Consider the following 71,758-nt stretch of genomic DNA (forward strand, 5'->3'; position numbering starts at 1 on the left):
CGTCTCACGTGACTCTTACCACTACTCTGTCTCACAGTAATGGCTCTCCTCTCCTCAACAGCTCCACGAGCCTGACTCCGGACCTCCCTGAACTCTCGCACTCTCATCGGCCCCGCCAAGTGCTCTCTCTGGTAAACCGCATAGTCCATGCCAGGACGTAGGTAGCGTGTCAAGTCGGTGTCGGGCCATGTAAAGATCTCTAACTCGGCCAACGTGTATTCCCCTGTGTGTGAGGCCCGTGGTGGAAGCGGTCCGGGCACCTGGAACCCTGCATAGCCAAGTGATTGGCGTGTCACTCGATCACCTAAGTACCATTGCCAACCAAAGGCCGACTCCAGCAGCACCCTGCTCGCTGTCACCACCCTGCTCCTGGCCAGGTATTCAGGCTCTGGCTCTGCCACCCTCCAAGGATCCCACTCTACCTGCACAAGCAAGCAATGCAAGTATCGGTCAGCGACAGCATTAAAGCAATAAAAAGGGATGCATATTTCCGTTTGATAAAGTCATGTCATACCTGTGAGGGTCGGAGCTCGTCTAGGTATATCCTGAAGCCATTCAGGTCACCTCTCCCTCTCTTCTCTCCCATGTTCTTCTTGCTCCAGATATGAGCACGCGGGAGGATCCCTAAGTCTAGGCTCTTCGTCACTGGACGACACATGTTCAAAACCTCATAGGCCTAGAGCTGCACAGTTATCAAGAGATCAAATCATCAGTACAACGCAGAAATATTATTGAACAGGTTATGTACTCAAGTGGATAAGTGTACATGGGAAATTTGCTTTACTCTATTATAATCATACCTCCCAAATCCGCCAGTACCCAACAGTGCTCATCTTTGTCCTCGACGAGTCCCCCATGAAGCCATAAGCTGAGCCAAGTGTAGCTCCTCCCCAGTCAAAGTGTGAGGCTGTCCTCAGATCTCTCAGTGCAGGCAACTACGATAGGTGGACCTTGCTATGCCTATTCGGGTACAAGGTAGCGCTAAAAAGGTATAACAGGTACGCCCAGGCCATTTGCTCCGCCTCCCGCTCAGTCGTCACCTCCTTTTCGAGGTATCTGGTAAACTGTCCATATCTCGCCATCCCCTCCTCAACCTTGGGCACCTCTCCCAAGAACCATTCCAAGGCTGCCTCGTCCTCCTGAATGCTAGAGTCAAACGGGATAGGGTCACCCCCAACCCTCAAGCCGGTGATCGCCGCAAAGTCAGTAGGCGTCACCGTCATCTCCCCGAGCGGTAGGTAAAAGGTGTTGGTGGTATCCCTCCACCCCTCTGCAAGTGCAACCAGGATAGCATGGTCATTTCTGACCGGGGTAAGGGCCTGTATGAACTCCCCAAAGCCTGCCTCATCTACCAACTGCCTCACCCTCTCAGGCAAACTCTGGTACAACACCAGAGAGCTACACGCACCCCCGAAGCCTCGAATATCTCTCTGCCTCGCTCTATCCTGCATCAGACATTGGAACAAGCAATAGGAAACAGATCAACATACAAAACTTTCATTTTCAAATTCTAGGTAATCAATGCAGCCCGACAACAGATGGTTGGTTCAAGTTATCATGTTTCATGCGTGACATTCAATATGAAGCTATGGTTTTGCCATTTGAGTCTACTTCAAGGATTATCTTACATTTTTCGGTATTCAAATATAGACATTGTATTTTAAATTGCGATTGCAAAAGGAAAAGGGGGGATCTTCGGAAGTTTACCTCAGACCAGTTGCTTGAAATATGGGTCTCAGGGTCTCTCAGGACAAGCTCAGGGTCGTACTCCGCCTGCCGCGGCCTATATGCTGCAAAACCCGATGGTACAAACAAGTGTGGAACAGGTGGCTTGTACCCCTCTGCTGAAAACGGAGCACGAGTCAAACTCTCCGCCTCAAACACCGCTGTCACCCTAGGCCCATGTACCCTGGCTCCAATCCTCTCCTCGGTCTCTGCGTCCCTCAGAGCCTCCTCCTCAGCGGCTCTCGCCCTTTCGGCCCTCGCCGCGACCTCTGAGGCGGCTATCACCCGCTCTCGCTCCTCTCAAGCCTCCAAAACAGCAACCCCAATCATGGGATTCTCCTCGAGGAGCCGGGCTAGTCTCTTCTCGCTCAGAAACTCTGCAAGATCCTGTCTCGTGATCGGTCTGTGGCCCAACGATGTCGCTACTGGCCGAAACAGTACCTCCTCCTCAGGAACCTCTGTGACACCCTCCTCCTCGCTCACCACGCCCTTGCCTTTCGCCGAATCCCTCGACGGAATCTCACTCGGCCCAGCATCCTTACCATCGGCACCTCTGCTGCCCGCACCCTCGGAACTACCACCGAGCCACTCACGGTCTCGCTCGGGTCCAGTTGCTCGACTCCAGCCCTCACGGCCCCGATCTCCTCCGTCGCGCGACAATCTAACTCCGTCGCGCGATGCTCAACGCCACTACTAACCTCCTGCATGCGGCCCTGTTCGCCATCGCCGCCGCCCATTACCTCTACACTGGTATCTGCGACAGCCCCCGCTGGCGGCTGATCCCCTGTTTCAACCTCCATTGGTCCTCCCTCGTCCCCCGGACGATCGACTACTTTTCCACTACCCCCGTTGACGCCGTGGTTCGCTATGAGTGTTTGGTACGCATATGGATTTCTTGGTTTTGGAATAAAATCAAGGGTTTGGAGGAGGAGTTTGAGAGAGAATAGAGTTAGGGGGAGTTTGAAACTGCTGTGAGTGGTTTCAGAACATCCCCGTTGATTAAAAGGAAGAAGGCAGCCATGGGCCGGGTCTGGGCTTATTTCAGACCCAAACCCTAACTAAAAACTATCGCGCAATGGTGTAGCTTCCTCGCGCGATGGTCCAAATTGGGCCATTGACCAGGTTCAGCCTCTGGTTCAGGCCCGATCTTATGTATCGCCTTAATAATGGCCCGGGAGTCTTACTCAGGCCGTGCAATTGATTTTAGGATCCCTTCGAGATGTCCTTTAATTCAACTCAGCGACGATCCATCCGTCCAATTTCAAATCAGCGACGATCCATCTGTCCAAATTCAACTCAGCGACGAACCATCCATCCAAATTCAACTCAGTGACGATCCATCTGTCCAAATTCAACTCAGCGACGATCCATCCGTCCAATTTCAAATCAGCGACGATCCATCTGTCCAAATTCAACTCAGCGACGATCCATCCTTCCAATTTCAAATCAGCGACGATCCATCCATCCAAATTCAAAACAGCGATCGATCTGCTCTCCTATCCCTTGGTGCACGGTATTTGTATATACTTGCTTGCACTTTTTGTTTGATCGGCTTTTGGGTAAATTGGATGGGTGTCTAGAAATCTTTGACGTTACCCGTACCAGCCAATGGTGCTCCGCTTGCTATCAAAGAGGGACTACTGTAGACACCCCAATCTGATTTCCTGATCGTTTTACTTTGTTTTTCGGTTGTTTGTTTCCCCGATGATGATTCAGGTCGAAAACACTTTTAAGAGAATGAAATGGCTTGAGCTTGGTGTGTGTGGAACCCATCTTTGACCCTTAGGACCCTTAAAATCAAACCCTGACCTCAGTTTTGACAATCGCGCGACCCATTGGATCCTTCGCGCGATGCTTTACTTGCCAGGTGGTGGTCAAAGTCAAAGTTTTGACTGTTGACCTTCGCGGGGCTAGTTGAACACTCACGCGATGGTACCCGTCCCTCGCGCGATGGTCAACACCTGTCATTTTCACCTTTTTCCAGCTGGATTGCGTGATGATCAGGGGTCTATGGGCCTGTGTAACCACGTTTCGTCGACTGAACAGCGTTCTGTAGGGTTGCCCTTGCACCACTTCTCCCCCCACTCTCCCATCACCTTTGGCACCCAACTTCTCCACCAAGTAATTACAACCAGCCTTGTTGGCTAGTTGCATTGCCTTGCTTAGCCACCAAACAACACTTCTTTCTATAAGTACCCCCCCATGATCCATTTTTCAAGGGGTTACCAAAATTTTCAAAGAAGAAGAAGGAAATACAAGCCCAAGCACTTCATACCTCACCCATCCTCACACAATCACTGTCCAAGCCATACCACCTCATTCAAGCCATTTTCAAGACACTCAAGCAAAGGTATAATACATTTCTGTTTACTGTTTAGACCCCTGAGGGGGGCTGGCAGGGCCAAGGCTGGTAATCAATACCAGTTCTGGTCCTAAAGCCAGCAAAGTTACAGGTTACCGTGGACAAGCACTCCCACGCGCGAGGTACCCATTTCATCGCGCGACTGTTCTAGTCAGCACGATATGGTTCTCGTGGGGATGGGATCCTTGTCCTTGTTCATTTACAATCTTATGCTTTCCTATGAAGAATATTTAGGATGTTTCACTGTTATGCATGTTAAAGTCCGTAGATTAGCTTGTTTTTCTTTATTCCTTTACTTGCTTTGGAATGCCCCTGGGTTGCTTCTGAATATGTTTCAGAGCCCAGGCATGCAAAGCAATTCCTGGAAGTCCAGTCAGGACACGCGCGCGATGCACTGACTCCATCGCGCGATGGTCATCTTGTTTCCAGTGGTTGCCCGTGCATCAACAGTTAAGATCCAGGCCTTCGCTTTAACATCCCCACTGTTTAGGGATTGCATCTTATTTCTATTAAGTCCTGTTTGTAATAATCATAAACTTTCAGCACACATAAACTGCTTGGTTTGTCCTGGGTGTGCACTGGTCCATTCCAGAGCCCAGAAGGAGATAAAATCTAACCTGTTGGTATGATGGCAACACTCGCGCGTTGGATTGGGATTGTCGTGCGACGGTCGAACTTGCATGTGTGAACTTCCATGCATGCAAGCTGGCCGTTGTTCATGATAAACTCAAGCCAAGGCACTGTTTTGGCATCCGATATTAGTATTAGGTTTTACCTCATTTATTTCTTGTCATTTCCTCCATCCATGCTATTATCTATCACATTCTGCAAAATGTTACAGTTTTAACCCTGATTAACTGTTCCCCGCCCTAATTGGCTAAAATTGATTAATAAAACAGAATCGCAAACAAAACATCTTTCGCAAATGCCTTAGTAGAGACCTATCTCCGGATTGGGCGAGAGGGGTGCCATAAAACCCTTCCCCTCTCGTAACCTGGCTCCCGAACCCAGATATGGTTATGACGGACTGGTTCCTTAACTCTTTCAAATCAAATGGAAAATCCTATGTGTACCGACCATTTTTGGACCGAAACCGTACCGACGGCCGCGCGCGGCCATCTCCGGCCACCGGACGGCCGATCCGAGCCGTCCAAAAATTTTAGAAAAAAAAACCGAGGGGCCCAACGCGGGAATCAACGTCATCCGATGTGTGTAGGGTGCTTGATCTAAACACCCTATTTTTCGTGTATATATATACACGAAAAATAGGGTGTTTAGATCAAGCACCCTACACACATCGGATGACGTTGATTCCCGCGTTGGGCCCCTCGGTTTTTTTTTCTAAAATTTTTGGACGGCTCGGATCGGCCGTCCGGTGGCCGGAGACGGCCGCGCGCGGCCGTCGGTATGGTTTCGGTCCAAAATGGTCGGTGTATATAGCAGTACTCCAAATCAAATAGCGCGACGAGTGCTTCGAAATACGGTTCCTTGGGTATCGGACATTCAAACCCGAGTGGCGACTCTGTATTTTCGCGAGCGCTCGTCGTCCAGCTTCAAAAGCGCTCCCGCGAACCAGCATTTTCTCTTCAGGAAGGGAACAGAATCCTTTCCCGAAAAGAAGAGGGCATGCATGCCCACACAATGGCTGGCCTTGCTTCGCGTGTGATTGCTCTTGAGGTCGAGATGATATCTCTTCGAGAGGAGATCGACTATCTCAATTGCCACATTGCAAAACTCCTTTCGACCATTCATTCCCTCCGTCAAGCCATTACCAACCTTCAAGATGCCACCTTCGATACGAAGGATAATGAACTCGACCCGGAGTTCGAAGGGGAGCAGGAGTCTGACAGCACTGCTGAAGACAGCGACGGCAACCCCAACGCATCGGATGATTGCTCCGATGGCGCGAATGATGCCAACTCTGGGGATGGGATTGACTGAGCGAGGGAATGAAGAAGAAGAAGTAGTAGGATTTTCCTTTCTTCTTCTTTTTTTTTTGTTCTCTCTCTCTCTCTTTGTAATTAAAATCCTGTGGTTTCCCTGGTTTGAATGAATGAAATCAACGCCCATTTCTTGGTCATGTGCTTCCAAAAACCTTTTAATGCAATGCTTGATCAAACACAATACCATGGCTTTGGATCAAAAACCAGTTTCAGAGACTGAATCATCACAAGACAAATAAAACCTTGTGGTGTTATAAAACAACACACGGGTTCTGGAAAAATGCACGGCATTCCAAATTGAAACCAAACTTTTAAAAAACCTTGAGCAATGTTGTATTGAATAGGCACAGGCCCCAAAAAATGAAGGGTATAATCCCAAACGTCCTTTGAATGGGGTTCAGGACCCAAGAACACCATGTATTAAAATAATACACCATGCGATGTATTTCAAAATGTTGAGCGGTGTTTTAAGATTGAACCCAGTCCAAGATCAGTTTCAGGAGAATCGGGTTAAGAAGGATATAAGGGGTGAGGCGTACACCATATGCCCCACCAGTTTTAAATACTCTCTCTTGCGCTTTCTCTTCGCGCACTCTCTCATCTCTCTCGCTCTCTCGTCTGCTCTTTCATACTCTCTCACCCTCTCAGCTTTTCTATCTCTTGTCTCTTGTCCCTCTCTGACTCTCCCTCTCATCTCTCACTCAATCTCCGTCCCATGATCATGGATAGTGGCAAGATACCCAGTGGTGATCAACCAACAAGGGTAGAGGACAGTTCATCTTCGACTCCTCCTGAGAGTGGTGTGGCAATCGGAGGGGCTCCAGAGACCCTTGGGGTTTCGATCTCGGTGACCACGGTCGAGAAGGATGTGGCCTCTGCTGCCATGGAGGGTGGCGATGGTGGCAATGGCAGGAATGGGGGTGACGATTGAGCCATGACGAGCGTAAATGCAGCAGTGCCAAGCTGTGAAGGCGACGCCGATAGTTGAGTATAGGAGGTGGGTAACGACAGGGATCGGCGCATGCCGGAGGCGGACGCACTCATGCCGGTCAGTTCTGACTTTGGGGTCCCACAGGTTCATCGGCTAGACTCAAGTGATGCCGTGAAGGGAGTAGTGATTACTGGAGGAGGTTTAGGTAGTGGTAGTGACATGGCGGTTGAGCTCCCTCCGAGTGCGGAAGCTCATGTGGAGGGTTCAGGTGGTGGAGACGAGGAGAGAGTGCCGGAGGTTTTGCCCGCGAGACAGCCCCGGTCGGATTTAGGGAAGAGTCCGGTCGTTGTAAAGGAGCCGATGGAGTCAGAGATACTGGCGATTTTTGTAGGTTCAGGGACAGGTGCAGGGTCCCAGCGGCCTATAGGCATGGGCGACTTCTTGGAGACGGCGACCGTTGAGGACTTGGCTGCGTCCTTGCGAGCTGAGCCCTGGTTGGCGGAGGCCTTACTTGTGACTTGGGAGGAGGAGCTACAGGCTGTGGTGGAGGCCAGGGTAGAGGAGGACCACTGGGTTGACGAGGAGAGTGAGGAGGCTCCTCGGAGGACGGTGGTTGATGACGCGGAGCTGGCCCTCCGGGGCCGAGGTGCTTTTGACGAGGCGACCTACGTGCCTCTCTTGGACACAATGGTACCGTCCCTCTTGGAGGCTTACAAGCCGAGAAGGCCTACGTACGACGAGACATTGGTCTTGAAAGACCGCCAACAGCACTTGTCTGAGCGACGTGGAGAGGTACATTTCAATATTTGCATTTCAATACCATGTCTTATGCTTTCCAATTCTTTTCTTTGATTATCGTACCATTTGCTAAATCTCCGTATTTGTTGAAACATGCGATAGTGATATTGTGCTACGGGGGTGCAGCTGACATACCAAAATTTTGGGAGAGCCTCCCGGAGGCGGTACAGGAGATAGTGAGGGAGGAGGGCTTTGGAGATTTTTTTGGAATATTGACGAGGGCAAGTAACGATCATCAGCTGGGGAGGGCTCTTACTGAGAGGTGGTGGGACACACTAACTCGTTCCACTTCACTTTCGGTGAGATGACGGTGACGCCACTAGACTTCTCGACGATCACCGGTCTGAGGGTCCCAATTCCTTTTGATGCAGAGATGGGGAAGGACGTTTGCTTGCAGAAGCTCCTTTTAGGGTACGTGTTGAAGATGGATAATGGGGATGTGTGGTACTCTCAGCTCCTAGGGTTTTGGAGGCGGCCTCCGATGGGGAGAGTGCAGGAGGAGCAGATGGCTCGTTGCTTCTTGCTTTACGTACTTAGTGCCTCCCTGTTTCCTAATAGGCGCAACCAAGTACACTTGTCTTTCTTGCCGGCCCTGCGGAACATCGGAGAGATAGCCCACTTTGACTGGGGTGCTGCAGCTTTGGGGGCCTGCTATGCCTTCATGGGATCCCTTTCCCGTGGAGCAGGGAGGAGCCTTGGTGGTTACTGGTGAGTCTGGGAGGTATAACTTGAACTTTCCTTTCTTTACTGTTATCTAGTTTTCCATAGACTTTAGCATATTTGTACTAACTCTCGATGCTTTGAACTTTGTAGCTTTGGATGTACAAGGTGCTGAACATGTATCCTCCCGAGACTTCTTGCCCTAGTTGCATGCTACTCCCTCGAGCCCAGCGTTTGGCGAAGGAATATCGCGGGTGAAGAAAGGAAAAGGTGACTTGAACGCCTATCAGCTTTACTTGGATGAGCTGCGTCCTGACCAAGTATCAATGCTTCATTGGTCTTTCAGTTCACGCTTCTCATGCATTTCAATTTGATAGTATTCTGATGTTGTTTGCTTTTGAATGCAGATCTATTGGCGTATCTTGGACCGCCTTGACGTCCCATACCACATCCAGAGTAGGGAGGTGACGAGGGGGAGACTGCTTCTAGAGTCCCCTTACGGCTGGAAGTGGTACCTAGGTGACTGGGTGTCACGCCACTCCTTAGGATTGGATGCTTTCTTGGTCCCTAGACCACTCCCTCCTCTTGTGCAAAGGACGAGTCGGTACACACTGAGGGAGGTTGAGCGGTTCACACGTGCGGACCTTCAGCTGCTCTAGCTAGAGCAGCTTTTTCAGGCGGGCATTAACTATGCGGGGTACATGGCTCAGTACCTGATGAGGAACTTTGGGATCCGTGCCGCCTGGGAGGCAGAGCAACAGGCGAGAGGGGGTAGAGGTGGCAGGAGTGGAGGTAGATGCAGAGGTCGCGGTGGCGATGCAAGTCAGGGCGGGGCCACTTTGCTTGCACTTTCTTGGACGGTGGACGTCGTTACCGCTCAAGGGGTCTCTGGCTTCAAGGAGATCCCTCGCCCAATGGTGGAGCCTCCGGAGTTCTGAGCTGAGGTATGCCAAGCTTCAATCTCTTGATGTTTGCTATTTTTGCTGTATATTTTGATCAACTTTCATATTGTGCAGGTGACTCCAGAGTATGCGAGGGAGATGGCGGCGATTATTCTTCGACAAATTAGCTGATACGGTTGTATGCCATGGGCCGCTCTCCACCGGTGCGAACGCTCAGAGAGGGGACAAAGGTAAACTTTCTTACTTCCTTCATTTACTTAGCCTTTGCTTTTAAAAGAATATGATACAAATGCTGTGTAAAATGCTATACTTTTGCAGGCTAGAGGAGGGACCTTTCAGGGGCAGCACCGGAAGTCTGTTCGTGCGCCTGCACCGCAGACTTCCACAGCCAGCTCTCGAAAGGAGCCGCCCTAGAAGAGACGGAGGCTCGCGCACCCCGTTGAGGAAGAGTCTAGTGCCTGCTCGGACAAGACTGATAAGCCAAAGGATATCAACTTGGAGGATACCTTTAAGAGCTTGGAGCCTAGAGTCACGCACGTCCCAGAGGTCATTAGCTCTGAGACGGAGGATGAGGCTTCTAAGGAGGATGAGGACGATGATGAGGACTGAGCCACTACTTTTTGCTTTGCCATTTTGGCGGAGCCTACGTGCTTCCTTTTTAGGGCACCTATTTACCCTTGTAGACAGAATCTTGACTATAGGGCCTGCGTGCCCCATTTTGCGATATTGTACTTTGACTCACGGATGCCATTTTGCTTATATAAGAATTGTCTTTCTATTATTTCCATCATTCAATTCTCTTTATTATTGCTCGTACAAAGAAAATTGAATAACTAAAACACACACCAAAACACATAACTCGCCACAAGTCATGAAACTGAGTCCAATACATATCCCAAGACAGGGAACATATTTGATAAGGGAAAAGAAATCAAAGAAGCATTTGAACCCCATATTGACAAAACATGAAAGACAGGTGCCATATCTGTACAAACAACCTTATTAGGGACTTGAACACAATCAGATATTATGATAAGGATCCTCACGACTCAAGGAATGACCCAAAAGTAGACTTTCAGCTTTGAATTTGCATGAAAGTAAAGAAATATTGACCTTTTAAGGCCACGACTCCGAATGTAACAACTCCGATTTTTCATTCAATAAAAATCTCGTTGTTATTCGAAATTTCTAAATTTCTCTTAATTGCTCGATGGTTTTCGTATTAATTTCTAGCGGTTTGTCTTCAAGCAATTGAACGCCTTATCATCATATTCCTCGACCAGAAACCCTAATTGCCATGCCTAGTCAATTTTCAACCAAATAGTTGGTATAACCAAACTAGTTAACTATTTAGTTACCTTTCAACCATTAACCATTGGCCAATAATTGTTAGGGTAATCTTTACCCATTGGACAATAGCTTTCCCATTATTATATCTTGATAAGTACATATATTTATGCATATGTGTATTTGCCACATGCTAAGGACATGTAGTCTTTTTATAAGGCTTAATTTATTAATTAAGGTACCCGTCCTTTATTACCCATTGGTTATTAACCATTAGGGGATTTATTACCCATTGGTCAATAGGATAGTCTTGCCAACTAAGTACTAGGCCTATTAAACTAATCTTTTCTCACTACCCCAAATTACACTTTTCCCGGCATTTATAAAATGCCAGTAAAGGTTCAAAAAACGCCGGTAAAAGTATTCCCGGCATTTGTTGACGAAATCAAAAAATGCCGTCTGTCAAAGTGTCGGTAATGTAAAAACGGCATTTGTACAAATGCCGGGAAAAAAGCCGGCTTTTTTTCTCGCTTTTTCCGGCATTTGATAAATGCCGGTAAAAAAATAGAGGAATATACACCTATTAGCGGCACTTGATAAAACTGCCGGAAAAGATATTATACCCGGCATTAGGCAAATGTTCTAACTCTTTACCGGCATTTGTTAAAAGCCGTTTATATGTTTTTTTATTTACTGTAATTCTTTTGCCCGCATTTTTGAACCGCCTGTAAAAATTTGGACAGGATCTCTCCATTTTAAAATGAACCAGCTCCAATGTTTGACACAATCCACTATTTTTCGTATACCGAATTGTAGTGGCCAATATTTGAAGTTCAACTATCAAAATGCAAGTTACATAAAATAAAATCGGATATTCTATAAACAAGAGGCTCGTGTCTACCGAGTCATCACATAACTTTATCACAAAATAAGAGTGCAGAGCATAGAATGCCAATGTGGAGATCAAAACCAAAACAACAAAATACAAGTTCCAATTCCGTATCTCCAAAAACAAAAGATCAAACTTATAGTTGCGAATCTCCCATACAAAAAGACCCAAAACGGTTGGCATATTAATGAAGAAGATTTCCTGTCATTCATATTGTGCATGCTCGCCTATGTTATCAACCTGCAAATGCAAGAGACCATTAGACATAGATATATTTATATATAAAGTAGCTTTGAAAATGACAATGCAGAAATTGGTTATGTACACACGTATGTTGTGCTCATGACCAACAAAATTCAACTCCAATTATCTACGTAACACAAAAATGGATACAGATACGAACACGAACACAAATATAGGACACATTGAATTTTAAACAAAATGAGACACATTCAACGAATTTCCTTATACTCCATCTTATAAGTACCAGAATGAGAATAGTCGTACCAAACAATAACCAATATGGCAAAAAGAAAAACGAAATTATAAGTTTGAATTACAAAATGGTTGACAATTTTTGAAAACATACTAGCAGGGCCAGGACTTATTTCAACCTCTAATCTAACGGGTCATGTGTGTTCAGTAACACCTTTGGCCATTATCAGCCATTTCAAAGTTTGAAACCATAACATAACAGTCACTTTTGGACCTTCTCTCTCACATTAACATCTCTCTCTGGAGTCTGGACACCAACACCAGATTCAGGTGTAACCAAACATGGCAATGGTTGCAACGTGAGGTAGAACATCGCATTCTTTTTTCTCGATTGCAACGGGTACATATATCTCCATAGTAAGACTTTACGATATGTTTTAATACCCTAGAATGGATGCTTTTATGATCTAAAAATAGAGTGAGAGGAGGGGAAAAAAGAAAAAAACAAACCGTGATCATTTGGGACTGAATTTAGAACACGAATTTGGGAAACTACTGTGTTGGCCATGCTTTTCAAAAGAAGCATGAGTATTCTAAAAATGGTTCTTATTACCCTACCATCTTCACCCACTTAAACATGCATTTTAGCAACCAATTTATAGGCAGGTGTATTTTCAATCTCAATCAAATGATCAACTATATTTTCATTGCCTCAAAAAGTACCACGAAACTGGAATTTACCTCCCCATTCTGCTCCGGCAGTGACAATGTGTGATCTCCCCTGCATCTCCATTTCCATCTCCATTTGGTGATGCTGCAACCTAGGGGAAGTACATTTCGAACATTGCAAATTATACTGTTTCATATGAAGAAGCTGCTTTTGGAAGTACATTCGGTTGAGCAAGAATGTATAAACCAATCTCAATAAAAAGACACATTATAACATAGCTCTAACACTACCATTAACCGTGTATGCATGGAGAAACACACCATAACCGAATTAAACTTCTTCGCTTCAACTATAATTATGGCTCGAGATTTTTGGTGCGACAAGAGAGATCAATGGTAGATAGGCGTTGCCGTAGTATACCAATGAGACCGATACCATGGCAAAACTAACTTCTTTTATTACTCTCCAATTACTGAATCATTCAACAGAATTAACCCATTTCCTACGACGTAAGCTTAACCTTCTTGATTCAAATCGGTTTATGATATGAGCAGGATTATGAATGACGATATGATTCTTGATTCTCGACTTGGTAAGTATGTTTTCTTCACAAATGGTCAAGCCAGTTATGACTATGCATAATGGACTAAATCAATAATTTAGACTTGGAGAGCATCACAGGCCTTTCTCCATATAAATCTTTTTCTAAAAAGTAGCCGTAAGAACAAGGCCAACTAAATCACAACTTCCACCTAGTGGAAAGTGGGCCTGACCAAGCATTTTAGCGAACTTGTATGCACACCGCACCAAAGACATTGAAATCACACTTTATTACCAAAATTAGAAATATGATAAAAAATAACTTTCCGAAATTGCGCCCAAAATATTTAATGCTGAGCAAAATAATAGAAAAATGCACTCCTTGTGTAAGATATCTCAATGACTACCCACCACCCAGGGAGACAGCATATGGACTATCGAATGACAACCTAACCTTTGTGACTAAATATCACACTCCACTAATGGGATTTCTTCAAAATATGTGACATACTTGTTCAGTGCAGGAAGTTTGAGTTTTTTTGCATACTAAAAGCTCCTTTTAGCTCAATCTCAATTCAGCGCAAGTAGATAGTTCTATAGAAAAATTATACAATAAGACCACATCTTTAAAATAAGGTTTGTAGAAAACCTGAAGGCCTCGGTCATCCATTGGTATACACTCAATGGCTATAAGTTTATCCATATCATCGGCGGCAACAACATATTCTGGATTTGTTGCTCCTGAATAGCAAAAGGAGAGAGAGTGAGTGAGGGAAAACAAATAAACAAAGTAGAAATCGATTTCTTTAAGTCTTAGTATTGTGCTAGTGCATGCCCGTGCCTGAAGGCACGGGTCGAAAGATCGACACACGCAAATAAGCACTGAACTCACGTACAATATATCATCACTACCCAACAAATTCAACTATGCAAAAAACAATAACCCAAACATATTCGAGTGACCTTAGTTATGCGTGAACAAACTAATCGTGCCCAAAGGCACATACCAACATAATTTTATCACCGTAAAGAACAAACCAATTACTCGTGTCGACAGCACTATCTACAAATTTAGAGTGTATTTACTATTTTAGATAGGAATGTATTACAATCATATTGGATTTCTACATGAATTCATATTGTGCATCTACTCATTTTCTCTTCCATTTTGATTGAAGCCAAACCACCAAAGCAATACAACACACAACACATGACCATAAGAGGAAATGATCAAAACAAAAACATAAAAGACAGGAAGATCTTGCATTCCTTGATCAGATTGCTATGAAACTGGTTTTCTTTGATTAGATTCACCAGTTTCAGCCCCCTATTTCTACTTGAGTCGGTCCTTGTCCCCAGATGTATCCAAGTCTTGGGGCTAACCCCCTGAAGTTCAGCCTCCATGCTCTCGCAGTCATGCAACTGTCATCCCTATGTACTCCACCAAAGCAAGCAATTAATTTAGAAGTAGTCAATTTCATGTTAAACCACATTGTGCAGGAAAATTGCAAGTCACTCAATGGCAAGTATATCGACCAAAGACATCAAGTTTGAGAACATAATAGCCTAATGGCTTAACTGGAAGTTATTCCTAAACAAACCTTAAAGAAGTAAATAAACCTAAGACCATCATTTCCATGAAACTATATCCAGACACATCCCTATCAATATCTCAGTCCCTGGACAATACAACCAAGCAGAAATAGTACAAAAAGACACTTTGTGTATTATAGAAATAGTACAAAAAGAAATATAGTAAACCGAGCAGAATATATAGGCTAAGAGTATAACCGAAAATAGTCTTGATTCAATCAGAAAAGTAAAATGAGAATGACGAATGACGTCCCACCTTTTAAACTAAAACCACAGTTGGCTAATCATGGACCAAAACAAAAAATTGATCTTACGGAAGTGTGCAGCCTTTCTTCTCGATAACTAAATCTAGCTAAAATGCTCAAGATGATCTACTGTAATATCAAAAAGAAACTGAACTATTTTCTATTGCAAACATATTATTCACACAATTTGTACTAAAGCGGAGAAAAGGAAATTTGTATATCGACCCATGCGGAGATGGGAGAAGAGGATGGAAGGAGGAGGAGGAGGGTGTATGAATATATACATTCTTGGGGCCCGTTGGGGGTGCTTACAGATGGGTTGAGCTTCACTCTATACCCTTATCCACGATACTCTACCAAACTCAAATTTTTTGACTCGTCCATGATCTTGTAGATTTCGCCCTCAATAAAATGTGTAGAAAAAATGAACTTGGATTGAGTTTTTGAACAGTACCGTGTTGTGGAGTTTTTGAACAAACTACAAACCTTGAATGGAAATTAATGCCAATATCACAATAATAGTAGACAAATCTAGAATTGTACCAGCAATGAAATTCAGTCTTGAACCAAGAAGAAAGAATGCGATGTTATCCCTCACGTTGCAACCATTGACGTTTGAATCACCAAAAATACTATCCAACATGGAACATGTAAAAGTCTCACCCTAGAAAAATAAAAACTCCCACCACGCTGGTGGATTCTCCCCAACCCGCCGGGGGCAGAGAGAGGAGAATGGAAGGATACGACAAAAAACTAAGTGAACATTTACACTTTTCTTGTCCATTTTCCTTATTGTTTTAGGACCTACATTAATTTACAATTTACACTTTCCTTATTTGTTTTTTCTAATTGTATCAAAACAGAAACATGAAAAAACTCCAAATTGCATTTCTGGTAACAGAGATAATAACACGTCTTAAAATACTACACGTTGTCCCTCTTTTAAATTGTCCCAGACTTGCACCCAGAAATTAAAAAAGAAGAAGGAATAAATCCCATCAATTGGCATTGTTCTATAGGAAACAACTAAAGAGGGAAAAAATTGTCATAACAAAATGAAGCAATTGTCAAAAAAATGAACAGATATGGAGTACATACCCAAAAACAAAAAAAAAAGAAATAGAAACAGAGGGATTCCAATTCAAGAAATGTGGAAAAATATACCAATGCAAAAAGATCTGTAATCGATAGAAGAGAACTTACACTATGTGAAAGTATTCGAAGTGGGTTTCAAAAATGGGACCAAACTAAAACCAAATCCATTTCGACCTCCCGCTGTTAGTGAAACGCGTCATCAAAACAACCAGGTAGAAGCCATCTAGCAGCCACCGGCAATCGGCGATAGCCATCTGCGAAGATAGGCATAAACCGACAGAAAAAACCCAAGATCAGAGCATGGAGACGGAAAGACATAGGAGAGGCGCTGATCAAAAAAATACACAAGAGAGGCGAGAGACGTAGATGCCTTACCGAAATTGGCGATGCCTGCATTGCGTGGTGAGAGACTGCAGATGGAAGGAATGTCTTGGAAGCACGGAGACTATTTTTAAAGGAAGAGGGAGAGGAGGAGGTAATCAAGCAGATTAGGTTTCATTCATTCCACAAAAATACAAATCATGCCTTCATTCATTCCACAAAATACAAATCATGCCCTAATTAGAAGGATCCCTTCAAAAAAATTCCAGTTTTGAGACAATTATCCCATAAATTTCCGGAATATTAGATTACCATGATTGGTTAGAATATTTCAATTCAAATGAGCTCCTTTTGTGGTCTTGAAGTTTCCAATATTTACCAAAATGCCATGTTGTAGAAGGAATGATGAAGACAATTCTGGACCGTCGGATTTGTATGTATGGGTAGATAAATTTTGGACAGGGATAAATCTGAACCGTTAAGAAAGAATATTCTGTAAGATACCCGTCCTGTTTTATAATATAGATTGCCAAAAGAGTCACTCTCAAAAGACGCCTATGCATTAAGTAGACAGAGGTCATTCCAATACTTACCCTCTATGTACTGCCTTGTTCCATCCCGAAGATGATAAACCCACTAACATGCAAAAATGATTCTTTATGAAAAGGAAGTTAACTTTTAATGTATGGAGGACCAGTCATAGATTAACTATTTCTTATGAAAAAGGAAGTATGAAACAAAACACCTTACCTGGAACATGCAGAGAGAAGCTCCACGAACAGGAAATCCGCATCCTAGAAGTTGGTACCCCGGTTTAGCCTCGCCAATAATTTGGAAATCCTCTATCCCAGGGCCCTCTTCAAAATGCAACAGATTAAGTTAGACTTTATGAAATTCTGTGCGCATATTTTGCAAATAATAAGATCCACTACCTTCTGAACCAAAAGAAGCAAACTCAGGTGAATCAGGGCTTATATTTGCCTTAGCTCTGTCTGAAAAACCATTGGCAGCATGTGAATGAATGTTATATCCAACATGATCTTCAACTATAATCTTGCTTTTCACATGTATTCGTAGGAAATTTTTATTAGCTTAGCTGTAAAGGCATTAAATGGTGACATCCCAATCCCATGTTAATACCTAATGAACAAAAATATATGGAAAATTAGTCAAGAGTCCAATACAGGTGTTTGGATCAAGTCCCAGTCCACTATTATTTTCAGCAAGGGTTAGGATCTAAATATAAAATTACGTTAGACATCTCATTTTGAGCAATTGGAATTGGAGTCCTTCATACATTAACCAATTAGACATTCGCATGTCATAATATCTATAACTATTCATTACCTCTATTCTGCAATCCACAAAAAAAGAGAGCAGATACTGAGAGTTAATTAGCCAAATGAATGAAAAAAATCTTGCCACTTTGCTATAGACTTGAAGAATTAGCATCTATTGATAGAACAGGAAACTTATGCAAACATGCAAAATAAAATTCCAAACCTTATTTCACAGTTTTGTGTGTATTTTGGATTGTTCATGGTAGTAGTATAATACTTCAACTATCATCACTAACAACATGAAAAATAAAATTCCAACCCTTATTTATCGGTTTTGTGAAAATGGCACAACTCAAAATTGCATGACCCATAGATTTCTAGCATGAGATGGCATGAATACTCAATCAAACGGATACCATAAAACCCCCAATTTAACACCTTTCGATGTCCTTATCACTCTCTCTAGGCACCTAGTAGTTTTCCTTCGGTGATGACCCATGCTAATGGAAAGAACACATTGAAGAATTCAGCTTGGCAGACAAAAAGAACAGCATGGCTGTGTGAATCTGGGACATCTAAGAACTTAGGAATGGATGGTCCCAAGTTCAAATAAACTCTTTCTTCAGTCTAGAGATTACTCTTTCAAATTGCTAGTATCTGGGAAATTTCCTGAACCATTTTTGTTCCAAATAACAAAGTCATGCTCAATGACAAATTTGCTCCTAAAAAATGGATTATTATATTAACAAAACATCAACCATATGGCCACTATCTTCACTCTCTTACCATGCATTTCAACAAACAGTTTATGTGCATCTTTGAAAGATCCACTTCTATACACAAAATCGAGATGGTCTTCACCAATTTCAGCCACAAAAAAAAAAAAAAGTTTATCGTACCATCAACTACAACATTATTCACAAAATCAAAACCAACAGTTTTAGCAAATCACGTGACAAACCGCAGTCTAATGGCAGAAATAGAACACTGTACATCGATTTTAGAGCTACGAGCACTCACGTGCAAATCTGAAACCCTAAACAGAGAGATAGGATTCAAGGTTCAAAGGTGAACAAATGCAGAAATTTTGTAAACCCAAAACTCTAAATAGAGAGAGGGGATGCAAGGTTCAAACCTAGAACGCATGAATGTCCTCCAAATCTTGTGACAAGGAAATAGGAGAGATCGATGAAGAAGAAATCGTGTCTACCTGCGAATACGGTGAGATATCAACGACCAGTAAGATGGGCTAGGGCTTTGATCGACCACCAGGCACCATTGATGGCTTTTCGTTTTGGGCTTCCGTTTTGGGGTTTTGATTTGGGGATTTTTGTTTGCGGAGAGTTAAGAAGTAAAGACAACGAGGGAACTAGCAGGAGGGAAAAAGGGGAAAGTATTCCAGTATACACAAGACGACATCGTTTTAGTAGGTGAGAAAAAATCACGCGCGTTCATGGTATTATTGCCGCCCATAACTAAACTAAAAACGGCATTTTTTATAATAATGCCGTTTTTGAGTGCCTTTTACCGGCATTTTATAACTCATGCCGTTTAAAGATGATATTTTCCGGCATTAGTAATAATGCCGGTAATAACTAATATTAGTGGCACTTTATCACATGCCGGTAATAAAAACGCCGTTAAAGCCACATTTTCTTGTAGTGGATCTTAAGATTCCCGAGAGTACAAAGTACACTATTATATTAATTAAGTACTAGTACCTTTTGTATTAGTTTTATGGAAGAATCTTGACCTTTTCAACCCTAGAATCTTGTACTTAGGTACTTATATATTATTAGTATTAGTCTTTCTTTGTACATATATATATACATATATATGTGGGTGAGAGAGAGAAGGAGAGGAGAGAGAGGCCGAGAGAGAAGAGAGGAGAGAGAGGCCGAGAGAGAGAGGGAGGAAGAGGGAGAGAGAGAGAGGGAAGGAGGAAGGAAGAAGAAGAAGATGGGACTTGTACCTTGTTGTTCTTTCACCTTTTCAACTTTTGGGTTGAATATCTTCCAAATCCATCACCTTTTGTCCTTCAATTATTCTTTAAACACCAAATCTTGTACCATTGTCTCCTTTCCTTCCAACAAATCTTCCAAAATCCCATCCAAGGTACTAAACTAGTCATGCAAGCCTAAAACTAGGTGGTTAGTGTGCAAGCAAGCCTTAACTTCACCCATCAACCTTTCAATCAACCATGACAAGTGAAAGAAAAGTGAGAAAGAGAGAGAGAGAGAGAGAAAGAGAGAGAGAGAGAATCGGCTAGAGAGAGAGAGAGGGGAGTCTTGGCCTATAAATAGAAGCCATTCCAAGCTTCAAACTCACACCTTCAAGCTTTGCTCTCACTTCTCTCTAGAAATTCCAAGTGCTCTTAGTTCTAAAGTTCTTATTTTCTTGTGTTCTTGAGAGTTCTTGAGAGAAATCACCAAACCACTTCCAAAACCACCACTAGATCTTTAAAGAAGCTTAGTTTAGTTAGCAAGTTGTTTCTAGGAAAAGAAAGTACATCTCTTTTCCTTTCGAAGCAAACCGAAGCCGTTACGCCGCCAAATTCCAAAACCGACGACCAATTCTTCGCAGCCGACTACTGCCAAGAAGTAAGGTAGGAATCCTAGCCCATTCACTCTATGTATAGTATAGAATCGTATGATGGAGATTAGGATGTCATTAATTCGAGTAGGAGTAACTTTGATCGTTATTTCCATAATAATTAAGGTTATCTATGTTTGGAATGTTTGAAATGCATGATGATTTGTAAACTTATTTCGCTAATGGAAGTTTGAGCATGTTGGAATAATCAACTTTTAACTTCGAATAAACATATGTTGTTTTGAACTTCCCACAAAAGAAGAAAGAACAGTTTTTGAAAGGTAGAAACTTATCGCTTGTTTAGAAATATTCGTATTTTGATCTTTAGGTTGGTTACGAGCATGCATACATGAATTGCTTGTGGTATAATATTGAGTTGGATGATCTTGTTAGATTAAAGATTACAATGAATGATGTCGTATGTGAAAAGTCCTACCGCGGAGTCAATGCATGAAAACGAGACACGGAAATGAAGAAAGTAGAAACATGACACCTAGGGTGTGGTTTATGAAAAGGCGTGTTTTGAAAAGGTTAAAATGTTTTGGAAACCGCAATGTGGCCGGACGTGGTAGCCCATTGTGTGGTGTGTGTTTTGTGTGCCAATGGGAACTCGGGACGGCGGAACCATTGTGAGGATACTCGGGAGACCGGAACGGCGGAACCGAGGTTGGGTGTGTGCTTGGTTATCTGCAGAGAGGAGCCAATGCAATGTGTGCCAATGGGAACCCGGGACGGCGGAACCATTGTGAGGATACTCGGAAACCTGGAACAGCGGAACCGAGGTTGGGTGTGTTAAAAATGATTTTTGAAAAGGTGATACGGTTATGAAATGTGGAAAATGTTGACATGGTCTACGAGGAGTCGCGTAGGAGAAACTCACAAATCTTGGACACCAACGTTGATTGATTTTCGAAAACGGATGTGTCATTGTTAGTTAATTTGGCTAGATAAGCATGCACTATGTGGAAATTATTGACTATATGATGTATTGTTGTAAGTTAAGGGTTAGAGGGTTTGGATTATTCTATTGAGCGTTGTAGCTCACGGTGTTGCCTTTTTGGTGACCCTGACCTATTATATTGGTGGCGATGCCGGTATAATATGTCAGACCTCATAGATGAACAGGGTGAACTTTACACCTTGGAGACCTTTGGAGCCGAAGAGCTAGCCCAGATGGAGGAACAAGCGGAGCAGTAGTTAGGAACCTTAGTTCCCTTCCGTTTGTAATAAAAGTACTACTTTCAAGCTTTGTTGTAATAAAGAGCCCGACTCAGTTTATTTTTCAATAAAATTCCTTATTTAACGTACCCAAAACTTGGGGCGTTACACCGAAATTTGATCAATGACTTGAAACGGAACTTGGACTAAGCCACGTTCGACTATCATGACTCGAATGACTTGAAAGAATGGCTTGAAATGACTTTAAACAACATTGGGTATTCCAACATGACTTAAGAATGGGTTTTTATCAACTTTTGGTACGACAACCTTGAATTTTGAGGGTCGACTCAAAGCAATGCATCCTTAAAGTCCCAAATACTGACTTGAGTGTGTTTTGGCAGGTGGTAACGCTTTTGGAGGCCTTGAATCCATTTTCACCATTTGCTGTCAAAAACTGCAGAAATGCAAACTTTATAATGTCGTGCGGTGTTATATAACACCGTGTGAGATTTTACAAAACACCGTGAATCAACACAATGCCGTGCAGGGTACCAATGGAACACCATGCTGATATTTTGAAGTTTTACTATACCGTGCGTTGTTATGATACACCGCACGGTATTATTTTCCTGGCAGTTTGCAGTTTGTTCCTTCCCAAGACGGATTGCACGATGGTTGAAGTTTGACCCTTGCAATGGTATTTATGAGCCAATGCATGTCTGCACTGAGCTTCTATGCTATGACCAAGCTTTTTCCTATGCAAGACTCATGGAAAATTTGCACTTTTGGAAACTCAAGGCTCTTGGAAAGTTGAAGTTGCTCCCTCCATTTCCCAACAAATTCAGCCTTTCCTCATCCCAAATATCCTCCATCTCTCAAACTTTCTTCCTTCAAATGGCCCTCTCTCTCACCGGTTCTCTTCATCCTTGGTTGGTTGCCATGGATGGCATCGACTGGTTCAACTTCCATGCTCATGGTCTCCTCTCCATGAGCTACCTTCGCAACATACTCCTCCACCCCGAGCTCTTGAGTGCAGTAGCGAGCTTTTGGGATTCGAAAGTTCATGTGTTCCGCTTTGGCGAACAAGAGCTTTGTCCAACCGTGGAAGAATTACACGCTTACCTTGGTGGCTTTGGCTCGGGAGAGGTCATTATCCCTCCCATGCATGAAAATATCTTCAAGGTCTTGGCTGGGATTCTTGGGCTGAGCGATGGCGCCGCTCAATACTTGGTTAACAATGGCCGTCTCATTATAATGCGGCTCATTGAGATGTTCTCTCCTCCTGGTGATCTCATGAACATGGCTCATCAATCTCGGCGCATGATGGCCCTTTGCATGTGCTTACTTGCGGCTTATCTCTTGGTACCCTCTGCTGGTCACGCTAGCTCATCATTAGTTAACATTGGTATCCAGATAGAGGCTCAAAAGGATGTAGTTTCGTTGGTTTTGGCAGAGACTTTGATCGGTTTGGACAAGGTTCGTTCTGGAGAGACTGAGACTTTTGGGGGTAGCCCTCTCCTCCTACAAGCAGGCTTCTCACTCAGCTTTCCTTTTTTGGGTTTTTTCTCACATTCTTATTTTATCTCAACTCTCGGCTTGGCTTTCTATAGTTTCTTACTTGTCTTTCTCACTTTTGCAGATTTGGCTTTGCGACACAGCGAATGTGCCCACCATCCCTTCGGGCAAGTTAAATGAGTTATATAAATATACGGTTCGGATCGGTTTGGAATCAAAAGCATTAACGTAAATCCACAGACCAAACCATGCATTTAATGCGGTTTCTAATTTTTTTAAACCGAAACCAAACCACACTACTAAAAAACCAAACCAAATCATTCGGTTTGAATTGGTTTGGACTGGTTCCATGGTTTGCCGGATTTTTTTGCGCACTCCTAGCTGAAAAAGCTTTACCGATATCCACTTGAGCAAAAAAAATTCAAGGAAGCAATTAATGAAAAGTATTTTAAAGCTAATAAGCTGTTTGAATCATCTTTGTGGTACCCAAAATGGGCCCTTTAGAAAATAATCAATCAATAATCTAGAACTAGAGCGTAGAAAATACTAATAAACAAAATTTTATATTTTTAGAATAATTAAAATATCGGCTTGCATCATATTTACTAAGGTAACACTTACTATGTTAGATGGTCATACTTCGTACATTATATGGCATACATACCATTTACTAATGGGAGCATCATACTTGCACCTAGGTTTTTGGAGGCTTTTTCTTTTTATTTGTGTCATAGTTGCACTTTGTTTTGTTGTGATCCATGTGTTCTGGATTCTTTGTTAACCTCTCCACGTGCGACTACTCAGGGGTTCCACATACAGAGGAGTGATGGAAATTGTCCCACATCAGTTAATTATCACCTCGAAAATTAGTTTATGAGCCTGAGGCGCTGCCTATCTTCTCATTGCCAATTGATTTTAAATTGGATGCTTTAACTTACCACTTGGGAGCATATCAGCCGGATCCAAAGCTGCTATGGGTACATAGAGGGGATACATAACCCGCGTACATATGTCTTTGGGACCCATCTTGGATCCCACAAACATAGCTGCTCATATTGTTTAAAATATGTTGTTTTGAGTCTCTGTAAATTTAATCGAATATCGATAAGAGTGTTTACAAAACATCCAACTTTCAGAACTTGTATCATTTTCCTTACTTGGTTCGTGGTTAGTCTAACTCATTTGTACATCAATACTCCTGCGGCTCTAAAGGGGTCTGGTGCCAAAAAAAACTCTAAATGATATTTCCATCGATATAGTTGGTTTTATTAAGTTAACTAAGGCGATTGTCTGCAGCTAGGTTTGGATTGCACAATGCGGTTGTTCTGACATTAGCCTACCTTAGGTTTTTTTTTGGTAAGTTCATATTTACGGGAAAAAATTCAATTAGTGGGGCAATGAGTAGCCACATAGTGAATGACATTTATGTTTCTATTTTTTGGAGGTTGAAATGACATTTATGTTAAAAAATCATTTTTAAAAGACAAACGTAATTACTAATTATATTAGAAGGATATACCGATATCTAATTCCTAACAGTTATTCATACTTGCTCAAGTATGCGACGCCAAAGATACTCCCTCACAAAGTAGCTGTACTGGTTTTGTGCCCTTATAGAGGCGTTCTTCCCTCTAACAGGGTCGCGGGCTGGAGTCTCTTTTTGCTCTGTAGTCATTGAGGCATTATTTGATGTTCAAAAAAACAAAATTATTAGACGACAAAACACCTTCAATCATAAAAGTGGAATCTCTAGTGATTGGATTTTCATTTAACTACACGGTGCAATTCAATGCAGTCCAGAATTTGTTTGTAAAAGAAAAGAAAAGAAAAATGGTCAACAGAGTGATGAAAGTCACAAAAAAGGCACATTCCAAAACATAACGCTTCACCTAAACTAACTGCTACCCACAATTATCACAAACTAGCCAACTGCTCCTCCATTCAGCTAAATAACCACCCAAGATTAACCAGAGGGAGCAGAAGTAAATGACGAAAACAGAGCAACCACTAGGTCAGGTATCAAATAGGGGAATTGGATGGAGGTTCCATTCCCTTATAGCCCTCTTAATTGGGGCCTTAATCATAATCACATATGTGGAGGCTTCGGTAATTGTCTCGGTAATATAACCGGACCACCATCAACCGAGTCCTCATATTGACATGGGCCTGTGTATATCTTTCTGTTTACTCGCTCGGCGTCAAGTCTCCTGTTTACACTTCGGTTAGTTACCGAGGTGTGCATTCCGTTTGGGTCTTTTGGCAGAATGCAGCATAGCAGGAGGGGACCATGAACGATACGTGGCGAAAAGGATCATCTGCCCATGTGCTTCATAACCGTCTTATCCCGTGGCATCATCTATGAGGTCACCAAGGGCGGTTACCTAAGCGTGACCTCCACGCACTGGCTTGGAGCCCAAGTTAACCTAGGTCTATAAATACAAAGGGATATTCATCTTTGAGAGGTATGCCATCTTCCCCTAACCCTAGACCTAAAAGCAACTCTCCTTACATCTAACTTGATCGTCGGAGGGTCACAAGGCTATTCCAGCCTTAGTGACTTGTTGCAGGTCCAGCGGCGGAGGAACGGAGCAGCGGAAGTGAAGTACTAGTTCAGGCGAAGGTCCTTCCTCCTAAATCGAACCCCTACAATTGGCGACTCTGCTGGGGACCTAGCCATCCTTTCAACTTTCACTTCCCCCCATCTGCTCCGTTAAAACATCCAGAATCAAACATGGTGGAGATCGACGACGCACATCACGGTGGTACCGCCCACGGGCTCGGTTCCCTCGTGGACCACAGCCTGGCTTCTGGAGGAGCGGCGGCCCATGGAAAGAACCACATATCCGTCGGAGTTGGCGCCGGAGCGTCAGCTCCAGACGCAGGCCCATCCTCCGAGCTCCACTCCTACATCCGCCATCTCGAGCGCAAAATCGATGATCTCACGACGGTTGTAGACCGCGACAGACACGTCCGAGACGAGTTGGCAGAGATCAAACACCTCCTCATCTCCCCATCTCATTCCTCCGGGAGCCGCGGCGGAAGAACAAACCGTCGCCCCCCCCCCCCCCCCCACGCAGTCACGAAGCCGGTCACCTGCTAGAGCACAGATCCCGTCCTTCAGTCAAGGATCGTCTTGAGTCACCAAGACCGGTGGATACACGAGCCCCAAAAGAAACATCGCACAGGGACCGTTCTCGCTCTCCTGCGCAACTTCGAAGGAGGCCATCGGCCTTTGACAGGCTCGGTGGTGGGAGCGTCTCTGCCTCCTCCACCCACTCCGTCCTTGTGGGCAGGACAGGCCGGGAATCTACCCCTAGCCTCACAAGGGCATCCAGGGGAGATGACGGCCTTGTCGAGATCCAGACTAGAGGATACCGAGAGCGCCTGAAGGGCCCCCGAGCCAGAAGTCCCATCGTCTCGCACCCCGGCGGCGCAAACAGCAGGAGCCCGGTCACCGAGCGCCTCGAGGCTTCCGCTCGGGATAGCTACCGACATCATCGCCAGGAGCGTTTTCCCAGAAAAACGGTTAGTATCGATCCAAAGAGAAAGGAGCACGAACGATTGGACAAACTCGTCCCCAAGAAGCGTACAACGACTGAGCGTCCAGACGGCCCCGACCGTTCGATCCGACCTCATCGCGATGCGCGACTTGCACGACTCTCGACCTCTCCATTCACAAGAGAGATCGACTCGGTTACCCCACCCAAAGGATTCTCCCAACCCAAGTTCGCAAAATATGACGGCAAGACCGAGGCGTACACTCATCTGGTCCAGTATAAAACCGTCATGTCTCTATTTCTTCGGAATGAACCCTCGGACGATGCTTTCCTGTGCAAAGTGTTTCCAGCAAGCCTCGGCAACCTGGGCCTCACCTGGTTCAATCAACTCCCGGCTCAGTCAATCTCCTCGTTCGATTCCCTCTGTGACGCCTTCATGGCACGGTTCGTAACGAGCAACAAGCACGAGAAGGAGATCGACTCCCTCTTAGCCCTCCGTAAGAGGAACGACGAAACGCTTCGGCAGTACGCCGGCCGTTATTGGGAGTTGTTCAATGAGATAGAAGGTTGCGACGGTGTCATCTCTGCCCGAGGATTCAAGCTCGGTCTCACATCCCAGGACGAGCAAGTCTACGACGACCTCGCTCGCCATAAGCCGAACTCTATGAAGGACCTTATGACTCGAATCGAGAACTGGTGTCAGCTCATCGAGTCCAAGGCAGAGAGAGGCATCGGGAAGCCTACAAGTTCAAAAGCGTTGAACACTTCGGTATCCATACCGGCCTCCGCACCTATTTCAACCCCGAAGAAACAGGTCAACACGATCAAGCAGTCCCCGAGGAGGGGGCCGAAGCCAAGTGACTTCAACGCCGAAAAGACCGTCTTCACCATTCCCATCTACCGGATCATTGATCAAGTGAAGGATCAGCCCTTCTTCTCCTTCCCCAATCAAAAGCTCGGAACCGAAAATGGGAAAATCAAGAATCCCATCGTTCGATGCAGCTACCATAGCGAGCAAGGTCACTTCACCACAGCATGCAAGCCCTTCAAGGCCTACTTGGAACAGCTTGTTGCTGGTGGCCACCTCGGCAACTTCATCGATCACGAGAAGACGACGGCTCGGACACAGAGGACCGAATCACATACCGAGGAAGAGGTACAGACAATCAACGTCATACACGGTCCCTTGAACCCCGAAGCCGCCCGAGTCATCCGGGCAGAATTGAATGAAGCCTCCTCCTCCAAGCAGGTCATGCTAGTTGGCCCCGAACCGAAGCGCCCCAGAACCGACGACGGCTCCAAATGGACGATAACGTTTACCGAGAAGGATCTCGACCGCGTCCAGCTTCCCCACAACGACGCCCTCGTGGTCAAGCTACGCATCGAAAATTTCAACGTCCGTCGCGTCCTCGTAGACCAGGGCAGCTCTGCCGAAGTCATGTACTACTCCCTTTTCAAGGATCTGAAGATTCCCGAGACCGACCTCCGTCCTTCCGAAGTTCCCCTCATCGGCTTCAACGGAGCTCCTGTCTGGCCCATCGGTATGATCACTCTTCCTGTCCGTGCCGGCTCGGTAACGCTTGAAATAGACTTTGTGGTGGTCGACGTCCCTGGCCCTTACAACGCCATTGTTGGTCGAACCTGGCTGCATAGGCTTAAAGCGATTGCCTCCACTTATCACCAAGTGGTACGTTTCATCGGCACTAACGGGCACCAGGAAGACCTGTACGGAGACCAGACCGCGGCCAAGCAATGCTACGTCAACGCTGTCCGAAGCACCAAACAAACCCCCCGGGTGAATCTCATTGAAGCACCAGAAGCCCCAGTTTTGGAGGACGTCGGCAGATCCCCCGACGACAAAACCGTCGAAGATGTGGCCACAATCCCAATCACCGAGGACGGCTCCCGCTTCTTCCTTGTCAGTTCCTCACTTAGTGACACTGATCGGAATGAGACGGTAGCTTTTCTCAACCGAAACATTGAAGTGTTCGCCTGGACTCCCTACGAGATGCCGGGGCTCGACCCCTCTTTCATCTGCCACGAGCTCAACATCGACAAAGCCAAGCGACCGGTCGTACAGAAAGCACGACGGTCCTCTCCCATTCACTCCGAGGCCGTCATTGAAGAAGTCAACCGACTCCTAAACGCTGGGGCAATCAGAGAGGTCCAGTACCCCAAGTGGTTGGCTAACACCGTCGTAGTCAAGAAGAAGAATGGCAAATGGCGTGTCTGCGTCGACTACTCCAACCTTAACGATGCCTGCCCGAAGGACTTCTTTCCTCTTCCCCGAATCGACCAGCTTGTCGACGCCACCTCTGGTCACGAGCGACTCAGCTTTTTGGATGCGTACCGGGGCTACCACCAGATCGCCATGAGCGAAGGCGATATCGAGAACACCGCCTTCATTACCCCCCACGGGATCTTCGGTTACCTCGTAATGCCCTTCGGTTTGAAAAATGCCGGATCAACCTTCCAGCGAATGATAACCAAGATGTTCGAGCAATTACTGGGAGACACTATGCTGGCATACATTGACGACATGGTGGTTAAAAGTCTTCGCGCCGGTGATCATCTAACTCACCTTGCCGAAGTCTTTGAGATACTCAAGCGCCACAAACTCCGCCTCAATGCCGAGAAATGCGTATTCGGCGTCAGCTCCAGAAAATTTCTCGGCCATCTCGTCTCCCGGCGCGGTATTGAGGCCGACCCTTCCCAAATTCAAGCAATTGATCAGCTCTCGGCTCCCCACAACAAGCGCGATGTTCAGCGTCTAACCGGGATGGCTGCTGCTCTGAATCGGTTTATAAGTCGCTCCTCGAACAAATGTCAGCCATTTTTCGCTCTACTAAAAGGCAGCCGACGAAGCTTCAACTAGACAGAAGAATGTGACCAAGCCCTCCAGCGACTAAAGGAGTATCTTTCCACGGCTCCACTCCTCGTCACTCCAAGGGACCAGGAAGACATGTTCCTCTATCTAGCTGTCTCCCCGCACGCCGTCAGCTCGGTGCTCGTCCGACAGGAGGGTTGGGAGCACCAGCCAATCTACTACTCCAGCAAAACCATGACTCCCGCCGAGACGTGCTACCTCCCCCTGGAGAAGCTCGTGCTCGCCCTAATCTCAGCCTCCCGAAAGCTTGCCCCGTACTTCCAGTCTCATCGCATCATCATCCTGACCGAGTTCCCCCTCAAATCTCTTCTCCGAAAGGCCGATCTCTCCAACCGAATTTCACAATGGGCCGTTGAGATTGCCAATTTCGAAATCCACTTTCAGCCTCGGACAGCAATAAAGGCTCAGGTTCTGGCTAACTTCATCGCAGAGCTTACACCGCCCAACGTATCTGCTTCGGCACCCCCACCGAGCACCGAAGCAGTACTCCAGGCCAACCCTAGCATAGCTTGGCAGCTCTTTCACGGAGATGTACGGAAAATGTACGTCGATGGCGCATCCAACAGCCGAGGCGCAGGTGCGGGCGTCGTTCTTCTCTCACCCTCCGGTGTCTTGCACGAAAGCTCATTCTCCATCAATTTCCCAGCCTCTAACAACGAGGCCGAATATGAGGCGTTGATCTCCGGACTCAAGACTGCCGAAGCCATTGGCATCGAAGAGCTCGTCGTTTACAGCGACTCCCAGTTGGTGGTTAACCAACTCTCTGAAGAATACGAAGCTCGGGATGACCGCATGCGTACCTACCTAAGCGCCGCAGTCCAGCTCATTCAACGCTTTAAAGCAATCAGAGTCGAGCATATTTCAAGGGAACAGAACGCCCACGCCGACGTCCTGGCAGGTCTCGCTTCGGCATTCTCATGCACTGGGCACCGATCCATTTCCTTCAATTCTATTGACAAGCCCAGTTTTAAACTCGAAGACCTACAGAAAGAAGTACTCAACATAGAGCTCGGTCCGAGCTGGATGGATGAAATCGTCCTTTACCTAAGGGAAGACTCCCTTCCCACCGACAAAAAGGACGCCCACCGACTCCGCAACAAAGCTGCCCTCTTCTGGCTCAATCCCAACGGCAAGCTTTACCGAAGATCGTTTACCGGGCCGTACTTATTGGTTGCACACCCACATCAAGTTCCGGGCATTATCGAAGAGCTTCACGCCGGTGACAGCGGTTGTCACTCCGGTGGACGATCGCTCGCCCACCGAGCCCTCACTCAGGGATATTGGTGGCCGACAATGAAGAAGGACGCTGAAGAGTTCGTCAAGCGTTGCAAAAAGTGCCAGATGTTCGCTCTCATTATCCATCAGCCGGCCCGGGACCTGAGCCCTCTCACCAGCCCCTGGCCCTTCTCCCAATGGGGCATGGATATCGTTGGAAAGCTCCCAGTCGCTCCGGGTGGATTCAAGTTCCTTTTAACCGCAACAGATTATTTCTCGAAATGGGTCGAGGCCGAGCCCCTGGTAACCATCGAAGAAACAGACGTCATCCGCTTTGTGTGGCGTAACATCATCTCACGCTTCGGTGTGCCGTTCGCCATAATTACTGACAATGGAGGGCAGTTTACAGGACAGAAGTACCGGGCTCTGCTTGACGAATACGGTATCAAATGGGACACGTCCACTCCGGCTTACCCCCAGGGCAACGGACAGGCTGAGGCGGCAAACAAAGCAATTTCATCCGGGCTAAAGCGACGACTCGAGTCACGGCGAGGAAAGTGGGCCGAAAAGCTGCCCAGGGTACTCTGGGGCTATCGTACGACGCCTCGGCGATCAACCGGTCGCACACCTTTTTCCTTGGCATTCGGAATGGAGGCGGTCATCCCACTCCAAGTCGGACTCCCAACAATGAGAACAGAAAATTTTGATGAGTCGGTCAACAACACCACCATTGCTTCGGACCTCGATTTAGCCGAAGAAGAACGGGACAACGCAAGGATAAAGCTCGCTTCATACCAACAGGAGGTTGCAAAGGGTTACAACCGAAGCGTGCGCCTCCGGTCGTTTAAGCCTGACGATCTCGTTTGGAAAAATGTGGTGGAGAAGTCCAAAAAGCGAAAGTTAATGCCCAATTGGGAGGGTCCTTACCGAGTTCTCAAGCACCTCGGTTCGGGTAATTACAAATTGGAGAAACTGGATGGTTCCCCCATTGCTAAGTCATGGAACGCCAACAATTTGAAGAAGTTCTACGGATAGTGCTCGGCCACCGAAGCCCGTTTTGTCCTTATTACGTTGCATTTTCTTTTGAGAAAGTTTTGAAAGCAATCTGCTTATGTATTGACAATACCCCGAGTTTTAATGAGAATGCTCTTTGGCACTATTTGTACACTGATTGTTTAAATTACTTATACTTGGCCTATTCTTGCCCGGACCATTTTATACCGACTTCAGGGATATTATTCTCCCATAGGTGATACCCTCGGAGAAAAATCCCCACCAAGTCGCCCGGGCCTCTTCGGTCGTCTAAATTTCTGGTCACTCGCTGTAAGGATACTCGGCCTTTTTCTCCGAGCCCCTTACACCGACCCATCAGAAATTTCTCACTGTTCGGACTCGCCGCGTCACGAACCTATGGCAGAAGCCATACCACTTCGTTACGCCGGCCTACGTCCCTAGCAGTAATACAATCCCGCGCCTGCTCGATAAGCTCATTTCTATTAATCTGCAGGGGCGTGCAATGTCAAAAGTTCATTACAATGAATGATTCTGATTCGGTCCTACTAAGCTGGGGCTTCGGAACGAGTCACTTTTTCTTGATTGAACATCTTTTTTATGCTTGGCAAAACGATTCGGTTAACGCTTCGGTTAAACTTGTTTCTACAAACTTTTTAAGTCCCACCGAAGCAGGGGCATCATAACCTAAGCAGCAAACCAATCAAACAAGCATTTCAAAGATAAAAACATTCAAGAAAAGAAGAGCATTCATTCACGAACAATAAACAAAAAAGGTACTACTTCAAGTATCAAACGATTACAATCCCTGGAACGGCAAACTCCAAATGTCCGGAGCCGTCCAGTAAACCGACCATTCAGGCAAAAATTAAAGTACTTTTTCAGAGCTACGAAATATAAAGTTCCTATGCTTCATCAGGGAACAGGGGCGCTAAGGTCAGCTGGCTCCTCGGTCGCTTGGGGCTCCTGGTTCGGCACCTGCTCGCTTTCCTCCTCCGGTAGCACGAGCTCTTCAGGAGGGGGCTCAGGCACGGTTCGAAGCTCCGAACCCTCTGGCAGAGTAAGCTTGCTTATTAAGGCCTTGTGGCCGTACCGAAGTCCGTCCAAGAACCGATCTCTGAAAAGCTCAGCTTCTATCTCCCGGACCTGCTTCTTATATTCCACTTCGGCAGCATCCCAGCCTTCATCGTAGCCTTTGTTCCGTGCAAACTCGACCTCCCGAGCTCCAGCAGCCCTCAATGTGTCAGCATCCTCCTCAGCTTTTTTGGCCCTCCCTTCGGCAAGTACCCGCTCCCGGTCGCACCGCTGAAAGTCGGCTAGGTAGAGGTCACAAGTCTCCCTCACCACTTTCAGGTCGTCCTCTCTCTGAGCAAGAGTCTTCCTTAGCAGCTCCATCTCCTGCTCTCGTGCCTGGCATTGTTCGTTCACAGCGAGCACCCGAGCGCCGGCCTACCAACACAATTAAAATTGATCAAAATTCCAACAAAACGATCAAAGGAGTAAGAAGAAACTTTCAGAAGTAACTTACTTTCAGAAGTGCCTGCGCTATCTCTCCTGTCAGATCCACGGTGCACCCCTCAACAGCCCGGGCATCCTTCGGAAGAATACACGACCGAAGCAGCCCAAATGCCGTCCCAATGTTAGAAGACGCGCTATCGGCGTGATGAATTAGGCGCCCCGAGTAGTGACGAACCTCGGGGGCCCAGGGGACCTCCCTCGCCGGAACACGAGTCCCCGTTTCGGTTCCTCCCCGGCTCTCCACATCTCCCTCATCTCCTCGGGTCCCCGTTTCTTCTATCAAGATCGGCTCCCCGCCCCTTCCTCGTCCGAAGCTTTCCTCCTCGGTCCGAGCCCTCTTCTCCGGAGGCTCCTGAGGAGAAACAGGGATCACCCTCGAAGCTCCAGCCCCCGGCGAGCCTATCCTGACGCCGGCACCCCGTCCTCGTGGCCTTTGGCGCCGAAGGTTGAGCACTTCTCTTCCACGGCCGTTCATCTCTCCACTAAGTCCCGTCCTTTCTGGGGTCTCCCGGTCGATTTCTTCTCGGATCACGCCTCGGGGACCAGAATCACCAACTTCGTCTTCTGTCGCCCCAGCTCCTCGTCTCCTACCTTCTCCTCTTCCTTGGCTTCTCCCTCGGCCACGTCCTCATCCCCCTCGAGAGACTCCTTGCTGCCTCGGCTTCTTTTTCAAATAGCCGGTATAAGTCAGTTTGTATTCGAGCAGTTCAGGTGCATACCGACTCGTGATAGGAATGGCGTAAGCAGCTGTTATTTGCGCTCGGTTAGCCCTTGCCCGAAGCTCTGCAACGATTCCCTCGGCTGAAAGATAGAGAATGGAAGAATCAGTATACAATGAGGAAAGAAAAATGTGCAAACATAATAAAGCTAAGAAGATGCTTCTACCGACCAGGAGCCCCGGTTTCGAACTGAACTGTGGTGGCTGTGTCCGCGCTCTCCCCGGGCCCAAACATAAATTCCCGGTGACCGACACATAAATACTCGCCCTCTCTTCCGAGTCAGGAAGATGGTCGATAAGGAAGGTGTCGTATCCCGTCCTACAGGAGAGGTAGTAACGGTCGCTCTCCCGGTTAACTCCAACGAGGTATACACCGAAAAGCTCCTCGAGTCCGAACGTGAGGTTATATTGTCTCCTCAGCTCTATAATGCTCGTGATGATCCGGTAGGAGTTCACCGTCAGCTGAGAAGACGTGAGGGAGAGAGCTCGGAGAACCCTTCGGACAAACTGATGAAGGGGGAATCTAACGCCCCCCTCTGTGATAGCCATCAAGGGGAATATGAGTGCTCCCTCCCGGTGAGGAAGGTCCTTGGGATCGCTGTTCGGTAAAATGCGAACATCAACGTCATGAGGTACGCTATATACCCTCTTGAATTCAGCATAAGAAGCCGAGGAGCCGTCAAAGTACTGATTTCGGTATGGGCATGGCCTCATCGCCCTCCTGCGTCCCCGTACCTCCTCGGGGGCATCCGCGAATGGATCCGGACCTTGGTTCGAGGTACTTGGGGCCTCCATCTCTTGAGAATCAAATGTCGTCACCTCACGAGGAGCACTCGAGGGTTCAAATGGTTCAACGCAGTCGATTGGAGTTCGGAAGAACGCCCTCTCCCGAAGTGTCTGGCGAATGTCCTCGGGAATTTCGATAGGAGAAGAGCCTGAACTACCAGAACTGTCCGAAGAGAGCTCGATGACCATTCGCTTCTGCCTAACCAAGGAAAGGAATGCAAAAAACCCGTTAGCTATGTGCTCAGGGAAAAATCAATGTCTAACGCTCGATGCGGAATGGTCATCGCTCCTCGGTGTCCTCGGACAATCGTTTCCTATGAAGGTGCTTCCCTCTCGGAAGAATTTCTAAAGATCAAAAAGCCTTTTCCCTTGAGATCAAGATGAGTCTAGGTCTCGGGATGAGTTTTGGCCTCGGGATGAATCTAGGTCTCGGGATGAGTTTAGACCTCGGTAATAGCGTGAACAACGCTGGAGAAGCCCAGCGCCGCCTTGAACCAGACGGTGGCGAGCGGTTGCTCAGCCGTAACAAGTGCAGGAAAACGGCGAAAAAACTCAAAAACAATGACCAAAACATGGAGAATAAAGCAAGGAGGTCGACATACCTCAAGTTTGTGCAAGATCTCCCAACCAAAACGATCGAAATCTCGATTGAAAGCTGGAAATATACGGCGGCGGCGGTTCGACTTCAGAAGCAGAAGAAAGGGTGACGATCTCACCTCTGTCTCTCCTATTTATATTGGTAAAGATGGAAAGCTGTGCGGGAAACGAAGCGTCGTGCATTGAGCCGTTAGATCATCGACATGTGTTATCATCGAACGGCTAGTATCAAGGATTCTGCACCGAGGACAGGCGCCGGATATTCAGGCCTTAGGCATGTTGACGCGTGTCACCGAAGCGACGTTTCGTACCAATCAACTGGCATGGCACGTGCCGAGGCAGCTTTTTGATTCTGAGATCTCGGCAACAGTTGACACGTGGCTCTTCTCTGGCGCGGGTTGAACGAAATCTACCGAAGCAACTTCACCCTTCGGTTATTCTCTAAAAAGAAAGACCAAGGCCTGATGTCTCATACGATAGGATCAAGACCCTGAAGCAGAGGTGCAACGCTCCAGGGACTTGAGGGGCTATTGTGGAGGCTTCGGTAATTGTCTCGGTAATATAACCGGACCACCATCAACCGAGTCCTCATATTGACATGGGCCTGTGTATATCTTTCTGTTTACTCGCTCGGCGTCAAGTCTCCTGTTTACACTTCGGTTAGTTACCGAGGTGTGCATTCCGTTTGGGTCTTTTGGCAGAATGCAGCATAGCAGGAGGGGACCATGAACGATACGTGGTGAAAAGGATCATCTGCCCATGTGCTTCATAACCGTCTTATCCCGTGGCATCATCTATGAGGTCACCAAGGGCGGTTACCTAAGCGTGACCTCCACGCACTGGCTTGGAGCCCAAGTTAACCTAGGTCTATAAATACAAAGGGATATTCATCTTTGAGAGGTATGCCATCTTCCCCTAACCCTAGACCTAAAAGCAACTCTCCTTACATCTAACTTGATCGTCGGAGGGTCACAAGGCTATTCCAGCCTTAGTGACTTGTTGCAGGTCCAGCGGCGGAGGAACGGAGCAGCGGAAGTGAAGTACTAGTTCAGGCGAAGGTCCTTCCTCCTAAATCGAACCCCTACAACATATACTTATCACAAACGAGAAAGAAAATGGAATATTGTTGGAGATGAAACAAGTAGCAATAACTTGTTGCAGGGCTGCAACTTGTTTTCAGGCAAATGGGTTTTTGACAAGAAGTCCTACACGCTGTACAAGGGGCAAAAGTGTCAATTCATGCTTGATGACTTTGCTTGTGACAAGTTTGGGAGAAAAGACTTGAAGTATCAGCAATGGAGATGGCAAGCTCATGATTGTGATCTTCCTAGGTCTCTCTCTCTCTCTCTCTCTCTCTCTCTCTCTCTCTGAATGCCATTTTGTTTGATGTGTACTTCTCTTTTCTTCTGCTACAAAAGGTTCGATGCCAGAGCTTTGCTAGAGAAGCTAAGGGGGAAGAGGCTTGTTTTCGTGGGAGATTCACTGAATAGGAACCAATGGGTTTCACTGGTATGCCTTGTCGAGTCCTCCATCCCTCCTGGGCTCAAGTCCAAGTCCACCCATTTCAATGGCTCCTTGTTCACCTTCAACGCAATTGTGAGTCAAAATTCGACTTTTTAGTTTGATCAGGCTTGTCTCCGGCCGGTAGTTGTACTCAGGCCGTTCCGATTATACGAATAATTATTCAAGTAGGGTTCATCAAAATGATCGTACAAACAAAAACAGGACTGGAGTTAGGAATCAAATCCAAGCACGGCACGTTTTTGTAGGATGATTTTATTCAAAAATTAAGTCCAGTAATTCGAAATTTTCTACATAGATGATTGCCTCAATAAACGTCTAAGATGAATGGTCCAAATTACGTACATAGACCTAAATAAATGAGGTAAGTGTTAACACCAAGTCTTCTGTCTTTTGAATTAATTCTTAAATCCTGGTTGTAATCTTCGTATGTAAAGGCTAATTGGTTCTTTACATGATGAAGGAATACAATGCTTCCATTGATTTCTATTGGGCTCCATTTCTGGTTGAATCTAACTGTGATGATCCATTCCACCATCATGTACAGTATAGGACGGTCAGAATTGAGGCAATTAAAAATCATGCACGACGCTGGATTGATGCAGATGAACTAATATTTGATTCCTATATTTGGTGGCTTGAGGAGAAAATTAAGATCTCGTAAGTACATATTCAAACCATTTGATCACTGGAATCTCATATTCAATATTCTAACAATCCAAAATCTGCGAGAAAGATTGTAAGCCACACATTGATTCTTGTACTCGATATATCAGATATTTACTGAAGAGAATCAGTTGCCTTAAATAGGTAATCTTTTATTGTATTAACTTTGATGATTAGATGGGGATTATCCGAGAAATCCAATGAAACATTTGACGTACAAATGGTTACGAGATATGAAATGGGTCTGAAGACTTGGGCAGATTGGTTGGAGATCCATGTTAATTGTACCAAGACCAAATTGTTCTTTGTTAGCTTGTCACCGGCTCACCTTCGGTATGTTTTCTATTACTTGCAATTTTGATTTCAGCTGGTTAGAATGCCCCTTGTAGGCTGTATATTCGCTTAGCCTTTTTTTTCTATTTCAAGTTGGTTTATCCAAAAAAAATGCCTTGAGGTTACAAGAATAATTATTTCTCTGCCATCTCATCTTTTCATGTTTTCTTCAACTGGTATGAAATTGCTTTATGGAGTACAAAAACTGGCCAATGAATGACATGAGAAGTCCAACAACAAAAGCTCCCAAGCAAAATATGTGCACAATTTGCCGACTAAATAAGCCCATGAAAGAGAGAAATAACCAACTAATGAGGAAAATAATCAACACTCAGCCAAAGGTTGAGAATTGATCTCTTGGCTTTCAGATGAAAGGTGCACAAGGGTAGCCAGCTAGAGAGTTCCAGCTAGTTATATATAATACTGGTTGTATGAGCAAAAAAACCCTTCTCCTGTAAGCTCTAGACATGCTGAGCACCACATTTGTCCAGTCAAAGAGGATCGATTTTGTGGAAGATGAGGAACAACAAAGAAACGAACCAATATACATTAAGGATGGTGTTAGCCCAAAGGTTTTCTACTAAACTCTACTGCAGCAATTAGTATTTAAATTCCGCATTATATTTGAGATACCCCAATTCACACCCCCTCTTGGGTTGTTATTTGGACTAACAGATGGTATCCATACGTACGATTTTAGTGGCCGGCCCAGTTAAAGGGGACTAGGTGTAAGTCAGGCATGTTGAATATCAACATATAGGACCGGGTTAGAACTTGTGATTTGATAGGCCAAACCAACTGATTCTGTTAGGAAACTATGGATCAAAATTCTAGGAGGAAATATAAAGCACTGCATTAAGTCGCGATGGCGCCACGTTGGTAGTGCAAATGCAGCATCAATGCAATTTGGACAAACTTTTTCTACATCTCGAGTACAACTAGTTCGAGAACATCACTGTCTTCTCAAACTACGGAACTGAAATAGACAAATTCATGTGCTTTTGCAGGGGAGAAGAATGGGGAATGGATGCAAACCAAAACTGTTACAATGAAACCGAGCCAATACTCAAGGAGGGGTATTCGGGAACCTTGTCAAATCCCAAAATGATGCAAGTGGTGGAGGAAACAATTGATGAATTGGAAGGGAGAGGTATGAAGGTGCATATTCTCAACATAACCCAACTCTCCGAGTATCGAAAAGACGGGCATCCATCCATTTACAGAAAGCAATGGGTGAATTTAACTGAAAAGCAATTATCGAACCCTCGGAGTTATTCAGATTGTGGGCATTGGTGTCTTCCTGGAGTTCCTGATGTATGAAATGAGCTTCTCTATGCTTACCTTTCCTATTATTGATATAAGTAGAGAAAGAAGCGCCATTCAAGATCCATAAAATTTTCAATATGGCTGTGTTCAAGATTTCAAAGGAGAACAAAATGCGAGAGTTGCCCTTTTTCTTTTTCTTTTTGTTAAGACAGAAAAACTCTTTACATCTTTTTTATGGCAAACAATCATTGGATGCCCGTAATATGAATGCGTTATAGTTATGCACAATCTACAAATATGTTTGGGGGAACTTCTTAACTACAAATAATTAACTTAGCTTGATGTAACTGTAGCGGTTTTGGTTATGCTTCAATGGTATTTGGTTACGCAAACTGTGTTTTATGATAAAGTGTTAGGACCACCTGAATATAAATCAGTATGGACATTTGAGCTTTCTGAAATCAAAATCGACCCGTATTACGAGAAAAAGAGATACTACTTAATAAAGAAAAAGAAAGAGTCGCCATTAAAATATTGGCAAGCACAAGTAGCCGTTCAATGCCCAGAATTCTTACAAAAATCCTGCGCTAGTACAATATCCAGAATTCTTGATTCAAAGTAGGGGTAGCAAATTGAACCCAGACCCATCAAGAAACTAAAATCACCTATTAAAAAATAAACCCAAACCAACCCATTTATTAGTTGGGTTAAAATGGGTCCAAACCCATTTAACCCATTTATTATTGGGTCTTAAATGGGTTTCAAACAACTTAAATGTCCAATAAGTCATGAACATTACCCAAAAAACAAAAAATACTTCTGGTTCAAAGCTTTCTGTCAAAGGCAATGAACCTCGGCAAACGCGAAGTAGCTTTCGAGGGATCGAGGCTACACCTGGTTCAGATAATTTATTACCACATGAGATGAGTCCCCAAGCATTAACGAATTCATTTCCAAATCAAAAATTCCAGGTTAAAATTGCAATCATCTCACATGAACGCTGGAGTCTAAAAATTGTTTCAAAATCGAAAAATAGCAATACATGCATTTACAACATTTTGCTTTGTTTGGCTCGGGTCTGGAGGAAAGTTTTCAGGTAACAAATGGAGAGAGATGGATAGAGAAACCAGATAACAATACGGGTGATTAGTTAATGTCACGTCGAGGTACTGCAAAATCGAGTCCAATTTATTATAATCGATTAGTTAATATAGATGCTGGTTGTCTTCATGACTTATTTTTGTTAAAATTATGAGTTTTGATAAAAAAAAAAATTTACTTTTCCAATTCCTCTCATCGAAACGAATCAATAAGTCAAAAAAATTTGATTCAAGCAAACAAATGCAAAAAAATTTCAAATAAAGACAAAAAAATAAGTTACTTAACTGTTCAATCCAAACCCACCCTAGAGAAAAAAGAAAGAAAGAACATGGAAAGAAAAGAGATGGAAAACGACTTTCACTTTTTTTAACAGAATCTCCATTCGGTTCAGTAATTTTAGTATACAGGGGTAATTTGGTCATTTTAGTATATAGGGATATTATGGTAATTTTAGTATGCAAGGGTAATTTGGTCATTTAAATGTACAAGGGTTATATGGTCATTTCAATGTATATGGGTATTTTAGTCATTTTTAATTTTAATTGGGTTAATGAGCGTGTCGGGTTTGATTTCAAATAAATAGGCTGGACTGAGTATGGGTTATTGGGCTCTTAACTCATTGGGTCTAAATGGGTCAATGACCCATGCAAGACCCAACCCACTTATAACTTATCCACTTTGGCCCAAACTCGCCCATTTAACACCTCTAGTTCAAAGTTCTAACTCATCATCTAATTACTGTATTATCCTAAGGTAGAGCCTCGAAACTCAGCTTTGTCTCAAGCCTTCAACTTTTACATTTTTTGGCGAATTCCCAAAGAATATATGGCCATCCTGTTGGGCTAAGCTAGCACCAATCAGGTTTAGACTGGGTCGAAGACTTAGGCTCGGAAGTCTTGGACCAAAATTAGATTCCTAGGCCCATTACCAGTCCGCATGCGCGCGATATGACGCAAAGTGGTAAAGTTTACAGTTTTCAACTGAAATATTGCACAAGTAGAGTAGTAATTTATTTGACCGGCCTCATAAAAAGTTCAAATCACGGCTCCGTCCTTTGAATGGTTTTCATACTCGAGAGGTTATTGAGTATTCTTGGCGGCTTCTGTTGGAGCAATGTTACACACTATTCACAATACAACATGTGGAGGCTTCGGTCATGGCTTCGGTCATCTGACCAGACCACCGTTAACCGAGGTCTCATATTGGCACGGTCTATAGGATTGTACAGGCGGGCCACAGCGTATATCCTTCTATTTACTCGCTCGGTATCAAGTCTCCTGTTAACGCTTCGGTTTATTGCCGAAGCCAGCATTCCGTTAAGGTCTCTTGAAAGAATGTAACATAGCAAAAGGTGACCAAGAGCGATACGTGGCAGATAGGATCATCTAGGCCAAGTCTGGCCATGTGCTTCGTAACCGCCTTATCCGGTGCGTCATCTGTGATGTCATCCGAGGCGGTTACCCGAGCGTATCCTTCACGCGCTAGCTTGGAGGCCAAGTAAACCTAGTTCTATAAATGCAAAGGGATACTCATCTTTGAGAGGCATACCATCTATCCCTAACCCTAGATCTATATCCATCCCTGAGATCTGACTTGATTGTCGGAGGGTCACTGGGCTATTCCAGCCCTAGCGACTTGTTGCAGGTCCAAGAGCAGGAAGACGGACCAGCGGAGGAGGAATACTAACTCAGGTTAAGGTCCCGTCAAATCGAACCCCTACAATTGGCTACTCTGCTGGGGAACTAGCCACTCTTTCAATATCCACTTCCCCCTTTCTGCTCCGTTCAGCGTTCCTGAATCAAACATGGTTGAGATCGACGACGCGCATCACTGTGGTACCGCCCACGGGCTCGGTTCCCTTGTGGACCACAGCCTGGCTTCCGGCGGAGCAAACGCCCTAGGAAAGACCCATGTATCCGTCGGAATTGGCGCCGGACCGTCAGTTCCAGACGCAGGCCCATCCTCCGAGCTCCACTCCTACATCCGCCATCTTGAGCGGAAAATCGACGATCTCACGACGGTGATGGAGCGCAACAGACATGTCCGAGATGAGTTGGCGGAGATCAAACACCTCCTAAAAGTCTCCCCGTCTCATTCCTCTGGGAGTCGCGGCGGAAGGAAGGACCGTCACACCCCTCCTCGCAGACACGAAGTCGGTCACCCGCTAGAACATAGACCCCGCCCGTCAGTCAAGGATCGTCTCGAGTCACCAAGAGCAGCGGACACTCGAGCCCCAAAAGACACGTCGCATAGGGACCGCTCCCGCTCCCGTGCAACTTCGAAGGAAACCATCGGCCTTCGAGAGGCTCGGTTCTGGGAGCGTCTCTGCCTCCTCAACTCACTCGGTCCAAGTGGGCAAGACAGGCTGGGAATCTACCCCTAGCCTCACAAGGGCAGCCAGGGGAGATGACGGCCTTGTGGAGATCCAGACCAGGGGATACCGCGAGCGCCTGAGGGGCCCCAGAGCCAGAAGCCCCATCGTCACGAACCTCGGCGGTGCACACAGCAGGAGCCCGATCACTGAGCGCCTCGAGCCTTCCGCTCGGGACAGCTACCGCCATCACTGCCAAGAGCGCTTTCCCAGGAAATCGGTTAGTATTGATCCAAAGAGAAAGGAATATGAACGATTGGACAAACTTGTCCCCAAAAAGTGTACAGCGACCGAGCATCCAGACGGTTTCGACCGTTCGATCAGACCTCATCGCGACGCAGGACTTACACGACTCACGACCTCCCCTTTTACGAGAGAGATTGACTCGGTTACCCCACCCCCCCAAAGGGATTCACCCAACCTAAGTTTGCCAAATATGACAGCAAGACCGAGGCGTACACTCATTTGGTTCAGTACAAGCTTGTCATGTCCCTGTTTCTTCGGAGCGAACCCTCGGACGATGCCTTCTTGTGCAAAGTGTTTCCTGAAAGCCTCGGCAACCTAGGCCTCACCTGGTTTAATCAACTCCCGGCTCGGTCAATTTTTCCTCGTTCGATTCCCTCTGTGATGCCTTCATGGCCCGGTTCGTAACAAGCAATAAGCACGAGAAGGAGATCGATTCCCTCTTGGCCCTCCGCAAGAGGAACGACGAAATGCTCCGGTAGTACGCCGACCGTTAGTGGGAACTATTCAATGAGATAGAGGGTTGCGATGGCGTCATCTCAGCCTGAGGATTCAAGCTCGGTCTCACCTCCCAGGACGAGCAAGTCTATGACGACCTCGCTCGCCATAAGCCAAACTCTATGAAGGACCTTATGACTCGTATTAAGGGTTGGTGTCAGCTCATCGAGTCCAAGGCGGAGAGAGGCATCGGGAAATCTACGAGTTCAAAGACGTTAAACACCTCGGTATCCACACCGGTCTCGGCACCTATCCCAATGCCAAAAAAACAAGTCAACACCATCAAGCAGTCGCAGAAGAGGGGACCGAAGCCAAGTGATTTCAACGCCGAGAAAACCGTCTTCACCATTCCTATCTACCGGATCATCGATCAAGTGAAGGATCAGCCTTTTTTCTCCTTCCCAAATCAAAAGCTAGGGACCGAAAATGGGAAAATCAAGAATCCCATCGTCCGATGCAGTTACCACAATGAGCAGGGTCACTTCACCACAGCATGCAAGCCCTTCAAGGCCTACTTGGAGCAGCTTGTTGCGGGTGGCCACTTCGGCAACTTCATTGATCACAAGAAGACAACGGCTCGGGCACAACAGATAGAAACAAACACCGAGGAAGAGGTCTAGACGATCCACGTCATACACGGTCCTCTAAACTCTGAGGCCACTCGAATCATCCGGGATGAGCTGAGCAAGGCCTCCTCCTCTAAACAGGTCATGTTAGTCGGTCCCGGACAAAAACGCCCCAGAATCGATGACGGTTCCAAATGGACAATAACATTTACTGAGAAGGATCTCGATCGCATCTAGCTTCCCCACAACGACGCCCTCGTGGTCACGCTACGCATCGGGACTTTCAACGTCCGTCACGTCCTCGTAGACCAGGGCAGCTCGGCCGAAGTCATGTACTACTCTCTGTTCAAGGATCTGAAAATTCCTGACACCGACCTCCGTCCCTCCGAAGTTCCTCTTATCGGCTTCAACGAAGTTCCTGTCTGGCCCATCGGTACGATCACTCTTCCTGTCCGTGCCGGGTCGGTGACTCTTGAAATGGAATTTGTGGTAGTTGACGTCCCTAGCCCTTACAACGCAATTGTCGGACGCACCTGGTTGCATAGGCTTAAAGCGATTGTCTCCACCTATCACCAAGTGGTCCATTTCATTGGCACTCACGGGCACCAGGAAGACTTGTACGGAGATCAAACTACGGCCAAGAAGTGCTACATCAACGCCGTCCAAAGTAACAAACAGACCTCCCGGGTTAATCTCATTGAAGTCCCTGAGGACCCAATTTTGGAGGACATCGATAGACCCTCCGACGACAAAACCATAGAAGACGTGGTCACCATCCCAATAACCGAAGACAATTCCCACTTCTTCCTTGTCAGTTCCTCACTTAGTGATACTGATCGGAATGAGACGATAGCTTTTCTCAACCGGAACATCGAAGTGTTCGCTTGGACCCCATATGAGATGCCCGGGGTCGACCCCTCCTTCATTTGCCACGAACTCAACATCGACCGAGCCAAACGCCCGGTCTTGCAGAAGGCACGACGGTCCTCTCCTCTTCATTCCGAGGCCGTTATTGAAGAAGTTAGCCGACTCCTGAACGCAGGAGCAATCAGAGAAGTCCAGTATCCCAAGTGGCTGGCCAACACCGTCCTAGTTAAGAAAAAGAGTGGCAAATGGCGAGTCTGCATCGATTACTCAAACCTCAACGATGCCTGCCCAAAGGACTTCTTTCCACTCCCTGGTATTGACCAGCTTGTCGACGCCACCTTCGGACACGAGTGACTTAGCTTCTTGGATGCCTATCAGGGCTACCACCAGATTGCCATGAGTGAAGGCGATGTCAAGAACACGGCCTTCATCACCCCCCATGGCATCTTCGGGTACCTTGTTATGCCGTTCGATTTAAAGAATGCCGGGGCCACTTTTCAGCGAATGATAACCAAGATGTTCGAGCGGTTACTAGGCGACACTATGCTGGCTTACATCGACGACATGGTGGTCAAAAGTCTGCGCGCCGGTGATCATCTAGCTCACCTCTCCGAAGTCTTCGACATACTCAAGAAACACAAACTCCGCCTCAATGCCGAGAAATGTGTCTTCGGTGTCAGCTCCGAAAAATTTCTTGGCCACCTCGTTTCCCGACGCGGTATTGAGGCCGATCCTTCCCAGATTCTCGCCATTGATCAACTCTCGGCTCCCCACAATAGGCACGATGTTCAGCGTTTGACAGGCATGGCCGCAGCCCTGAATCGGTTTATAAGCCGCTCTTCAGACAAATGCCAACTTCGCACTTTTAAAAGGCAGCCGACGGAGCTTCAATTGGACAGAAGACTGTGACCGAGCTCTCCAACGACTAAAGGAGTATCTTTCCAAGGCTCCACTCCTTGTCACCCCTCAGAACCAGGAGGACTTATTCCTCTACCTAGCTGTCTCTCCCCACGCTGTAAGCTCGGTCCTCGTTCGCCAGGAGGACCGGGAACATCAGCCAATCTACTACTCCAGTAAAACAATGACTCCTGCCGAGACGCGTTATCTACCACTAGAAAAGCTCGTTCTTGCCCTCGTCTCGGCCTCCAGGAAGCTCGCTCCTTACTTCCAGTCACACCGTATCATCGTCCTCACTGAGTACCCTCTCAAGTCTCTCCTCCAGAAGGCCGACCTCTCCAACCGAATCTCACAGTGGGCCGTTGAGCTTGCCAATTTTGAAATCCATTTTCAGCCTCGGACAGCAATAAAAGACCAGGTGCTCGCCGAATTCGTCGCCGAGCTTACGCCGCCCAACACCCCCGCTTCGACTCCCACCCCGAACACCGAGGCAGTACTCCAGGCCAACCCTAGCACAGCCTGGCAGCTTTTTCACGGCGATGTTTGGAAAATGTAAGTCGATGGCGCCTCCAACAGCCGAGGGGCAGGCGTAGGCATCATTCTCCTCTCGCCCTCCGGTGTCCTACACGAAAGCTCACTATCCATCAACTTTTCAGCCTCTAACAACGAGGCCGAATATGAAGCACTAATCTCCGGACTCAAGACTGCCGGAGCCATTGGCATCGAAGAACTCGTGGTTTACAGCGACTCCCAATTGGTGGTTAACCAACTCTCCGAGGAATATGAAGCTTGGGATGACCGCATGCGTACCTACCTCAGCGCCGCAGTCCAGCTCACCAAACGCTTCAACGCAATCAGAGTCGAGCATATCTCCAGGGAACAAAACGCCCACGTCGACGCCCTTGCAGGACTCGCTTCGGCATGCTCGTCTACAGGACACCGTTCCATCTCCTTCAATTCCATTGACAAGCCCAGTTTCGAGCTTGAAGAGCTAGATAAGGAGGTACTCAACATAGAGCTTGGCCTGAGCTGGATGGACGAAATTGTCCTTTACCTGCAAGACGATTCCCTCCCCACTGACAAAAAGGAGGCTCACCGACTCCGAAACAAGGCCGCTCTCTTCTGGCTCAATCCAAACGGGAAGCTCTACCGAAGATCATTTACCGGTCCATATCTACTGGTTGCACACCCACACCAAGCACAGGGCATCATTGAAGAGCTCCACTCCGGCGACAGCTGCTGCCACTTCGGCGGTCGGTCCCTCGCTCACCGAGCCATTTCCCAAGGATATTGGTGGCCGACAATGAAGAAGGATTCTGAAGAGTTCGTCAAGCGCTGCAAGAAATGTCAAATGTTCGCCCCTATCATCCACCAGCCAGCTCGAGATCTTAGTCCCCTCACCAGCCCTTAGCCTTTTTCCCAATGGGGCATGGATATCGTCGGTAAGCTCCCCGTTGCCCCAGTAGGATTTAAGTTCCTCCTAATTGCCACAGACTATTTCTCAAAGTGGGTCGAGGCCGAACCTTTGGTAACTATTGAAGAAACAGATGTCATTCGTTTCGTTTGGCGAAATATCATTTCCCGCTTCGGTGTCCCTTTCGCCATTATTACAGACAACGGAAGGCAGTTTATTGGACAAAAATACCGAGCCCTATTAGATGAGTACGGCATCAAATGGGACACATCCACTCCGGCTTACCCCCAGGGTAACGGACAGGCCGAGGCTGCAAACAAGGCAATTTCATCTGGACTTAAGCAACGGCTCGAGTAACGATGGGGAAAGTGGGCCGAAGAGCTACCCAGGGTGCTCTGGGGCTACTGTACTACTCCTCGGCGATCCACTGGTACAAATTAGAGAAGTCCAAAAAACGAAAGCTAATGCCCAACTGGGAGGGCCCCTACCGAGTTCTCAAGCACCTCGGATCAGGAAACTACAAATTAGAGAAGCTGGATGGTTCCCCCATTGCTAAAACATGGAATGCAAACAACTTGAAGAAGTTCTATGGATAGTACTCGGTTATCGAAGCCCAATTCACCTCTTTTATGTTGCATCTTCTTTTATATTGCATTTCCTTTTTAAAGTTTTAAGGGCAACTTGCTTATGTAATGACAGCACTCCAACAAGTTTGAATGAGAATTTTCTCTTCTTAGCACTGTGTACCTTTTGCTGTTTAAATTACTTACACTCGGCCCGTTCTTGCCCAGACCGTTTTACACCGACTTCAGGGATATTGTTCTCCCGTAGGTGATACCCTCGAACAAAATTCCCACTAAGTCGCCCCGGCCTCTTCGGTCGTTTGGATTTCTGGTCACTCGCTTTAAGGATATACTCGGCTTCCTCCCGAGCCCCTTATACCGACCCACCAAAAGTCCCTCACTGCTCGGACTCGCTGCGTCCTGAACCTATGGCCGAAGCCATATCCCTTCGCGACTCCGGCCTACGTCCCCTAGCAGTAATACCATCTCGCGTCTACTCGCTAGGCTCATTTCCGTTAAACAAGCAGGGGCGTGAAAATCCAAAATTCACCAAATACTTGCTTCTGATTCGGTTCCTACCAACCCTCCTAAAAAGCAGGGGCTCCGGATCAGGTCTCTTTTTCCTGAATAACCATCCTTTCTATGATTGGAAATATTCTTCAGTTAATGCTTCGGTTAAACTTGCTCTACAAATGTTCAAATCTCACCGAAGCTGGGGCATCATCACCCAAGCAGTAAACAAATCAGACAAGTATTTCAAAGAGAACATTCAGGTAAATAGAGCATTCATTCACAAGGCATCATGAGTTTTTGCGCCAAATCATAAACAAAAAGGTAGAGCTTCGGTATTAAATATTTACAAGCCCTGGAACGGCAAACTCCAAATGTCCGGAGCCGTCCAGTCAAAATAACAGAATCTAAAGACATGAAATCTCAAAAAAGGGGGGGAAAGGAGGACACTATTCTAAGCATGAGCGTTGGGGTCGAGCTGGTCCTCGAGAGTTGGGACATTTGGATCGGCGGGGTTCCCAGGATTTTGATCCTCGGACACGGGCTCCACCACCTCTTCCTCCTCCTCAGGCAGGACAAGCTCCTCGGGAGGCACCTCGGGAAGTGTTCGGAGATCGGAGTCTTCAGGGAGATTGAGCCTCATCACCAAAGCTTCATGGCCATACCGAAGGCCGTCTAAGAAACGGTCCCGATGCAGCTCGGGCTCGATCTCCCGAATCTGCTTCTTATATTCTACTCCGGCTGCGTCCCAACCTTCATCGTAGCCTCTTTTCCTTGCAAAGTCAACCTCTGCGGCCCGGGTGACTCTCAGGGTGCTGGCATCCTCCTCGGCCTTGGTGGCCCTGCCCTCTGCCTGCACCCTCTCCTTGTCGCATCTCTGGAAGTCTGCCAGGTAGAGCTCGCAAGTCTCCCGAGCCAGCTTGAGGTCTTCCTCCTTCCGAGCTAGCTCTTGACTCAGCTTCTCGGTCTCCGTCTCTTACGCTTTGCACCGGTCATTGATAGCCAATGCCGGAGCTCCCGCCTGCAAACAAAGAGCAAAAAAGATTCACCAAGTGCAAACATTCAGATTGAAAAGAACGGGACGCAAACCATTAACTTACATTGAAAAGGGCCTGAGCTATCTCGGCCGTGACGTCCTCGGTCAAGCCCGTGACTGCCCAGGCATCCCTCGGAAGAATGATCCCTCAGAGCATCCCGAAGGCCACACCAAGGTTCTTGACACTGTCGGCGTGGTGGATCTGGCGACCGGCGAAGTGGCGAAACTCCGGAGCCCAGGGGAGTTCCCTCGGATTGACCCAGGAGCCTTCCTCCGCTCCACCGATCCCCCCTCCGGGTTCTCCCTGCTCCTCCTCGATCAAGATCGTCTCCTGATCTCCCCCCTCACGCCGAGTCCTCTTCTCCGGGGTCTCCTGTGGTGAAACAGGAGTCGCCCTCGAAGTCCCGGCGCCAGGCGTCCCAGGGACTGTTCCTCTGCCCCGACCAGCTGGCCTCCGGCGCCTGAGATTCAGCACCTCGCGAGTTCCAGGGCCCGCCATCTCCTCGCTCAGCCCAGTTCTCTCTGGAGTAACTCGGTCAATTTCCTCGCGAAGGATGCCCGGAGGTCTGGAGTTACTCTCCTCAGTCTTGGTCGCGCCCTCTCCTCTTCCCTTCTCCCCTCGTCCTCGTCCTCGTCCTCTCCCTCTGCCTCGTCCTCGGCCTGCCCTCGGGACCCCTTGCTGCCTCGGCTTCTTCTTTAAAAAGCCCGTGTAAGTTGGGACGTACCCGAGCTGTTCCGGAGCGTACCGACTAGTGATGGGAATGGCGTAGGCCTCTGTAATCCGGGCCCGGTCAGCTCTCTCCCAAAGCTCTTGAACGATTCCCTCGGCTGCAAGGCAAAACCAAAACAAGGGATCAGTATAAGTACGCAGGGCATAACAAAAACATACAAAGTATCTACCGAAGAGTAATTTCTACCAACCAGGAGCCCCGGTCCCAAATTGCACCCTGGTAGTGGTATCTGCATTCTCCACGGGCCCGAACATATAATTTTCGGTCACCGAGACGTAAATGTTCGCCCACTCCTCGGAGTCGGGAAGACGGTCGACAAGGAATGTGTCATATCCCGTCCTGCACGAGAGGTAGTATAGGTTACTCTCTCGGTTGACTCCCACGAGATATACGCCGAATAGTTCCTCGACCCCAAAGGTCAGGTTGAACTGCCTCTTTAGCTCAATAACGTTTGTGATGATTCGGTAGGATTTTACCGTGAGCTGGGAGGAGGTAAGAGAGGGTTCGGAGAACTCGTCGGACAAATAGATGAAGGGGGAATCTAATCCCTCCCTCAGTGATTGCCATCAAGGGAAAAATCAACTCCCCTGGTCGGTGAGGAAGGGTCTTGGGGTTGTTGTCAAGAAGCAGTAGAACCTCTACGTCCGGAGGGATGCTGTAAACCCTTTTGAACTCGGCGTAGGCAACCGGGGTCCCATTGAAGTACTGGTTCAGATAAGGACACGGCCTCATCGGCCTCCTTCGTCCCCGAACCTCTTCGGGGGCATCGGCGAATGGTCCCGGTCCGTGTCCCGAAGTACTAGGGATCTCCATCTCCCAAGGAATGAAGGTTGTGACGGGACGTGAAGCTCTAAGAGGGTCCGAGGGCTCAATAACGTCCAATGGAATTCGGTAAAAAGCCTGGGCACGACACTCCTCAAAGATTTCCTCAAGGTTGGCAAAAGAAGAGCTACTGGAACTGTCCGAGGAGACTTCAACAACCATTCGCCCCTACCTAGCAAAAAAAATATGTGTGCAAAAGCCCGTTAGCTATATGCCCAGGTAAAAGCAACAAGACCTAGCAAATAGGGACGAAATGGTCATCGTTCCTCGGTATATTTCTGGGGACCCTTCCCTGGGAAAGGTCTCCGAGGCCAATGGTTGTTTCTATGGTCTCGGGTTGAAGATTGGCCTCGGGATGAATATGGCCCTCGGGTTGGATTCAGACCTCGGGAAAGCTAAGAACAAAACGCTGGAGACGCCCAGCGCCGCCGTAGGATGAACAGCGGCGAATGGCGGTACAACCACAACGCATAAGGAATGTGGATTAAAGGGAAGAAAACTTGAAGAAAATGATCAAAACATGAAAACCAGCAACTGAAGATCGTCATACCTGGGTTTCGTATCGAGATCCGTGTCCAAAACGCTCAAAATCTCGATTGAAAGCTGGAAACAGACAGTGGCGGCGGTTTGTTTTCAGAAGCAAAGGAAAAGTAATCGTCTCACCTCTGTCTTTCCTATTTATAGTGAGAGAGATGGAGGGCTGCGCGAGAAACGAAGCGTTGTGCACCGAGTCGTCAGATCTTCGACGCGTGTTATCATCGGACGGCCAGCAACAGGGGCTCTGCATCGAGGACAGGCGCTGGATATTCAAACCTTAAGCGTAATGACGCGTGTCAACCGAAGCGACGTTTCGTACCAATCAACTGACATGGCACGTGCCGAGACAGCCTTTCTATTCTGAGACCTCGGCAACTGCTGACACGTGGCTCTCGTCTCTGGCGCAGGTAGAGCGAGATCTATCGAGGCAAGCTTACTCTCCGGTAGTTCTCTAAAAAAAAAGAGATCAAGGCCTGATATTTCATGTAATGAGGTCAAGACCCTGGAGCAGGGATACAAGGCTCCAGGGGCTTGAGGGGCTATTGTGGAGGCTTCGGTCATGGCCTCGGTAATCTGACCAGACCACCGTTAACCGAGGTCTCATATTGGCACGGTCTATAGGATTGTACAAGCGGGCCACGGCGTATATCCTTCTATTTACTCGCTCGGTATCAAGTCTCCTGTTAATGCTTCGGTTTATTACCGAAGCCAGCATTCCGTTAAGGTCTCTTGAAAGAATGTAGCATAGCAAAAGGTGACCAAGGGCGATACGTGGCAGATAGGATCATCTAGGCCAGGTCTGGCCATGTGCTTCGTAACCGCCTGATCCGGTGCGTCATCTGTGATGTCATCCGAGGCGGTTACCCGAGCGTATCCTTCACGCGCTAGCTTGGAGGCCAAGCAAACCTAGTTTTATAAATGCAAAGGGATACTCATCTTTGAGAGGTATGCCATCTATCCCTAACCTTAGATCTATATCCATCCCTGAGATCTAACTTGATCGTCGGAGGGTCACTGGGCTATTCCAGCCCTAGTGACTTGTTGCAGGTCCAAGAGCAGGAAGACGGACCAGCGGAGGAGGAATACTAACTCAGGTTAAGGTCCCGTCAAATCGAACCCCTACACAACACGTAAAATTCCCCCTATAGCTCTCAAGTTCTTATAGCATTTAAATAACAAAAAAAAAAAAGTTCTTAAATCTTTCAAGTTCAATCTCCCCAAAATTTTAAGTTCCCCTCATAACAATGAAGTTCAATAGTGCAAGAGCCAACTTTTATTTGTGTTACCGTGTGGTAACATCTATTTAGTTTTGTTAATTAATTAGTTAGTTACTAGTAGTAGCTTCTTTTTTGTCTATTATGAACAAATATAGGTAATGGTTTTATTACCTGTCGACGAAGAACAAGAGTGCAGTAGTTCGAATGTACTCAATCTGCATTTTGGCCACTCATGTTAATTATAGCATTTCATAATGTACCATCCACGATTTTCTTAATAAAAAGAAGTATTTTTGTTCAGTATTTTTTGCGTGCATTATTCAATTATGTTCTACACATTGTCTTAAAGTCATGCACTCAATAAGCACTTTTATGTAATTCATGCAATTAAATATACCCTTAATTTCAAGTAATTAAATTAATAACTACCCTTCTACTTTTAGAAATGAAAGTTCTAAGTAAAGACCCTGACTAACCGGGCCCCGAGCCCGAACCCAAACCCAAACCCAAACCCAAACCCAAACCCTTAGCTAGATATGTTAGCCTGAGCCTAGATTTTTTAACATCGGACGGACTTGGCCTGGTCCAATTTTCAGCCATGATCGAGTCGAGTATATATGGTCCAAACTAGACTTCACAATAAAATGGGAATTAAGATTTTTTTTTTTTGCCACAACTCTTTTATGTTGTCCATTAAAAAAGAAGTTGGCACAGTACTGTTTAGCACAAATTTAATCATAGATGACTTTTGAGATTTAAAAGAAAGTGTGATATGGTAAAAAAAAAATTACTTAGTTTGTATATCTATGTTTTACGAAGTATAGATAGAAATTAGCATTATTTTTGTGTACATACGTACAATACTATTCTTGCATTTTTATCTTAATTTCATGCATGAATTTTAAAATATCTGTGTATAAAACATGAAAACTTAACAACCATATCAATATGTGCAATTTTAGGTTTTTAAATTTCGACACCCCTTATATGTAAATTATGGGTCCATTCCTGGTTTCGAATTTAATATTTTGAATTGGTAATTAGGTATTGGAATAGATTATTTTTCTTTATTTTTCACTTATGTATTTCGATATCAGGTTTTGTACGTTTCATTAGCTAACTCTATCGACCATCTGAACCCAAAAATAGTAGTGCGTGCCTGATCCGGGTCCGGCGTTGGGTTGTATTACCCGTATTAAGACAAGATCAAACACAGATAATCTCTTTTACACAAATGTCCGGTTTGGGCCCCCACTGATTTTTTCTTAGAGCATCTCCAATGCAAAAGCCACCAAAATAGAGACCCAAATCTCTTATTTCATCTTTATTTAGTAAAAATATTAAATACGGTCTTTATTTTGGAGGAATAGAGATTGATTGGAGATGCTCTTAAGATCCGGTAGCTGCAAACTCCTCTTGGTACTCCATCTCTTAACAAAAGTCTAAAAGCAAAAGAGATCGATGGGGTAAGAAGAGAAGTTAATAACTGTCAAAACGGAGTTTGCCTTTTTGCCGCTACCAGATCTTAGATACAATTGTGTTCAGAGTTATGCAAAATTGTGTTTGTAGCATTTCCCTTTTAGTTACATCCCAAGCCTGCTAGGGGAGTGATTTTCATGCTTCCCAAATTATTAACCACACTCCCAAGGGGAGTACGAAAATCAACTCTATATTGATTTTCGCACTCCCCCTAGGAATGCAGTTAACAATAACAATTTGAGGAGTACGAAAATCAACTCCATATTGATTTTCGCAGTCCCCTTTAGAGTGCTCCCCACCCGCTATTATAGTGTGAACTGTTAATTTTGAATAACTCACGAAGATAAATATGCATGTTTACAAAAATAGTTTGATCAGATATAGGTAGATATGAAACATGTTGCATTTTGTTCTGTATAATGAATTTTTTAGGGGGGGTCTTGTAACGCCCCCAATTTTGGGTACGTTAAATAGACAATTTTATTAAAATTCTAAACAGAGTCTGGCTCATTATTACATCACAACCTCCATAAGAGTACTTTCATTACAAAAGGGAGGGAAACTAGGGTTCCTAACTACAGCTCCGCCTGTTCTTCCATCTTAGCCAGCTCTTCGGCTCCAAAAGCCTCCAAGGTGTACAGCTCACCCTGTTCATCTACAAAGTCTGACATATTATACCAGCATCGCCACCGATATAATATGTCAGGGTCACCAAAGGTAACACCATGAGCTACAAAAGCTCAATAGAATAACACATACCCACTAACCCTTAACTTACAAACAATAGATTATAAAACTGACGATTTTCACATAGATCATGCATACATAACGAAACGGTTAACAATGACACATTCACAGTCAATATTCAACTAATGTTGGTGTCCAAGATTCTCTGTGTTTCTCCTACGCGACTCGTCGTAGACCGTGTCACTGGTTTAAGCTTTCATTTACCAAATCAACATTTTCAAATTCGTTTTAACACACCCAACCTCGGTTCTGCCGTTCCGGTCTCCCGAGTATCCTCACAATGGTTCCGCCGCACCGGGTTCCCATTGGCACACAAAACTTTGCATTGGCTCCTCTTCGCGGATAACCAAGCCATATTACCAATGAAGCTACCACGTCCGGCCCCATTGGCAATCTTCACAATGGGCTACCACGTCCGGCCACATTGCGGTTTTCACAAACAGTAAATCACCTCTAATGAGACTACCACGTCCGGTCCCATGGCAACACACACCACACAACGGGCTACCAAGTTCGGCCACATTGCGGTTTTCAAAATCCTTACACACAATGGGCTACCACGTCCGGCCACATCGTGGTGTCAAAACACATCTTTTCATTAACTACACCCTAGGTGTCATGTTTCTAACTTCCTCGATTTCCGTGTCTCATTTTCATGCATAGACTCCGCGGTAGGTCTTTTCACAAACGTAATCACAAAAGCATTCATTGTAATCTTGAAACTAAACTAGCAAGATCATCCAACTCAATATTATACCACAAGTAATACAAGCAATTCATGTATACATGCTCATAACCATCCTAAAGATGAAAATACGAATACTTCCAAATAAGCGATAAGTTTCTATCTTTCAAAAATTCATTCTTTCCTCTTTTGTGGAAAATTTCAAAACAACACATGTTTATGGAAGTAAAGGTTCATTATTCAACACATTCATACCACTACTAGCAAAATGAGTTTGTAAATCATCATGCATTCTAAACATTATAAGCAATAGATAACCTTATCTACTTAAAAATACTTTCTACTTTCATATGGTTCTATACGTAGAGTTGGTGAACAAGGAATCCTACTTATACTTAGGGAAGTGAGTAGAGAAAATCTACATATACTTAGGGGTAGTAGTTAGGGAGAATCTACCATTCTTCTTGGCGGTAGGTCGGTTTTGGGAATAGGTCGTCGGTTTTGCGAATCGGCGGCGTAACGGCTCCGAAATGCTTCGAAAGGAAGAGAGATGGATTTTCTCTTCCTAGAAACAACTTTGCTAACTAAACTAGGCTACTTTAAAGATCTAAGGGTGGTTTTTGGAGGTGGTTTGGTGGTAGCTCTTAAGAACTTCAATAAAACTGAAGAAACTTGAACTTTGGAACTAAGAAAGCTTAGAAATTCTAGAGAGAAGTTGGAGCAAAGAGTGAAGGTGTGAGTTTAAGCTTGGAATGGCTTGCTATTTATAGGCCAAGGCTCTCCTCCCTCCTCTCTCTCATCCGAATCTCTCTCTCTCTCTCTCTCTCTCTCTCTCTCTCTCTCTCTCTCTCTCTCTCCTATCTTTGATTTCTTTCACTTGTCAAGCTTGATTGAAAGCTTGATAGGTTAGGTTATGGGTTGCTTGTACATCTTCTACCTAGTTCTTAGGCATGCATGGCTAGATTTAGTACTTTGAATTTGATTTGGAAAGATTTTGGTGGAAGAAAGGAGGATTGTACAAGGTTATATATATATATATATATATATATGTATACTTCTATGTACAAATGAATACATATAAAAATGTACTTAAGTACTATGTAAATCTTTAAGATTTCCTAGGCCAAGATTTTCCTAATAAACAAATCTATTAAACACATGTGTACTATGTAATAATATACATATATAAGTCCAAGTACATATATAAATATATATATATATATATATATATATATATATATATATATAAGGGTGTACCATGCAATCTAGGTAGATTTTCAATATCCAATAAACTATTATAAGATCAAAATTCCTTATTAAAATAGTCCAAATTGGCACATGTTCCATTATAATACTAGATTATGTACTTAGAGTATCTTAGGGAAATCTAGGGTATATATTATAAAGTACACACACATATATTTATATAAATATATCCTCACATGGGAAATCTAGGAAATGATTATTAAATAAAACCCTAGTACTTGATGGCAAGACTAATACTATTATCCAATGAATAATAATTTCCCTAGCGGTTATTGACCAATGGATAAAGGGTGAGATACTATATACACTAGAATAATACCATAAGTCCTTTAGGCATGTGTATATATACCTATATATAACTATATATTTGTACTTAACAATCTAGCATAGATATCTTTTTAATGGAAGGTCTATTGTCCAATGGATAAAAGTTTTCCTAACTTTTATCGTCCAATGGGTAAAGATCCAAGATGACAAGTATGACTTGATTGAGTAGTCATATATATATATATATATATATATATATATATGTGTGTGTGTGTGTGTGTGTGTGTGTGTGTGTGTCTACGTATATAATAACCTAGGTCCAAAAGGTTTCATTAGGGTTCAAAAGGTTCAAAAGGTTCAAAAGCCTCATCTAGGGTTAGGAAAAAGTAACTAGAGGAATTTGTAGTTAGGTTCCTCTAACTAATTGGTTAAAATTTAACTATACTTGCCAAGTAGAATCTCTAGCCAAGAAATATAATTTTAAAAGACTAAAAATCTAATTACGACGGATTATTAGAAATTAAAAAGGAATTTCAAAAGCAATTCAAGTAATTAAAAAAAATAAAAATTCAAATTTTTAACGAAATTTTTTACTTACTAAAAATCAGGATCGTTACAGGTTTTTTTTTTTTTGTGCATTTTAAAGAACAGAATCTAACTTGTTCACAAATCGAGTGATATCCGATATTTTAAAGAACATAATCTAACTTGTTCACAAATCGAGTGATATCGGATTAAACTAATCTTTGACGAACATGTTCTAAACTACGAGTTTTGTGAAATAAATGGTTTGATTATACTTGTTGGTTGGTAATGGACCCCACAAATTAAGAGCTTGAAACTAGGAGTAATCGCAAGAGTTCTTATATCTACACACCCGGCCAAGTTAGGCATGTAGCACACAAAAGTAGTGAGTTTGTGTGAGTGATTGTATTTGTAATTTGAATTTGTACATAGAATTTCCCATACAGTGATGAAGCATAGAGAGGAGATAATCCATTTTTTTTACCAATCATTTCACAACTGCGCGCATACATTCACACGAATATTTTTGCATACACATTTGCATTCACAGTAGGTCCCAATCATGCAGTGTTCATGAGAACATCACATGTATAAGTGTTTATGTGCATAGTGCCTGTGTAAATGTGTATGTGGTATAGACTAGAGTATATGCTTTGAGACACTATCCTGTTCATTTTGGGTTTTGAGGAAAGTTTTTTAGAGTAATGAGTCGAGAGAGATAGATACAGAAAATTTATTGAAAATCGTGCTCAAAAATTTTAAGTCCCCAAAACGAACAAGGGCACTGTTCGGTGGTTGTTTTGACTTTTGAGACATTAAGAAAATACTGTAATTGCCATATGTGGGCAATATACAATAGAAAATTAGTCTTAGGTCCAGTATGTGAATTTCATAAGCCCACAAGTTCACCTATTAATTTTGTAAGATCTCAAGTCCATTTTAGGGTATCCTAAAGTATGGTAGAGTACCCTAGGGTTTAGACACTTTTATAAGATTTTAGGGTGCATTTTTTTATTATAGGATAGTGTACCCTAGGGTAGGGTAGATTACCCTAGCGTAGGGTACCCTAAGGTTTAGACACTTTTTATAGGGTTTTAGGATGCACTTTTCTATTATAGGGTTTTAGTGGTTTAGGCACTTCAGAGGGTTTAGGGTATTAGGCACTTTCATAGGGTACCTTAGGGTTTAGGTTGTGTCGACTTGTGGCTTTACAAAACTATTAGGTGGACTTATGGGCTTACGAATTGTCTATAGTAGAACTATCACTAAATCTCCCAATATACAACCATGAAATTGTAAAACTATGAATTTTGGAAATCTTTGCCGACCACGTGTCGAATAATCAAGGACGGGAGGAGGGGAGGGGCCTCTACAGTCTACATATACCCACCGGCCACCACCACCATTGCCAACCCTCGCTATGACCGAGGAGTATGGGGCCAGATCCTGTCCATTTTCCCCGGACCAGTTCGGTCCATTTGGTGCATCCGAGTCATTCAAAAGTGTTTTGGACGGCTCAGATTTAAAGGGGTGTTTTTTTTTTAAAAAAAAGGCTTAATTGCAAGGACACCCCTTTAACTATCACGGTTTGTCAACATCACTCCCTCAACTATAAAACTCGACAACTTCACCCCCTCAACTATTAAAACTCGACAACTTCACCCCTTGTGGCAAATTCCGTTAAAAAATTGGACGGCAACGAGTGAAAGGACAATTATGCCCTTCGTATGTTAAAAATGATTTTTGTACCCTGAATCAATCACTCTCTCACTCTTCCTCTACCCCACCCCCGAACCTCTTCGACCCTCTCACTCGTCTCTCACTCTCTCACCAGTCGAACCACACCACACCAGTCGAGAAACACGATGAGAACCCTACAACCCACATGAAATCATCGACCTCCACCCTTAATCCTACAACCCTCGGCTTAATTTCTAGTCACAGCTAAACCCTAAAGTGTGGACAAACGGGTCATTTCTGCAATGTCCACCATGTAAGTCGCACCATATCTGTTGATTTTAAGTAACCCTAAACCATATATCGAAGTTGTTAAATGTTTTACGTGGTTTTTGAGTTCGATATTTGGGTTTTGAGCTGAAACCCTAAAGTTTCAAAATAAAAATTGGGGATATTCTCATATATGTTCATTTTAAGTACGATTTTGAACCCTAACCCATTGATCGAAGTTGTTAATTTTTTACGTGGTTTTTCAATTCAAAAATAGGGTTTTCAACTAAAACCCTAAAATTTCGAATTAAAAATGTTCAAAACCCTAAAATTTCGAAATAAAAATTAGGGATATTCTGATTATATTCTTATTTTAGGTATGACATTACCCATCTGGGGATTTGAACTAAAACCCTAATCTAAAACACTAAAAGTAGGAATTACAAATTGGGGGTTTTGTTCTGGCACTTAAAAATTGAGGTTCTACTGCTTGTCTCGATTATGTTTCTGTTGTGATTTCCTGTAATTGAAATTGGAATGTAATAATTTTTCTTGCATGTTACTTGATTTTTTGTTCTATTATTTCATTGATTTAAGTTTTCGGACTTCGAATAGGGCTTGATTTGTTAGTAAACTGGTCAAATTTTGAGGGCTGATCAATCTGTTTATAAACTGTTCTATTATTTCATTTGATTTAACAGTGTATATTATTGTTAATGTAATATATTAACAATATATTTGTTTATGTAATGAGCATGTGTATATTACTGTGAATGTCAATATTATCAGTTTTGGGATTTGGGTCATGGATAGATTTGTAGATGTATGTATTGCTGTTAATGTAATGAGCATGTGTCTGTATTATTATCTTATTTTATACTTTTTTTGTCTACATTGTGGCACCAGTGGTCCTATTGATAATCTTACTTAATTGTTGCAGAGAAAACAATCTTGACTTTAGGTGTACTTTGGAAATCCATGTTGGTGGTAAACTTGTGAGGGGGGGGGGGGCAGGTTGAATACTTGGGTGGGTTTGTTGCACAAAGCAAGGTAGATCCAGATTTCTTCTCATTTTATGATTTCATGACTGTAATTAAGGAGATAGGGTATTCACAACAAGATAACATTAGTGTGTTTTATAGACTTCCCAACACTGACATGAACAATGGCTTAGTTGCATTGACTTCTCATGATGAAATGCTTAACATGTTTGCAACACATTCTCCTGGTATGAAGTATTTCTCTATTGATATATATGTTGATTGTCCTAATGTGGTTGATTCAGAGGATGAGGAGGTGATAGGTAGAGACACGAATACTGTAGACGAAGGTTGTTTAATTGAGTTGGGGGTTGACTTACAAGTAGAGGAAGGACAGGGAGGTGTTGACTTAGGAGTAAAGGAAGGACATGAAGTTGTTGACTTAGAACTTGAAGGTGTAGTTCAAGGTGTGGATGCAAATGAAACTGGTCATAGGGAGATCCAAATGGATGATGATGATAGCTCAGACATTGAGTGGTTGCCCTATGATGATGGCTCAACTTCCACTGGGTCTTTTAGTGGGGTAGAAGAGTCTTCTGATGAGGAAGAAGAGGACAATCTTCCCTTGGTAGGTTTAGGAAAAAACTTGGGTCAAAACATAGGTGATGAGCAGGAGGACCTTAGTTCTAACAGTGATGATAACAATTTGGTTGATGATGTGATTGATGAGGATGGGAAACCTATTTTTCCAGAGTTCAAAGAACATTACATGAAGAAGCCTGAATTAATAGAAGGGATGAAATTCCCTAATGTGCAAGTTCTTAGCAAACTGTTGAGAGAATATCATATAAAGGAGGGGTATATATTTACATTTTTGAAGAATGAGTCTAAGAGGGTCACTATGAAGTGTACACATGATTGTGGCTTTAGACTTCATGTCTCTCTCATGTACGAAGAGAGATCCTTCCAAATAAAAAAGATAAATCAACAATAATCATGTACTGGGAAGTACACTAATAATAACGCAACCTCGTCTTGGCTTTCCAAGAAGTACTTAGCGAAAGTTAGTGATGTCCCAAAGACTAAGGTGAGTTCAATGAAGAAAATAGTTAGGAGGGAATGGTTGTTAAATGTTTCTGAGACCAAGGTCTATAGGGCAAAGAGGAAGGCACTTGAACTGATTCAAGGAGATCATAGAGTTCAGTATGTGAGGTTGTGGGACTACTGTGAAATTGTAAGAATACAGAATCCAGGTAGTACTGCAAAGTTGAAGGTGGATAGGCCATTGCCAAACGAAGGACCAGTGTTTAAAAGGATGTTCATAAGCTATGTTGCACAATTGAGGGGATTTTTAGCAGCTTGTAGACCAATAATTGGATTAGATGCTTGTTTTTTGAAAGGGCCATTTGGTGGTCAGTTGATGCATGCAACTGCCAAAGATGCCAACAATCAAATGTTTCCGTTGGCATTTGCTGTTGTAGAGGCTGAAGCAAAAGAGAGTTGGACTTGGTTCTTGGAGAGTCTGATGGACATGATAGGCAATCCAGAGGAAATGGGTTGGTGCTTCATCTCTGATAGGCAGAAGGTATATAGATACTTAATCACTGCTTTTGTACTAAATCACTACTTTTGTTTACTTCATTAACTGTTGCCTATATATTTACATTGAATTTGTTTCTATTTGAATTAGGGATTGACACAAACATTTGCACAATTATACCCCAATGTGGAACATAGATATTGCATGAGGTACATGTACTCCAATTTCAGTAAAGTGTACAAGGGTAAAGAGTGGAAAGACCTCATGTGGCGAGCTGCATCTGTGTACACAATTCTTGAGTTTAAGCAAGCTATGGAGGCCATTAAAGCAATTGATGTGGAAGCATATAAGTATTTGATGAGTGAACAACCCTCAACATGGGCTAGGTGCATGCACGGAACAAGGTCTAAATGCAATAGAATGGACAATAACACAAGTGAAGCATTCAATAGAGCAATCAAAGATGCTAGGGACCAACCAATTTTGACCATGACTGAAAGTATTAGAAGGTACCTAATGACAAGGTTGCAAACAAGAAATCATTTGTGTCAAGGCTGGAAGGGTAATGTCTGTCTAAGAATTAGAAGAAGGGTTGAGAAAGCATGCAAGCTAATGGGGGAGTGTGAGGTGATTTACAGTGGTGGCAAAATATTTGAAGTACTTACTACACTTAAAACCCATGTTATGGACATAGGAGAGAGAACGTACACATGTAGAAAGTGGGATGTAAGTGGGATACCATGTTCACATGGAATGGCTGCAATTATAGAAGATAAAAGTGACCCATTGGACTTTGTTCATGAGTGCTTTCATATAAGTACAGTTGCCAATATATACAACTTCATCATCAAACCACTTCCTGACCAAACAATGTGGATTCATACACCATTTAATCCTATAGGTCCTCCCCCTTTAAGAAAGAAGAGTGGGAGACCCAAAAAGAATAGGAGGAAAGGGGATGATGAACCAAATAAACCCAACGGAGATGTTAGGAGGTATTACACAACTCTCAAGTGTAGAGTATGCAAGCAGCCAAGACATAATGCCAAAACATGCCCTCAAAAGGCAAACGACACTACCGTTGACCAAGTAAGGAAAATCCATTTTTTTTACCATTGTCCTTTATTGTTTTTTAAGGCATATTTGAAATGTTAATTTTTTTGTACATGACACTACAACACAAAAGGGCTATAGCGAGGATTTAGTTTCCTCGCAAAAGCACCTGATTTCCTCACAAAATGTATTAGCGAGGAAAAATTTCGTCGCTAGTTTTCCTCGCTAAAACACTGTCGCAAAAAGTATTAGCGAGGAAAAACAAATTCCTCGCCTATTTTGACGTGTTGCGAGGAATTTTTTCCTCGCTAAATGTTTAAATTCCTTGCTAAATGTTTTCCTCGCAAATACCATTTGTCGTCAAATAGGCTATGAATTTATTACTACAAACAATAGGCGAGGAAATTTTTTCCTCGCTAAACAAAAAGAATACCAAAACAAAAGTAATTCTCTCTGCATTTTTTGCACCTGGTAATCAAACCTTGGTCCTCTCCCATAAGACGTGAAGCAACTACCAACCACACAACGTTGTACTTTCTATGAAGTTGGTGAAACTTTATTTATATATTATCTCTTTCACCACTCCAAATTAATTTTTTCAACATTAATTTTGGTCTTTCTACCTTTTGTAGTCTTATAGTGTCTGAACTTTATTTGAACAAGTTAATTTTTTGCTAGCACAACAATTTTATCTAACTAACGACTTTTGAAGGACTAATAATATGTGTTATTATTCTCATTTTTTGATGGGATAATCCTAGCTTTTATGGAATGAGATTTTTATTTTCATAAGCTTGAGATATATTTCAACGAAAAAGTTAGGGACAAAGAAAATTTACCTCAGAGTGTCCCAAAAAGAGTAACTAGTGGTTGAGACCAGTTTGATGTGTGGGACCCTATATATCAAAGTGAATCTCAACCACTAATTGTTTTTTTCGGGGTAAGTTTTTTTTGTACCTAGTACTAATATTTTAATATCAGATTATGAATAACAAGAGGCATCACCCTCATTTTCTAATTTTAAAAGTGAGTTTGATCTTCTTTTTGGCCAAATACAAAGGGTATTATAGACTCGTAGTTTTTTTCATCATCACTATAATAATATGAACAAAATTTATAAATATTCATATAAGATCATACTAAAAGCACTAAAGACAATACTTTTTAAATTTTTTAATCTTTAACAAATTTTTTGAAATTTTAAATTGCCCCACCCCCCCCCCCCCCCCCCCCCCCCCCCCCCCCCCCCGCTCTCTCTCTATCACACACACACACACACACAAACAATATGTATATGTATAAATAAAAGTATCCATGATACTTACAAAATTGCGTTTGAAATTAATACTTAACATATTTATCTGGTTATAAAGGAATGCCATTAGAATCATTAAGGCCCCGTTCCAGAAACCTTCTTAAAAAATAAGCAACTTATTTCATATTTTCAAACTCAAAAATAAAGTAAATGAAACATAATTTTTTAATTTTTTTTGCATCTCATCAAGATCTTTCAAACAAGATCCATATTGCATATTTTTAAATTTCAATAAACCCATAATTTTTTATCTTGAAATTGCCTTCTTAAAAAATAAGGACTTATTTTTTGTTCTAAAACGGAGCCTAAGTTGGTTTAAATAAAAATCAAAAAAAAATTAACGGGAAAAAAAATGTACACCATGAATGCACAATACATATGAAATAGCATATTTTTTGTGAAAAATAGTGCATTTTTATGTAGATGTTCTGAATAGAATTGTGATGATCCAACTTTGAGATATTTTAAAGAGAGGTGCTATTCACACAGACAAAGGGGGCACAGATCGTGCACAGATCTTGATGTGGGGCCCACTATGGGTCCCACACAAATAATCCAAGTCGTTCATTAAATTTGAAACATTTTTTCAAGGGTCCCCACAAAAAATCAGATCAATCTGATACCTATAAATACTTGATCTAATCATCTAACTTTTCATTCAACTTTGAACTGAATGAAAACTTATATGATTAGATCGAGTACTTATAGATATCGAATCAAAATAATTTTTCACGGGGGTCTTTGAAAAAATATTTTAAATCTAATGAACGGCTAGGATTTTTTGTATGGGACCCGTAGTGGGCCCCACATTAGGATCTGTGCACAATCTGTGCACGCTTTGTCTGTGTCAACAGACTTACGCTATTTTAAATACGACATCAGTACTTTAAGATGTTTTTAACTTTATCTTCTATTGAGTTTTTCACTGTTATGGAAAAAATCATCGATACCTACACTTCAAGATATCTTTCATTGTTAATTAGAATAAGAAAAGTGACAAATATGAGGTTTTTTCACCAAGTCAATGCGATTGATCATGAAAACTATTTGTTCCCTTTTAACACTTTTATTTTTTAATAAATTTCATAGTGGTATAGTTTATTATGTCATACCCTCGTGATATTACAAAATACATAGAAATATAATTAATAATAACTTATATATAAAAATAAGAATGAATCCTAAAAAATGTGACAAAATATTTTCTCATCAAAAAGTTACATTTGGCGAGGAAAACTATTTCTCGCTAAAAAAGGCTTTTTGGCGAGGAAATTTGTTTCCTCGCTAAAAAAGGCGACAAAATTAAATTTCCTCGCAAATAATATACTTTTAGCAAGGAAATTCATTTTCCTCGCCATATTTCCTCGCTATAGCCCTTTCGTGTTGTAGTGGGAGTGTGAAGTGGCAGTGGAAACAGCAGTGATTGGAGGACATGAAATTGAAGTGGCAAAGGAAACAAGACCCAACAGTGGGAGAGGTAGTGGTAGAGGAGGGAGAGGAAGTCGAGGTCAGAGTGCTAGAGGAGGGTTGACTAGTAAAGGAAGTGGTGCAATGGTGGTTGGAGACACGGGCAAAGGTGGTGATCCAGCATCAAAGCATGGCACTATTGCCCCAAGAGGTAGAGGAAGAGGAAGAGGTGGAACCTCTGCTCCACTTCCTGGAAGATTAGAGAAACAAATCCAAACACTACGACCCATGTTGGAACAGACAAAGGTGTAAACTGTGGGAAGGGTAAACAGCCCATAGTTTGCAGAGGCAAAGCACCAATAACAAGGTTTGGAGGTGCCCCAAGGGTAGGTCTGCCACCACCACAGGTAATACACTAACATCATGCCCATACTTTATTGTTTATTCCAAAGTATAAGCTAAGTTATGCATGGTGTTAATGCAGGGATGGAGAAGATCCATAAGGATGGGGAATGCCATTGTTTGGACTCAGCCAGAAAGTTCATCTACAGCATCACGTGGCAGTGGTGGTGGAAGTGGCAGTACCACAATGCCAAGCACTCAACCATCAAGTTCAACCCCAAGTACCCAGAAATCAGCCACTTGAATCTGCTGTACAGAATGGATTAGGATAAGTCTTTTGGAAGCAATGTGTAATGTTTAGGACAAGTCTTTTGGTTTAGGACAAGTCTTTTGGAACTAATTTGTAATGTTTACACACAGTTGGAAGAATGTGTAATCCATTAACTAGTACTTTAATGTTTCTTTTGTTTGTTGGAACTACTTTATTAGCTTTTGTAGGCAATCAATGTAATGTGGCACTTGAATTTTATGTAACCTTTTCAATTGAATGAATGGTGCATGCTTACTTCCAAGGCTTTTATGTTAATGCTTAGCTGCTGCTATGGATCTGTCTATTGTTAATGCTTACTGTTATGGCTATTTGTGGTGTGGCTGTTATGTTAATACTGTTGTCCAGCTACTGCTATGGATCTTGATGTTCTTAATGCTTACTGTTATGGCTGTCACGGCTGCAATGGTGCATGCTTGCTGTCATGCTTACTGTTCTGTTCTGTTTTTGCTACAGCTCTGCTTTGTTCTGTTATGCTAGTTCTGCTTCTAATAGAAATTTTGGTCCAATCATTTTGAAGTTGTTCTGTTCTGTTTCTGCTGTTATAGCAGGTCTGTTATGCTAGTGGCATCCTTCTTTGCTCTATACTTTGTAAGCTTCTCATTAACCTTTGGTTTGTTTTATGACTTGTTGTTTCCTATTTTGTTGCCCTTTTGTGCTATACATTCTTGCATTAGTTACTTTCCAAATCATTGTGAATCTGTTGTTACTTGTTAGTCTGCTGTTATTGTCAAGAACTTGGTGCTGGTTGATTACAAGTGGGTCCATAAGGACCAGACTTTCCTACTTAGTGAAGGCAAGTGATTCTCCTTCACTTTCCTTTCCTACATAGTGAAGTAGAATCTCACGTGTTTTCTTTCCCTTCATAAATCCATTGAAAATCCAAAATCCAAACTCTTGGACCAGGATTTGGAGCTCATATTTGACTCCCATTGCTGAGCAAAATGTGGATTATGTCAGTCAGACCACAACTTTGAGCAGGCCATTGTTTACTATGAAAGAGCTGCTGATCTTTTCCAAAGGAAGTAACTTTAACTGCAAATCGGTGCATTTAGTCGTATTGTTGCATTTAGTCCACAATGCACGTACATCTGTATTATGCACCTCTCTAGATTAAGTGCTTATACACTAACATCTTGTTAGTTGGTCACTTATAGCAGTTTTGCTGCTTTCTTGTGCATTGTTTAGTTGAATAATCTGTTGCATACTCTGGAAATACCATGGTGGAAAAGCATGCTTTTCATTCATAATCAAGGCAAATACAAATATTTTTCATTCTTAGGGGTATTATGGTTCACACTTGACGTAAGCACACCAATCACAAACACAATGACTACCACTACTATGATGTTCCTAAAATGACTTGGTCTTGTCTCTGTAGTCTTCCTTGCTCCAATCTATGCATTTAGGGCTTCAATAGTAGTTGAAAGGTTGACATTCATTTCAGTCAAGTCTGCCAATTTGACAATCAGTGCATCATTTTCTTCTTCCACCATTTGTCTTCCTCTTTCCAACCTCTCAATTATCATTTTCAACTCTTCAACTTGTTTCTCAAGTTCTTCCTTTTTGGCTTGCATGATCTAGGCATATTCCAATCCTCTAGCGCACATTTCAGGATCTACCCAGACGAAGAAAGTGCATCCATTTTTTTTTTCTGAAAAATACAACATAACCATACCATATTGCATTATCATTTTTTTTTAAATATACTAACAGTTACATTGACATGAACAATGGCTTTAAAATCTGGAGTTAGATGGGGAGATGGGGAGGGCGGAGGGCAGGAGGGAGAGTTTCGCTTTCAAATCTGTCTGGAGTTGGATAGGGAGGGCAGGAGAGTGAGAGTGGGGCAAACCTGGGTTTCTTGGGTTAATGTATTTCAAAATTTGATTTTTATTTTGAAAATCAGATTGACAGTGGGGAGATGGGGAGGGCAGGAGAGTGAGAGTGGGGTGAGAGATGGGAGATGGGTTTGGAGAATAAGAGAAGAAGTAGATGGGGCAGTAACATACCTGGGTTTCCTGGGTTTCCAAATTTCAAAATCTGATTTTGATTTTGAAAGATTATGTGGGGAAGATGAGAGATGGGTTTAGAGAGATCAGAGAGAGGTCGGGATGAGAGAGATGAGAGAGATGAGAGAGAGAGAGAGAGAGAGAGAGAGAGAGAGACTAATTTGGGTTTTGTGGTATGTATGTTAAACAGGTATAAATACCCCAAAAGTATTTCCCGCCCATAGGCCCAAGGGCATTTTTGGATAAATTTTGTTTTTCCGTCAATTTAGCCTCCAAAGTTAACATTTCTTACCAAAACTTGATGGAAAGGGTACACAAAGGGTGAAGTTGTCGAGTTTTAATAGTTGAGGGGGTGAAGTTGTCGAGTTTTATAGTTGAGGGGGTGATGTTGACAAACCATGATAGTTGAAGGGGTGTCCTTGCAATTAAGCCAAAAAAATAAAAAAAACACTCACTTTAAATTTGTTTTGGACGGCTCAAATGCACCCAAATTGACCGAACTGGCCCTAAGAAAATGGATAGGATTCGAGTCCGCTTTGACCAGTCCTGCCGCAGCCGGTTGCTGTGGAGCCACTAACACCACCAGTTTCATCTAATTATATGCTCAAATTCTATTGTCTAATCATGCAAATTCAGACTTATTGAGATAATTAGTTGGCCGCCAAGGAGCAAGTCCAAGTCCAATGTAACTTGCCGTACAATTTAACTTGAACAGACTCAGATCTCTCTCTCCTCCCAAAAAATGACAAAATTCTAGCCGCCACCAATATCTTTCTTCTTTCCTCCCCTCCCCCTAAGATTTCAAACCCTCGTACGGTGGAGGGAGGCTCAATACTTTTCTCTTTGTTTTATTTTTCTTCGGTCTCTTCAGATCAACATATTATCGTTTGATTTGTGAGATTTTTGACTCTCTTTTTCTCAAGAGTTTAGCTTCATCTTTGCATGAATATGTGTCTACTGATTGGATTCTTTGAGAGACGATGTTTCACAATTATATCTATGCCAATAGTACTCTCGTACTCTACATGATGTTTTTTGTGGGGCATGCAACTTGAAGGGGCTTGTCAGATCTGTAATTTTTTTAAAGTTCATTGGTGCGTTCATACTTGGTTGAAGTCTATCTGATTGTTTGGGTATTTTGTTGTCCTTTATCCTTGGCTAGCACCTTATCTCTTTTGAGACTACTAATTCTATGTATTAGTATACAGCAGATCGTGAATGTCGCTATTTACGTTAGGCTCAACGTTTGAGCCTGGGTGAAAGACATTGATTGTCTTTTGTTTTTCTCATTTACAATAGTAAGATAATTAGTTTAGCTTTGTCCAAAAATTTTGTAATGAACTTTGTTATGTAAGTACCGCCGGACGATTACTAATATAATATTCTCCATTTTGTTTTTTTAAAAAAAAGGTCAAATCATAGCACTTTATAATAGTATTTAAAAGTACTACTGTAGTTGTCATATATGATGCTACGGTATCCCTCTTGTTTGAGGGATACCCGACAAAAATGGTATAACCCAAACACAAATGGCATAACACATTATGTTATTTTTCAAAAATGACAACACTTTTTAAAAATGGCGTAACACATTACGTCATTTTCCAAAAATGACATAACAACTCACACAAATGGGCCTAACACTACGGTGTCCCCCAGACAAGGTTACTATTCATTTGTTACGGTGTCCCCTCAAATGGCATAACAACTCACAAATGGGCATAACCATTCTCATACAGAGGCATAACGGGGAGACACCGTAAGAGGAGACAAGGGGATACCCAAGTCATTCCCTATCTTGTATATTCATAGTCTATTAATTGGACGTGTAAGTTTTGGGAAGCACTTCGGTGTCTCCCCTCAAAAAGGAGACACCTGTAACTTTTGGCATAACAAAACCATTATGAGCATAACTAAAATCCATTACAAGTATAACAGAATCATAACAACGCATAACCAAGGAATATCCAAAAAATCAACCAAGGCATAACCAAACAATTTATGTCTTGTCATGGTTTTGTTATACTTGTAATGGATTTTGGTTATGTTCATAATGATTTTGTTATGCCAAAAGTTACGGTGTCTCCTTTTTGAGGGGAGACACCGAAGTAATTTCCTATTTAAGCAAATGTCCAAACATGGTACGTAGGTGCTTTGGCCACCCATTGGACATCATCGAATTGGCTGTATGTGTAGGGATTGAACCAATTAGAAAGAAATTTTACAGAATTGAAAGTGATTAAAAAGTAAAACTTTAGTTAACTCTAGTCCTAGTTTGCATTGAGAGGGAGAAAGTCATTTGAGCTGTGAACCAACTAATTTTGGAGCACCAATCACTACAAGAAATTTGGTCTTTGGAGATGAATAAAAATCATTACAAATTGCATGATTTTTCGTCACAAATAGTATGGGTGATGAACAATTAGTATGAGTGACGATTTTTTTTGGGTCGACTAAAGGTTGTAGTCTATTCTCACTTAGTGACGAAATCTGTTTTTCGTCACCTATAATGCCTTTAGATGACAAATATTTCATCGCCAAAAATAAATAATTGGTGATGAAATTTTTCATCGCCTATTGTGCTTTTTGACGATGAAAATTTACGTCACCAAATACTTTTTTTGGCGACGAAAAAATTTGTCGCTAAAGGTGACCCGTTAGTGACGAAATTTTTCATCACAAAAAACGTTTTCATACAAGAAAAAAATCTTACTGTCTCTAGAGATCTCTGTAGGATGTGGGTTTCGCGGGGGATCGCTTAGGTGTAAATATCCGTGAGCTGGAGAGGCGCGATTGGTCGATGATTAGCAAGGGGAAAAGGGTGAGAAATCTTATGGGGTGAAGAGGGGAGCAGAAGGTACGGAAGGAACAGAGGCAGCGTGTCACTCTTGCTCCCTACGAGGTATCTGACCTTTTCTAGGGTTGAATGAATGAGGTCACTGTAACGCCCCTGAATTTTGGTCAATAAAAATTTCATTAAATATTTGAATTTTATTTCTACTTTTTATATTCCTTCTATATTTCCGTTATTTCGTGATAATTAGATTTTCGTCCCTAAATTTTAACCATTGGCTAAGTAGTTTCCCGAGCACATAGAACTAGATTCTAAACCGATTAGTTAGAAACCAACTACCTAGTTCCTTGGATCCTTTACCCATTGGGTAATAACCGTTAGGGAAGTTAGTGACCCTTGGGTAATAGAGTCTTTTGACCAATAAAGTACCGATGTGACTAGGGAATCTTGTACCTTGTTTCCTAGAAGCCAACCTTGTCACTTCAAACTTTCTCATCAAACTTACTTTATTCTTTATCCTTTGGCCCATAATGTTAGGGTAACTTTTGTCCATTGGTTAATAACATTTTCATTATTATGTTTTGTTTAAAGTGCTTATAGGACATGTAGTCTTTTGAGAAATCTTATTTTACGTATAAAAGTACTTGTACTTCTTTTATCCATTGGTCTTTACCCGCTAGGGGAATTATTACCCATTGGGTAATAGCCTTAATCTCCCAACAAAGTACAAGGCTTTGTT

The 71,758-nt window shown here is 43.8% G+C and overlaps 4 protein-coding genes across 14 annotated transcripts; 3 read left to right on the forward strand and 1 right to left on the reverse strand.

Moving 5' to 3' along the window:
* Positions 1-11,385: 11,385 nt before the first annotated feature.
* Positions 11,386-19,250, reverse strand: LOC131329082 (uncharacterized). Of its 11 annotated transcripts, none has more exons than XM_058362147.1 (7): positions 18,812-19,189; positions 18,638-18,712; positions 17,147-17,190; positions 16,990-17,032; positions 13,792-13,883; positions 12,674-12,753; positions 11,386-11,737 (listed from the first exon to the last, which is right to left on the reverse strand). In XM_058362147.1, exons 2-7 carry the CDS (start codon positions 18,669-18,671, stop codon positions 11,725-11,727), a joined length of 306 nt encoding a protein of 101 aa, XP_058218130.1. In that variant the 5' UTR covers positions 18,672-18,712; positions 18,812-19,189; the 3' UTR covers positions 11,386-11,724. The 11 variants fall into 11 exon arrangements, 5 of the variants coding, with proteins under 5 accessions (XP_058218130.1, XP_058218129.1, XP_058218131.1 ...); XM_058362146.1 differs by having other exon boundaries at positions 18,887-19,188; XM_058362148.1 differs by lacking the exon at positions 18,638-18,712 and adding an exon at positions 17,329-17,536 and having other exon boundaries at positions 17,147-17,253; positions 18,887-19,058.
* Positions 19,251-36,321: 17,071 nt separating this feature from the next.
* Positions 36,322-39,221, forward strand: LOC131329083 (protein trichome birefringence-like 34). The gene is made up of 5 exons (XM_058362151.1): positions 36,322-36,504; positions 36,592-36,769; positions 37,158-37,354; positions 37,538-37,693; positions 38,701-39,221. The coding sequence occupies exons 1-5, from the start codon at positions 36,413-36,415 to the stop codon at positions 39,011-39,013; spliced, it is 936 nt and encodes a 311-aa protein (XP_058218134.1). The 5' UTR covers positions 36,322-36,412; the 3' UTR covers positions 39,014-39,221.
* A 19,922-nt stretch (positions 39,222-59,143) lies between these two features.
* On the forward strand, positions 59,144-61,251 carry LOC131329084 (uncharacterized). Its single transcript, XM_058362152.1, has 2 exons — positions 59,144-59,294; positions 60,189-61,251. The coding sequence occupies exon 2, from the start codon at positions 60,332-60,334 to the stop codon at positions 61,220-61,222; it is 891 nt and encodes a 296-aa protein (XP_058218135.1). The 5' UTR covers positions 59,144-59,294; positions 60,189-60,331; the 3' UTR covers positions 61,223-61,251.
* A 73-nt stretch (positions 61,252-61,324) lies between these two features.
* Positions 61,325-65,026, forward strand: LOC131328440 (uncharacterized). The gene is made up of 3 exons (XM_058361385.1): positions 61,325-61,813; positions 61,919-62,857; positions 64,991-65,026. Exons 1-3 carry the CDS (start codon positions 61,325-61,327, stop codon positions 65,024-65,026), a joined length of 1,464 nt encoding a protein of 487 aa, XP_058217368.1.
* The last annotated feature ends 6,732 nt before the right edge of the window (positions 65,027-71,758 follow it).

The sequence above is a fragment of the Rhododendron vialii genome, chromosome 6a (assembly GCF_030253575.1).
Source record: "Rhododendron vialii isolate Sample 1 chromosome 6a, ASM3025357v1".
Lineage (NCBI taxonomy): Eukaryota > Viridiplantae > Streptophyta > Magnoliopsida > Ericales > Ericaceae > Rhododendron > Rhododendron vialii.

Coding starts and splice junctions, on each gene's coding strand:
- LOC131329084 (XM_058362152.1), top strand. CDS start 60,332: ATGACTGTAATTAAGGAGATAGGGTATTCACAACAAGATAACATTAGT.
- LOC131328440 (XM_058361385.1), top strand. CDS start 61,325: ATGAAGAAAATAGTTAGGAGGGAATGGTTGTTAAATGTTTCTGAGACC. Junction 61,814..61,918: donor TCATCTCTGATAGGCAGAAG/GTATATAGATAC, acceptor TATTTGAATTAG/GGATTGACACAAACATTTGC. Junction 62,858..64,990: donor ACGACACTACCGTTGACCAA/GTAAGGAAAATC, acceptor CTGTGTCAACAG/ACTTACGCTATTTTAAATAC.
- LOC131329082 (XM_058362147.1), bottom strand. CDS start 18,671: ATGTACAGTGTTCTATTTCTGCCATTAGACTGCG. Junction 17,191..18,637: donor ATTTCTGCCATTAGACTGCG/GTTTGTCACGTG, acceptor ACCAACTTCTAG/GATGCGGATTTCCTGTTCGT. Junction 12,754..13,791: donor TGGATGACCGAGGCCTTCAG/GTTTTCTACAAA, acceptor TACTTCCCCTAG/GTTGCAGCATCACCAAATGG.
- LOC131329083 (XM_058362151.1), top strand. CDS start 36,413: ATGCTTGATGACTTTGCTTGTGACAAGTTTGGGAGAAAAGACTTGAAG. Junction 37,355..37,537: donor GAGGAGAAAATTAAGATCTC/GTAAGTACATAT, acceptor TTTGATGATTAG/ATGGGGATTATCCGAGAAAT. Junction 37,694..38,700: donor TTGTCACCGGCTCACCTTCG/GTATGTTTTCTA, acceptor GTGCTTTTGCAG/GGGAGAAGAATGGGGAATGG.